The 71,383-nt window shown below is 42.0% G+C and overlaps 6 protein-coding genes across 11 annotated transcripts in view; 4 read left to right on the forward strand and 2 right to left on the reverse strand.

The window, feature by feature from the left end:
• Positions 1-1,301: 1,301 nt before the first annotated feature.
• Positions 1,302-3,585, forward strand: LOC102718244 (exocyst complex component EXO70B1-like). The gene has a single exon (XM_006648593.3). The coding sequence runs from the start codon at positions 1,388-1,390 to the stop codon at positions 3,434-3,436; it is 2,049 nt and encodes a 682-aa protein (XP_006648656.3). The 5' UTR covers positions 1,302-1,387; the 3' UTR covers positions 3,437-3,585.
• A 10,276-nt stretch (positions 3,586-13,861) lies between these two features.
• LOC102711223 (heavy metal-associated isoprenylated plant protein 33-like) lies at positions 13,862-15,052 on the reverse strand. The gene has a single exon (XM_040521235.1). It carries the CDS (start codon positions 14,837-14,839, stop codon positions 14,162-14,164), a length of 678 nt encoding a protein of 225 aa, XP_040377169.1. The 5' UTR covers positions 14,840-15,052; the 3' UTR covers positions 13,862-14,161.
• Positions 15,053-26,667: 11,615 nt separating this feature from the next.
• On the forward strand, positions 26,668-31,902 carry LOC102718807 (coiled-coil domain-containing protein 177-like). Its single transcript, XM_006648594.3, has 4 exons — positions 26,668-26,970; positions 27,869-28,307; positions 28,391-28,507; positions 30,224-31,902. The coding sequence occupies exons 2-4, from the start codon at positions 27,921-27,923 to the stop codon at positions 31,511-31,513; spliced, it is 1,794 nt and encodes a 597-aa protein (XP_006648657.3). The 5' UTR covers positions 26,668-26,970; positions 27,869-27,920; the 3' UTR covers positions 31,514-31,902.
• A 2,843-nt stretch (positions 31,903-34,745) lies between these two features.
• On the forward strand, positions 34,746-39,220 carry LOC107303604. 6 transcript variants are annotated; one of them, XM_015833618.1, is made up of 7 exons: positions 34,746-35,224; positions 35,363-35,452; positions 36,747-36,805; positions 36,895-37,156; positions 38,460-38,549; positions 38,707-38,803; positions 38,903-39,220. In XM_015833618.1, exons 1-5 carry the CDS (start codon positions 34,869-34,871, stop codon positions 38,491-38,493), a joined length of 801 nt encoding a protein of 266 aa, XP_015689104.1. In that variant the 5' UTR covers positions 34,746-34,868; the 3' UTR covers positions 38,494-38,549; positions 38,707-38,803; positions 38,903-39,220. The 6 variants fall into 6 exon arrangements, 5 of the variants coding, with proteins under 5 accessions (XP_015689104.1, XP_015689103.1, XP_015689102.1 ...); XM_015833617.1 differs by having other exon boundaries at positions 38,460-38,803; XM_015833616.1 differs by lacking the exon at positions 38,460-38,549.
• An 8,278-nt stretch (positions 39,221-47,498) lies between these two features.
• LOC102719084 (F-box protein At1g67340-like) lies at positions 47,499-49,221 on the reverse strand. Its single transcript, XM_040521331.1, has 3 exons — positions 48,963-49,221; positions 48,647-48,809; positions 47,499-48,553 (listed from the first exon to the last, which is right to left on the reverse strand). The coding sequence occupies exons 1-3, from the start codon at positions 49,151-49,153 to the stop codon at positions 47,783-47,785; spliced, it is 1,125 nt and encodes a 374-aa protein (XP_040377265.1). The 5' UTR covers positions 49,154-49,221; the 3' UTR covers positions 47,499-47,782.
• A 19,802-nt stretch (positions 49,222-69,023) lies between these two features.
• The window catches only part of LOC102710944 (ubiquitin-like modifier-activating enzyme 5), a 6,519-nt gene continuing 4,159 nt past the window's right edge, over positions 69,024-71,383 (forward strand). The window contains exons 1-6 of the mRNA XM_006647212.3: positions 69,024-69,203; positions 69,292-69,360; positions 69,486-69,599; positions 70,471-70,599; positions 70,761-70,829; positions 71,211-71,357. Of these exons, the coding sequence (XP_006647275.2) occupies positions 69,126-69,203; positions 69,292-69,360; positions 69,486-69,599; positions 70,471-70,599; positions 70,761-70,829; positions 71,211-71,357 (606 nt within the window). The 5' untranslated portion in view covers positions 69,024-69,125. The remainder of the gene's footprint in view (positions 69,204-69,291; positions 69,361-69,485; positions 69,600-70,470; positions 70,600-70,760; positions 70,830-71,210; positions 71,358-71,383) is intronic.

A 71,383-nucleotide genomic window follows, 5' to 3' on the forward strand; every position in this document is an offset into this window, starting at 1 on the left:
ATTTAAATCTTTATGCCATTTTCTATGAACTTCTACTTTAAGCTAAGATCTATCGGGTAAGAAATCTTGGATTGCTGGAGGGGATGGTGTGCATCGTTGTCGTCGTCACCGCCACAATCACGTGAATGTTCTATATCACGCCTGTGTGTCGGAGTGAACCATCTAGTACTAATAGCCATATCCTATCGAAACGGTAGACCGTACTATAGTATTCCTATTAATTTAAATAAAATGAACCTAACTTGCTAGAAGATCGATGCACTCTCTGAGTTGACTAGTTCAACCGACTCGTTGATCGATTGATATACAGGGTTACGTAGAACCATATGCGCATGGATGCAGCTTAATTAACGATCGATTAATTAATTAATTAATTGATAGTGTGCGGTTGGTTTATTTATATTGATCATACTGCTAGATAGATGCAAAACGCCCGCATGTGGTATGACTGCATGGAACGCATCTCGTCGTGTCTGTTTCGGACGGGACCCGTTCTCTAGTATCTTTCTTTTTTATCTATTTTTATAGTTAACTAAAGATATAATCGACTAAATTAACTAATAAAAATAAAAATCTTACATTAAAAGAGAAATTTTTATACAAAAGAGTTTCGCACAACATTCAGGAGTTAAAAAAAAAATGCCAACAATCCATCTGAAATAAATGACCTATCTCTCTCTCAAAATAAAAAGAAGTCGCTAGCCTGCAAGCAAAGGAAGGGCAACACACGCCGGCCACCGTTGGTGGGGTTGGACCAGTGGTCGTCGGTCCACTGCACAGCGACCTTCGGGCATGCCGCCCCGGCCGCCGTCCAACCCCTCAAAAAAAAAAAAAAATCATCGCCACGTCGGCCCGGCGACGACACCCGCTCGCACTCGAAATTTTTTATTTTTAAACAAATAATTTTATTACTAAGCCGCCGGAGAAAAATATTTATAAAGCTGAACCCTTTTAATGCTAATGGCGTGATAAGATAACGCTGTCACGCCATCTGTTCGAACATGATATGGTGTGACAGTTTTGCCACACCATTGTCAATAACGTGGCAAGACAATACTGTTACGCTACCGATAATGGTGTGGTCATGTTAATGTTGGTGCCGTGGTCAAAAGGTTTATATGGTCGAAATAAAGTTTAATAAAATTATTTCTTAAAAATGTTTTAAAAATGAAAAAATTTCCACGCACACCAACGCGACCGGTCGGACACGCCGCGAGCGACCGGACCAGACGAGACGCCGATCCATCCATCCATCCGAGACACCGGACCCAGCACTGCAGTACCAGTCAAACCGGAGGAGCAGAGCAGAGGCGAGCAGCGTAACACCCAAGTTACCTCCGCTCCCCTCCCCCCTCCCCTCCACCGAATCCCCGATTGGCCCGCGGCGATGTCGGCGGCGCCCCCGCCTCCCCCGGAGTCCCCGCTCGTCGCCGACGTCGGAGGCGGAGACAAGGTGCTCGCCACGGCGCAGCACATCGTCAAGTCGCTGGCGACGTCGAAGAACGCCGCCGACGACATGATCCGCATCCTCTCCGGCTTCGACAACCGCCTCTCCCAGATCACGTCGGACCTCTTCCCCTCCCCCGACCTCGCCGCGTCCTCCGCGGCCGAGACGGGGGACACCTCGGCGGGGGGGATCCTCTCCGCCGCGGCCGCCTTCGACGCCGCCGAGCAGCTCATCCAACTCTGGGACGGCACCCCGGAGGCGCTCGTCTTCGAGGCCCCCGAGGACGACGTCGCGGAGTACCTCGCCGCGGTCGACGTGGCCGTCGAGCACCTCGCGCGCGGCGCGGGTGCCTCCGCCGCCGCGGGGCGGGCCGGGGTCGCCGTGCAGCTCGCGATGGCGCGCCTCGAGGAGGAGCTGCGCCACCTCATGGTCCGCCACGCCGTGCCGCTCGACCCCACGGGTCTCTTCTTCTCGCTGCGCCGCCTCTCGCTCGGCTCCATGGACGACCTCGACACCTCCTCCGAGTTCGACGCCGCCACGCCGCACAGCATCGACGCCGCGCCGGAGACCGCGCGCGGCGGGCCCTTGGTCAACCCCTTCGAGGACCAGGTGTTCGACCCCGTGCGCCCGGAGGCTGTCGACGACCTCCGCGCCATAGCCGACCGGATGGCGCGGGCCGGGTACTCGCGTGAGCTCGCTGATGCGTATTGCGGCATCCGACGGGACCTGCTCGATGAGTACCTCTCCGCCCTCGGCGTTGAGCGCCTCAGCATTGACGAGGTGCAGCGCATCGAGTGGAAGCACTTGAATGACAAGATGAAGAAGTGGGTGCAAGCGGTCAAGACGGTCGTGCGTGTTCTGCTCGCCGGTGAGCGGCGCCTCTGCGATCAGGTGCTCAGTGTGTCCGATGAGCTCAGGGAGGAGTGCTTCATTGAATCAACCAAAGGATGTATTATGCAGATTCTCAATTTTGGAGATGCTGTAGCTGTGTGCCCCCGCTCACCAGAGAAGCTCTCCCGAATTCTTGACATGTATGAGGCACTTGCGGAGGTGATCCCTGAGATGAAAGATTTGTGCTTGGGTAGTTCTGGGGATGGTGTGATCAGTGATGTTCAGGCGAATCTTGATAGGCTTGGGGATACCATAAGGGGTACACTTTTCGAGTTTGGAAAGGTTTTGCAGCAGGAGTCATCACGGAGGGCGATGACGGCTGGTGAGATCCATCCCATGACACGCTACGTCATGAACTATTTGAGGCTGTTGGTTGTTTACAGTGACACACTTGATATCCTCTTGGATGCCGATGCCGATGATCAAGTTGAATTGGCAAGAGCTGGGGATCAGGATCAGGAACACTTGGAGAGCATGACCCCTCTTGGAAGGCGCCTTTTGAGGTTGATATCTTATTTGGAGGCTAATTTGGAGGAAAAATCTAAGCTGTATGAAGATAGTGCACTGGAGTGCATATTTTCAATGAACAATTTGCTGTACATTGTTCAAAAGGCAAGGGACTCTGAGCTCGGCAAGATTTTAGGTGATCACTGGATAAAGAGGCATAATGGCAAGATTCGGCAGTATTCAAAGAGCTACCTAAGGATTTCCTGGATGAAGGCTTTGTCTTTTCTAAAGGATGATGGACATGGAAGTGGGAGTGGCAGCGGCAGTGGCAGTGGCAGTGGGCATTCAAGTTCTCGGATGTCCATCAAGGAAAAGTTCAAGAATTTCAACCTGGCCTTTGAGGAAATATACAGGAACCAAACAACCTGGAAAGTTCCAGATCCTCAGCTCCGAGAAGAGCTGAAAATATCAATATCTGAAAATGTAATTCCGGCATATCGTGCTTTTTTGGGAAGATATGGTAGCCAAGTGGATGGGGGAAGAAATTCAGGGAAATATATAAAATACACCCCAGAGGACTTGGAGAGTCAGCTTTCTGATTTGTTTGAGGGTGCACCGGGGTCAGCCAATCACTCTAGAAGAAGAACATAGTTCATATTTGGCAAGCCCTGTTAAAGGTATGATTTTGTCCAAGGATCATAAATTGCTCTACATATCTTTCATCTGGGTTCTTGTTTCCTTGGTAATCATTACAGTACAAGGACCTTTCAGTATGCAACCTGTTGCAATGTGTGTACCAAGGAATATTGTACATATGTTGTCTGTGTGCTATCTCTTGCAGTTTCTTTTTCCATGTTAGCTCTTCTAGATTTTCAGTACCATGTAACAATCGAGAGGCCGAAGGAACTTGTTCAATTGGATTGAGTTGGGTTTACAACCTATTAAGGGTTATGAAGAAATATGATGTTCAGTAGCATTGAAAGAAACTCCATGGTAAAGTGGGTTGCAAAGAGAGACTTTGTTGTCAAATTTTATAGTTATGAAAATTGTAATTCCTGTAAACTTATGAAATATTACATATATAACACTGATGCTGCAACCACAGGCTTAAAAGTGTCCTTTCTTGAATGTTGATTAGAACATTAAAACTACTTGACTTGTAGTGAGATTGAGAGTAAATCTTTTTGCTTATCTTGTGTACTAAAGTTTGTCGCCATTTGGTTATCTAGAAGCTTCTCTAGCATTATATTATGAATAAGAACATATTTGGCAGATAATGAAATATAGGCGGTCCATTATGGGCTACTGTTAAGACAGACTCAATGCTGAAACCTCTTGCTTTATGAAGCTTGGTCTGTGCACCTGGATTCATGTATAGTAGGTTTTTGACATCCATATATTAGGCCCAACTCAGCACACTGCTTTGTTTACATTACCATACTGTTCAAATTGTGAGCTGTTATTCCACAAACAATGTAAATTACTCATCCCTTGGTATCTGATTTCCTATATCTGTCTCAAGATAAATGTTTATATGCAATTAGAGTGCATGTTCTTGTCCTGTATACTTACTCCAGGAGATACTGATCGAAGTTATTCTTTACATACTTACAAACGTGTCTTGGGACCACAGAATGATTCCATAACCTCTGTTTCAGCAAAATTATATTCAGAGTGTGGCCTCTAGTTAATTCGATTATTCATGATAAGGACAGGCACTAGCTCAGAGTTTATTCAGTAGTACCCATTGTACTATAAGTATACAACTGTAGTTTATGGATTATCTATCTCTATCTGCCTCTCCAATATTTTTTCTAGGTTTAGTATCTATTGTTATCAATAGATGAAGTTTTTGGTCCTGTTAAAATAGTAAGTTCAACCAAATGTATTTTTAAACAAGATTGACAAGTATGATCCCCTTACATCATTATCTCTTAAACCTTAATTGTTCTATGTCAAAACCATCTCCAGTTAAGTTCAGTTGTTTTCTAATCACACTATATACATTACAACATAGAATACTATAACTGAACTTTACTGTCGATAGAAGGAAAACCATTTGTCGGTTGGAGCTAAATCGCGCCCTCCCAAAATATCTGAATAATGCTCTTGTTTGAGTTGAAAATATTTAGACTAGGGATGGCCATGAGTTGACTTGCAAGTAATTTAGGCCACTGGAAATTGCTGAAATGTTTCCAAAACGTATCCAAAAAGCAATGGTAAGCTGAATTTGGATATCATGATCTGATTTGTCATGTCTGTGGAATAAATCTGAGCTTACTAGTACCTGGTACTGACACAAGGTAAGTGCTTGGATAGGTGCACATTTCAGTAGTGAGCTACTTAGTTAAGATCCAAGAATTACGTGAATAACATTTACTGAAATGAGATAAAAAGGGAAGAGGTTAGTCTCATATGATCTGCATATGCAAATGGTACTTGGGGTCCCAATGAATACATGCTATATTATTGACACATCGATTGATACAATGCAATCATGCTTACAAATGCAAATTCTATATGTACAGTTATTTTTTCTGAGGGTGGAACTGCGAAGAATTGACTAGTGTAATCTTCTGAGGTCTTACAACAGTTAAAAATTGACAAAAATATTGGGATAGATTTGTTAGTATCTCTCTCATTGGTGAGATCATTGGTGAGAGGATGACACTTAAACTTGGGGCAATTTTCTGTTTACTTATCACCAAATATCATACCATCCTGAGGGGAGGCTGGATACATATTTATAGCTGCATTCTAGCATAAAAGGATGCTGTCCTAGAGCATCCTAACAACCTGTCCTAGAGCATCCTAACAACCTGTCCTAGATACTGTCCTAGTAACGGAAAGACCAAAAAGCTCAAGACTTATTCCTTCATTCTCCCCCTAAGTCTTGTGCGTCGTCTTGTGGGAAAGTTGAGCCATCCCGATCCGGGAGCAAAGTTTAAGGAACTTGATCCTCCCAAGGGGCTTGGTAAGCAGATTCGCAAGCTGGTCCTTGGTGTTGATGTAGCTTGCCTTGATGCTCCCTTCCTCCAAGCAGCCTCGGATGAAGTGGTACCTCACCCGGATGTGCTTGCTCCGTTCATGAAAAACAGGATTCCTTGCCAGGGCCAGAGCGGACTTGCTGTCCACCCTAAGCTCCACCGCTCCAGTGTCTCGGTCGAGGAGATCACCGAGCAGTCGCGCAAGCCAGAGTGCCTGGGTCAAAGCAGTGGAGACCGCTATGTACTCGGCCTCGCAGCTGGATAGGGTCACCACCTGCTGCTTGACCGACTGCCAGCTAACGAGGCACTTGCCGAGGAAGAAGAGAATCCCGCTCGTGCTCTTGCTAGTGTCGATATCGCCGGCGTGGTCGCTGTCGGTGTACCCAATGAACTGTGCCTTTCCAGGGCACCTCGGGTAGTAGAGGCCGTGGTCGAGAGTCCTCGCAACGTAGCGGATGATCTTCTTCACAGCCTGCTGGTGCTCCGTCGTCGGTCGCTGCATGAACCGACTAACGTAGCCGACGGAGAATACCAAGTCCGACCGTGTGTGGGTGAGATAGCGAAGACTCCCCACAAGATGCTGGTACTGCATAGCGTCCACCTCCTCCGCCGTGCTGTCCCGGCGCAGCTTCAGCCTCTCCTCCATCGGGGTGAGGGCTGGGTTGCAATCGTTGAGCCCAGCTAGCTCAACTACTCGCTTGGCGTAGGCAGTATGGCGAAGTGTGATCCCGGAGTCATATTGGTGCACCTCGATCCCTAGATAGAAGGAGAGGGGACCCAAGTCACTCATCTGGAAAGTGGCCTTCATGTCTTCCTTGAACGCTGCCACCTCCGTATCCTTGGTGCCGGTGATCACCAAGTCATCAACATAAACACCCACCAGCAGGGTATTTCCTCCATTTCCCCGCCGGTAGATAGCAGCCTCGTGCGGGCTTGGCTCGAAGCCCATCCTCTTGAGCGTGGAATCCAACTTGGCATTCCACGCCCTCGGTGCCTGCCGCAGGCCGTACAAAGCCTTGTGCAGACGTAGCACCTTGCCCTCCTTGCCAGGGATCGCAAAACCCGGCGGCTGGTGCACGTAAACCTCCTCCTTCAAGTCGCCGTTGAGGAACGCCGACTTGACGTCCATGTGATGGATGCGCCAGCCTTCCCGAGCTACCAGCGCAAGGAGTCGCACGGATTCCATCCGTGCCACTGGGGCGAAGGCATCGTCGAAGTCGATCCCCTCCTGCTGCACGAAACCACATGCCACCAAGCGAGCCTTTTGCTTGACGATGACTCCGGCTTCATCCCTCTTCAGCTTGAACACCCACTTAAGAGAGATCGCACGATGACCATGAGGGAGGTCAGCAAGCTCCCAGGTGCGGTTCTCCTTAACCATGTCCAATTCCGCCTTCATCATGGCGCGCCATGCCGTGTGTCTCTCGGCCTCCGCGAAGGACCGAGGCTCGCCGTCGTCGCACGCGAGGTGCAACTGTTCCTCCAGGTCATGAGGCACCAGTCCCGGCACTGGCTGGTCACCGAGGAGGTCCTCCATCGTACGATACCGTAGGGGCTCTCCCTCATGGTAGGCGTCGATGCGCTCCTCATCATGTGAGAGCGGAGTAGCGAACTGCACCGGGCTACGCTCGACGTGAGCTGGTGTTGGTGTGGACGTGCCCTGAGGGGTGGCTGTTGGTGTCGGAGTGCGTGGGGTCGCCGACTGTGGTGGTGTCGGCGCAAGAGCTCGGCGCAGCCAAAGTCATGGCTCGAGAGCGTGGCGCTGCCGAAGTGGCGGGTGCCGGAGTTGGTGGAGACTCGGAGACTGGGGTAGGCACGCTCGGTGAAGGGGAGCTGCCCACTCCCCCAGCTTACCTGAAGTGGATGTACTCGACAGTGAAGTCGTTGTACGTCGGAGTAGAGCTGTTGTCCACCGTCTTGTCCCATGTCCATCCTCGCCCTTCGTCAAACACCACGTCGCGCGCCGTGCGCACACGCTGTGTCTCCGGGTCGAGGATGCGATAGGCCTTCGAGCCTTCCGTGTAGCCGATGAACACCCCTGGGATGCTCCTGTCGTCGAGCTTGCCGATGTGGCCAAGCTCCTTGGCGAACACGAGGCAGCCAAAGACTCGCAGGTGGGAGACCGATGGCTTGCGCCCATGCCAAGCCTCGTACGGCGTCCTACCATCGAGAGCCTTGGTAGGTGAGCGGTTGAGGATGTAGACGGTCGTCACCACCGCCTCCCCCCAGAAGAGAGCCGGCATCCCTCTCTACTTGAGGAGGGCTCGAGCCATCCCCACAACCGTCTGGTTGCGCCGCTCAACGACGTCGTTCTGCTGCGGGCTGTACGGCGCGGAGTAGTGGCGGTGAATACCTTCATCGGCACAGTACGACGCGAATTCAGCCGCCGTGAATTCGCTGCCGTTGTCGGTACGCAGGATGCGCAACTTGCTGCTGCACTCCGCCTCCGCAGCAGCCTGCGTGCGCCTGATGGCGTCCGCAGCCTCTCCCTTGCTACCGAGGACCGTCACCCACATGTGGCGGGAAAGGTCGTCGACGAGCAGCAAGATGAAGCGTCGTCCTCCTGGTGTGGCCGGAGTCACCGGGCCACACAAATCCCCGTGCACGAGCTCGAGCTGCTCCTTGGCTCGGAAGCTCGTCTGATGGGGAAAGGGGAGCCGCCTCTGCTTCGTCAACACACAGACGTCGTAGAACTGCTCCTCGTGGTCAAGGCATGGCATGCCTCGCACCATCTCCTTGGTACTGAGTCGCTTTAGGGCCTCAAAGTGGAGATGGCCGAAGCGCTCATGCCACTGCCACGCCTCGTCGTCCCGGCGGGCGACGAGGCACACGGGTTGTGCTACCTGCACGTTGAGGATGTAAAGTCGGTTGTTGCCTCTGGTTACCTTGACAAGGAGGCGACCACGGCGCTCCCCAATCTTGCGCCGATCCCAAATCCTCATGACTTCGTTCTTGATCACCACGCATGAGCCTTTCTCTTCTTCCAACTGTCCAATACTGATGATGGAGTTCCTCAGCGCGGGGATGTAGTAGACTCCGGTGAGCAGCCTGTGCACGCCGGACTTGGTGGTGAAGATGGCGGAGCCGGTGCCCTTGATATCCACGCCAGAGGCATCCCCAAACTTGACGAAGCCTCGGACGCTGGGATCAAGCTCGGTGAAGAACTCCCGTCGACCGGTCATGTGATGGGTGGCCCTGGTGTCGAGGACCCATCCATCAGTCTTGTCGTTGTTGGAGTCGTCACCAAGAAGGGCCCGTGCCTTCGGCTCTTCTAGATGGAGGAAAGCCGATGCGGCCGGTGCCGCTGGAGATAGCTCGATGCTTGCATGTGCCAGGAGCAGAGCTGGTTCTTCCTCCACTTGTGCGGCGTTGGCCTGGGCTTGTCATGGTTGTCGGCAGTCCTTGGCCCAGTGGCCAGACTTGCCACAGTTGCGGCAGGCGCCATCTCGCGTCAACCTGCGGTTGTCGGTGGTGTCGCCCTGGACACCTCCACGGGCTCCACCCCGGATGCGTCCTTGCAACCTGACCTGGACGCCTCCGCGCCCCTTGTGCAGATTGCCGCGCTTGCGGCCGCCTACCGAGGAGGACTCCCCCTTTTTTCCATCACCCTGGCAGGCCTCCCACTGCTCCCAAGTGAGATGGAGCTTCCCGCTAATGGTGATGGGCCCGGAGAGGGGTTGTGGCTCATCGCCGTCAACGACCTTGAGGCGACCAATCGCCTCCTCGATCGTCATCGTGGAGAGGTCCAGCAGAGACTCGATGGAGCGGGCGATCTGTTTGTACTTCTCTGGGATGCAGCGGAAGAGCTTCTCGATAGCTCTCTCCTCGTTGTAGGTGTCGTCGCCGTACTGCACCATCTTCTGCAACAGTGTTGAGGCGGAGGGCAAAATCATCGATGTCCTCACCTGGCTTGAAGGCCAGGTTCTCCCACTCCTTGCGAAGTGCTTGCAGCGTGCTCTTGCGAGCGCGATCGCTGCCGATGCGTGCCGCAGCGATGGCGTCCCAGGCCTCCTTGGCAGTCCGCTTTTGCAAAAGCGAAAACTGCATCTCGGATGGAACTGCAGCGATGAGGGCATCCAGCGCCTGTCGGTCTTCATCGTAGTCGACATCGCCATACCGAACTGCCTCCCACATGTGCCGCACCTAGAGCCTCACCCTCATCACCGCGGCCCACTCGATGTAGTTGGTCTTGGTGAGGGTAGGCCACCCACCACCGGGACCAAAGTCCCTGAGCACCGCTTGGATGCCATGGTAGCCATGGCGCCGATTAGGGGAGGGAGAGTCGCGCTGCCTGTGAGGGCCGCACTCTTCGTAGATCCGGCCGCCATCACCAGGAGGGTAGCCGCCGCGGCGTGTGTTCTCTGGGTTGCTGCCGGCACGCTTGCGCCCGTCTGGGCTACCGTTGCCGCACGCGCCCTCGCTTGGGGCGCCGTCGGTGGGTGCGTGGTCCCCTGGACCACCGTCGCCATGAGGGTGGGCTGCTGCCCACCGTACTGTCCACTCCCGTGCCCTTCCTCTCGCCAGCTCCTCAAGGTCCCTGTTGGCGGTGATGTCGCCGACGATGGAGCCGTTGATGCTGTTGCGCAAGGTCTCAACCTCAGCCTCCGCCGCACGTGCTGCATCTTCCGCCTCCTCTGCTTACGCCTCCGCCCTGATCGTCGCCAACTCCGCTGCTGCCAGCCTTGCTGCCCTTGCTGCTGCTGCTGCGGTCTGTGCCGCTGCTCGCCTGCGCTCTTGCGCTGCAGCGAGCTCGGCGTCCTGCTGACGCCGTGTGCTCGAGGCGCCCGAACGCCGAGACTGTCCGTCGGACATGGCACGCCTCCGGGGGTTGCTACGTGGAGAAGGGAAGGGGAAAGGGGAAGGAGGAGCAGCCGGTGATGCTGCTGTTGGTGGTGGCTGAGTGCTCACTCGAGCTTGGGAAGGGGAGGAGCAAGAGATGTTCAACCTACAGGAAAGTGTGGCTCTGATAACAGATGTTAGTATCTCAATTGTTACTCTTATTGGTGAGAGGATGACACTCAAACTTGGAGCAATTTTCTGTTTACTTATCACCAAACGTCATACCATCCCGAGGGGAGGCTGGATACATATTTATAGCTGCATTATAGACTAAAAGGATACTGTCCTAGAGCATCCTAACAATCTGTCCTAGAGCATCCTAACAACCTGTCCTAGAGCATCCTAACAACTTGTCCTAGATACTGTCCTAGTAACTGAAAGACTAAACAGCTCAAGACTTATTTCTTTAAGATTGATGGGAATTGAACTCAGTAACTAGGGAGACAAGGTGCAACTTCTGATCTTGTCTATGGTTGAGCTCTACATATGCTAGCTTTATTTTGGTTGGCCTCGACATGTGCAAGTTCATATTCCTTGGATTACTTGGCGATGAGCTTTGCTTTATGACATCATACGATGTTGAAAAATATGTGATTCTGTCTTAGCCTCATGTTTCCTTCTCCCTTGCTAGGTTTTTAAATTTGTGTCCATGTCATTCATTTTTAAGTAAACATGCTTTAATTATCTGGGCACTAAATGTATATTTTAAAACCATCTGGATCTGGAACGTATGTTTTCATGTCAGATGATTTATTTTCCGCTGTTAGTAAAATATCAATATAGACTATTTCATAACATAGTCCATCAAACCTTAACTGTGCATTGTTGGACTTTTTTTATTGTTACACTATTTTTCTTTCTATGGTTACCAGTGTTATGCCTCTTATACTTATCTCAATAATCTAGTTCTGATTTCTGTTCTTCTTGTAGCATTTACTGCTAATATTTCCCCTGAATGCTGACAAGTAAAGTTTGTCAGTTTGATGTCTTTAAAAGGCTGCTTCAATTTTGTAGCTTTTTGGAGAAGCAGGCCTATGAATTGCTATAACATTTCTCTGTAAGTCTCATGAAAGTAAATATCGCAATTCAAAACTGAAATAAAAGGCTGTATAAGAATGGCAAAAGGTCTCTTAGTTCCTTCTATGCTAAAAATGGTGATCAAACAGTTCAATCATTTTCACTTTTAAACAGGAGAGTTTCTTTTGCAATTTTGTGTTTCTCATCCTGTTGTTTGTTCCCTTTGTATAACAAGGTCTAAATTGTCTCTGGTTTTCTGTTGCTATTTTTCCTGTTAATCTGGGAACGGGTTAAGGATTTGCAGTATCTTTCGAGATAGACTCGTTTGAAACTGAATCAAGGGATGGATTCAAACAGTAATAAGATGACACAACAGAAATATTTCTGACAAAAATATTCAACTTTTAGTACTTGATTATGTATTCTATTTCGTTTAGGTCATTCCAATTTTAGAAGGATCGTACTGATTTTTGGGCCTTCAGCCTCTATTTCATTCGTGAAAATCTGAAACTTCCGTTCTACTATTTCTAAGAGTGAAGTGCACCAGCGGTCCTTAAACTTGTGTGCATGTGTCATCTAGGTCCCTGAACTTTTAAAATATATTTTTAGGTCCTCGAACTTGTCTGGGGCATCAAATAGGTCCAAACGGGCTCCAACCCATTCTATCCGCTGACGTGGCATGTCACGGTGGCACCTATGTGGCGCTGACATTGTCCGGCCACCGCGTGCGCCGTCGCGCGCCAACCGTCTCTCCCGCTCGAGCGAGCGCACATGTGAGAAGGGAACGAGATAGCACAACAAAGGAGTGAGGAATCGAGAAGAAAGAGAAAAGAATAAGGAGAGAGATACTGATATGTGGGACCACATGTCTCCACCAACACGTAGGCATCACCGAAGCATGCTACATCAGCGGATAGAGCAGATCAGAGCCCGTTTGGACCTATATGACACCCTAGACAAGTTCGGAGACTCAAAAATGCATTTTGAGATTTCAGGGACCTAGATGACATATACACATAAGTTTAGGGACCACTGTTGCACTTCACTATATTTCTAATTTGCAGGAAGTACAGTTTCCGCTACTAGTATTAAACGCACTACACTTGATATCGTTTTTCCTTCAGACACATACAATACGGTAAGTACTTGTGCATTTTCCCTGCAAAAAAGTAGTACTCGTGCATTTGTGCCAATCTGTGTAATGTACACGGGGAGGTCTCATGATTTTACTATCAATGGTGTCTTGGTGAAGCTTGTAAGGTTCAGATGCACTGATTTGGCATTTGAAATCTTCAGATGTCTGATCTGATGTAGTGATGTAATGCTGCCTCAGAAATAGGAGCATAACAAAACTTTGTTAGATTGGGCTGGGACTGGGAATTAGAATCAGTTGATTCTACTGGCATTTGAAATCAGTTTGCGCATTTAAGCACAGTGGAGTTGACATGTTTTTTTACTCGACACATACAGCACTGCAAGTACTTGTGGATTTTCCAGCAATAAAACTACTTGCACACAAGCTCTCTGTTATGTACACTGGGAGATGATACTACTAGCATTGTTATATTTTGTGAAGTTTGTAGCATTCAGATGTTATGATTTGACTACATCTTAAGATGCCTCTTGTAATGCTGCCTCAGAATTCAGACATATTTCAGAACTTTTAGATTGGACTGTGCTTAGGTTTATCCATGGAATCCGCTAGCTAGCGTCTGGATTTTGCTCGGTTCATGTGCGCGAAGCAAAATTCTGAAACTAAAACATGCCAGTTTTTCAGTCCTTTTGGCATCTCCCTTGATTCTCTGCTCGTTAATGCAAAATAATTAATGTATAATTCGGTTTAGAATTTGACGATATCTGTAAATTTGTTAACTTTTTCTCCACAAATTTTCTGGTTGCACGCATGTTTGAGTACCCCCTTTACCGGCCTATTTCAGCTTATTGCTTAAAAGTTAAAGGTGTCCGGATTTCTTTAATTCAAATCGATTGGACAAGCACACTCCGTCTTTTTAACTAGCCCTTCTGCCATTAATTAATGATTAGAATAAGAATCACTTGATGTTAGCAGCCAAAAGACCGTTAAAGTGTAACTGGGACCATAATACTTTTTTTTTGCAGTACTGTTGATTCTATCTGTTGGCGCCCTCTTATATGATGAGGGTAAAAATGTTTCTCTCCCATTTAATTAGAATGCAAAAAATACCAGAAAAAAAAAACTTCGAATCAGTTAAGCACTTGAGCGGTTGTTTCTTCTGAAGTTTTTTATGTGTTTCAGAACTAGCCTGGTCTCTTGAATCTTTATTAATCGCCGTCATGGGACTCTTTGGTACATCAATCGATTCTCCTCTAAAACGAAGGATCATCGATAAGTACCTACGTACACCATCACTCACTCAGTTCAAGAAACATGCTACATATGTAATAATGCATGCATGGCTCCTTGTCACTTATTCTATCAAACTCTGCCTTAATCTGGTAATTAGGCCGACCCAAACCATGCAATTAGTTTACTTAATTACTAATCGTAATTAAGCTAGTTCTTGTCGAGCATCTCGCAGAGCCTCTTGAAGGACTCGAGCTTCTGCAGCTTCATCTGCTCGTGGAACCTCCTGATGAACACGTCGGCGACGTGGTCGATCTCGTCCTCCAGCCTGAACTCCACGCCGCCGCACTCCGCCGCACCGCGCGCCAGCTCGATCACCGACTGCTGCTGCTTCCCTCCCGTTTCTTGCTCCTCGTCGTCCTCCTCGCCGCCGCCGCCGCCGCTGTCCCTGTCCATGGCGAAGCTCGGCAGGCTGCTGAGCAGCACCACGGCGCTCCTCTCCTGCTCCAACACGAAGCTCGGCAGGCTCTGCAGCACAGCAGCCTTCCTGCTGCCGCCGAGGAGGTGGACGCCACTCATCAGGCTGTGCTGCTGCTGCTCGCCGCCGGCGCCACCGCCACCGCCTCCGTGGTGACTGAACGCGGTGGCTGCCTCGCCGCCGCCGCCGCCACCGTAGCCGTACTCGCCTTGGCTGCCGCCGCTGCTCACGACGGCGTGGATCTTCCTGTTGATGGCGCTCAGCAGGAGCTTCCTGTTGCGGAGGATGCCGACGACGACGAGGCGCGTCCTCACGACGCTCGTCTTGGCGCGCACCGCCGTCGACCTCGCCTTCACCGCCGCGACGACGGCGGCGAAGAGGTCCTTCAAGAACTTGGACGCCTTCTTCATCTTCTCCTCGACCCACCGACCAAGATCGATGAGCAAAATCTATCCACCAAACAACGCAGCTTGATCACTTTGCCACAAAATCAATCACAAAATGTGATATTGATGATGATATAGTGGTGCAATTATATGCGTTAGCTATGGCTAGCTAGCAATGTGCAATACGAATGCAAGTAGATCTATGTGTGTTTGGCATGGAGTTTGCTTTGTAGGATTGCATGGGTATATATAGGGGTGGTGACATGAGATCATCTTCTTCTTCTTCCATGAAGCTTCAACATCACATGGATGAAAAAAGTTGCATGTGGTAGCTGGCTAGCAGAATCATGGGCACTGATAAAAAAGGAGAGGAGAGGAGGAGAACAGGGAGGGGGAGGAAAAGTAACTTATTTACTAGATCAAAAAGGCCAGTGAAAGATTAAAGCAAAAGTGATAGTAGCAAAGGGGAGGAGGATCTATAGCTTAATTGGCAAAACTAAAGTGAATTAACATGCACCAACATATATCAATGCAACATCATCTGTAAAAGTTTATGATGGATGCGATCAAGTTGTGACATGGTCCCAATTATAGGTTGCATGTCTAGCTGAGCTCGTGTGTGAAAAAGTTTGTGGATTGTGGTGTGCTATATATATTGTTTCATGATTTGGAATGTTTCTTTTGATGTTTTGGAGGAAAATATCTTGTGCTTATAGAGTTGCAACTTGGCAACTGTGCTAGATTTGAGGTTGGTTGCCAGTGTGATTGCTTTGTTTGTTTGTTTGTCATTTTGTTGGGGTACTTTTCTGCTATTCAAAGACCAAACGTTTTCATGTTCACCAGTCGCATATCCGAATGGAAATATATGTAAGATTTAACTTAATTTCATTATTGTTCTTCAATGGAGGAGTGGATGATATATAGAATAGATCCCCTGAATCCTAGGAAGTTCTAGCTTTATTTACAGCTGGCTGTTCGTGACGAATGGCTGGTAAATTTCAATTGTATTAGAACCTTATTTATTTAGTTCTAAATTAATGGAGAAGGTTTTAATCTGCATGGAGTTCCCGAAAGAACTAGGGCAAACTTTCAACTTCAAGCATCGAACTTTAGTCATTAGTTTGAAGCTTTTTTTTAAGACAAGGTCTGACGTATACACGATATTGTTAAATCTTAGCAAAAGATCTCTTATAAGGAGCAAACCTCGTTAAGCACTTCCCTTGCAAAAGAGACACAGGACAGCATTTCCTCAAAAAGGAACATCTATATGATTTAGGTAAGTTTATCTAACACAAATAAACAAAGTAATCTTACTGGTTCCCTCTCTCAAAGTAACAAATTGTCGTAACAGAACCCAGGGACAGAACTAGACATGGAACAGCTTAGGCTTGAGCCCCATGCCTAGTTGAAAAATACACTAGAAAAATACTATGTGTTTTAGTTAAAATTTTATCTTAAAAAATATATACTCAGTTAATGAGCCCTAGGTTTAGGAATTCGGTGGTATCACGCTTAAACAGAGCCAATGTACGGGCACCTTGATTACTCCATAATGCTGATTATTGATCCTTAACTCATCATAGCCAAACTTAAGGGAATCTCAGCAGGTACACTTTTTGGAAGCCTTCGCCACTAAGGTTCACTTGGCCTCAGAGTACAGTTAGTGCCATGACCATCTGCAGCTTGCTGCCTACCTTAGGCTACAGTCACATAGTGCACTGCAACTGTTGTTCAGGGACCAATGCCATAATGCTGCAAATTAAAGGTCTACACCAAAATGTAGGCCAAATCCTGCTTCTTCCCTTTTTCCCTTCTGTCTTTGCTCTGGAAAAAAAGGGAGTATGGATTATTATTGCCACACTTGCCAGTGAATAATTTGAGATCCTACGGATGAACAAAAGCAAAGGAGGTACTAGGTAGAGGTCAAAGGAGACTATATATATATTGTTTATGTAATATTACCATCTTCATAATTTTTAGTACTAATTTTAATACCTTAAGATATATTATAGCTTGAGGTATTAAATTTTTATGTGCAAATTTTATTATCTAAAGTTAATTTTCAAGTATGGTAAAATTACCCATATTATTTACCAGATGCCATGAAATAATAATCATATAGTTCATCCGGTTTTTATTTGACGCCGCTGATTTTTTGTCTACGTTTGCACATTCGTCTTATTCAAAAATTTACACAATTATTAATTATATTGTTATGATTTAATTTATTACTAAAGAAACTTAATTTAAACATGATTTATAATTTTACATATCTGCACATAAAAATTTGAATAAGACATTAGGTTAAATATAAATTCAAATGTAGTATGTACGTTGCATAAGAAAACGGAGGGAGTAGGAAGGCATTCTTTTTTGTAGTTTGCCCTACGGGCTGAGCTTTGCCGACTTGTGACGGCGGGCCGGCGCTTCCTTGCTGCTGCTGCTTCGGTGCGGATCAGCTGGCAATTTGTCTTCTTCTCATGTATCTTTCTTGAAGCCCTCTTCCAATACTCTCTCTGTCAAAAAAAAAAAAAAAATTCTTCGGTTTCCGTGTCCAACGTTTGATCATCCATCTTACTTGAAAAATTTTTAAAAAATTAAAAAAAATTAGTCACACGTAAAATACTATTCATGATTTATCATCTAATAAAAATAAAAATATAAATCGCAAAAATAATTTGAATAAGACGAAGAGTTAAAAATTAAAGGTAAAAAATAAAAAATTAGTTTATTTTGGAACGGAGAGAGTACGTTTCATCTCTTTCATAAACAGCAAAGATGGCGGCATTTCGTCTGGCAGCTAGAGACGGCGTCCGTTTGGCAGCCATGCATACTGTAGGTTAGCGACGGTGTTCATTCGATGATCACGATGTCGGCGGTGGCGGTGGCGGTGCCAACATCGTCCAGCTAGACGAATGGTTGACATACGGTTCAGTTACGAGGTGATAAAGCAGGTACAATAGCAAACTATAAGTCAACTATAAACATATTTTAAAGATATATGAAATGAGAGAGAAGAGTAGCGAGTTATAAAATTATAGCCCGTTGCAGCATGGACTCTAATACCTAATACATGTAAAACGGGTGAAATCTGATAATAATAGTGTAGTATATGTTTTGTAGGTAACTATTATATTAACTGGTTATTAGATTGACTAATAGATTATTTGAAGCTAATAGTTGACTATAATATTAAACTTGCTCTAATAATATCTTTGGGAGATAACACCTTACCGTTTGATGATATCTTTCACTTTGATGCGACGTCAACTGCTGTCGATGATGTGCATGAGGTTTAATCCACAAGGCACAAGTTTTGAAGATTTTGTTTTCTATTTTGATAGGGACAAGGCATATATATAACCTATAGTTCACTTTCTAGAGCATGGTTATGTAGATTTCCGTCACCCATGAATAAGGGTTTATCAATATAATTTATACAGATAGTTTTATCCTTGTCTTTGGATCGGTGTTGAATATCACACTAGTCCAGCCACCATCCAAGGGTGCTACACAAACTATCTAAAGGCGGGTTCAATAATAACATTTTCTTTTAGACACATTGCCTGCCAAGAGGATGTGACGTGGGAAGTGCTATAACTGCGCATGCAGGAAATCCAACAAGATGTTTCACCTAGCTGCAGCTAGGGTTGATAAACACCTCAACAATATCCCAGGAGGGATTAAGTCACTGAAAAGTTGTTGTTACCATCCTAGCAAACCACTGGCCTAGACTTTCACCTAGATATGAAAATGGTACCATTATGTTGACGCTGAAAATGATTAACAATGTATCACACACGACGATCTAGGAGTTACTCTAAGACTACTCCAGTGCATGAACTAAATTCTTAGATTGCTGGGCGTGTCAGTCAGTTTAATCCTGTAACTGACAAGATATAACATAGAAAAAATAGTTAAACCTAAATCGCTATCGGCCGAATAGCCGATACCGTTTCAGAACCTTAGCCGATGAACTAGACGACCGGCTTTACAAGAATTTTATGAGGATAGATGAAAATATGCCTGATCGGCTGAATCAGGAGTAGGATAATTACCAAATGGCTCGACCAACCAATTAATCTTAAAAGATCGGACTTAACCAGGACAGTCTTAAGATTAATCATCCAATCGAACCAATCTGATGCTTATCGCACACACAATCAGCAACCGATAGTAGACTAACCACGGAATTCAGGATAAACTGGATTGCTATAGTAATTACTAACACGAAACAATAATAACCAAGCACATACATGCTCGTGCTAGACCTAGAAGATCGGACTAAACCAAGACAGCTTAGATCTAAACAAAATCATATTTGAAATTGGTAAAATATTGTAGCATATGAGTGAATGGATACCAAACCAGCGTAACCCATCAATTGATTCACTAATATCAGCTGATCGGACAAGTTCCTATAGCCAGATCAAACCAACATACATAGATCGGACCTAACCGAGACAGTATGTAGTTAAGCACGATATAACTATAGGAAACATGAAGATCGATAAGTTTAATAAATAAATCGACGGATTACTTGAGATAATGCTGGCTAGAACTCCAGCGATAAGCCATCACGAATCCCTGATCCAATCTGACGATACAAACCCAGTCAACTAGATTGATCGGACTAAACCAAGATAGAATCATGTTGAATATATTCATATCGATGAATCAAATAAAGAACTCGCGAGGACCTGATCGAGAACCTACCACTATTTCAAACTAAGAATAGATTAAAGCAACAATAGATCTTAGATAGACCATCGACCAGCTAGGCAGAAGATCAAACATAATCGAGAAAGTCCTGTTCTAGCCGATCGACGGGTTGACGAACACGAACTTACATTGCGAAGCTGACAAACCTCGCGCCGAGAGCTCGCTCTGATGAAAAGGTAGGCGATGCGCCGAAGTTAAATTTGATGAACTGATTGTCGTTTTTACAAAGCTGCGGGATAATCTATTTATACCCCCGAAATCTAACTAACCTAACTAGAAATGGATCTGTATTAACAACTAACCTATTACACTCAGACTCTAATTAGATATAAAATTCTAAACAAACTCTAAGATAAAAACAAACCTAATTTATACGGACTGTGATTAATACCGAATCTATCTCTAAGCATCCAGGTCCAATCGGACTCCAATTCTTGTCCGATTCAGACTCTATTGGCCGAATTCATATTGTCTTCAATCTATTCTTCCAGCCAATCCTCTTTTTCTTGTCTGCTTTGGTCTCTAATCGTGCGTTAACCCATAACGACAATTTTCCAAAATTTGGCGTTAACACATGTCCCCAATTTCGGAATAATTTATTGTTCCGAAATTCACTTTTGTTTTAACCGTCTTCCATCATCGGCTCAAATGCAGCTTTAATGGTACAGTTTAACGGACTCCCTGTTTGTGCGCATTATGCTAACGGTCGTGTTCCCATTGGCTTGATTTATAAGTTTTCGTCCTTTTCCAAACTTACCCATTCTCACGATTGCTTTCATCTTCTTCAAAAATCTGGCGTTAACACATTATTATCTTAATTTTAAAAAAACATTGAAATTTTCTATATTTATAGATGTTTAACTATCAAACAACCATTGTTAGCGTGTATCCACAAATAGCGAGCCACGCATCCCGCATTCACCTCTAGATGCTAGCATTTCTGCGCGTGCTTGCTCTGTTTCTATGTTTTAGCGTGGACGATATAGAAGCTATTTATCATCGGTTTGGATCGTTATTTTTGAAACTGTTCACAACTGGCATCTTTGCAATGTAGAAAAAAATCATCGACAATATATAAAATCCCCTTTAATTGAAACACAAATTATATGAGCCATGGATCCAGGGAAGGTACCACGAATCTGTACCTGGTTTGATGCATGTGGGCTACATATGCCTACATGACCAACCAAATAGCCAACTGATCATGTTTGTTCGTCCTCCCTAGCCAGTCACGACAATATTAATCTCTGATCCCATCCACAAAAGCAGTCTTTAATTGCATGTATCCAATTAACGTAGCAGCATCAGCAGCAAAGAGCAAAGCTTTTCTCTCTAAATCTTCTTGTCACCTGCACATGGGAGCACCAAGGTATGTCTCGTTCGCCGCTGGAATGTTCAGATTCGCGGTCGATTTGGCTGCTGAGCTTTTCGACCTCCTACGGCGTTCGAAAAGCTAGATTAGTATAATTAGTAATAGAGTAGTATATAATTAATTAATAGATTAGATTTGAGTTTCGCGTTCGGCTAAATGTTAGTTATCCGGCGTGAAAAACATATTAATAGATTAGTATATAATTAATTAATTATTAGTTATAAAAATTATAAAATATATTAATATAATTTTGTAAAGAAAATTTTTATAAAAACCACTTTGTTTAACCGTTCAGAAAACATGCGCCTAAGTTAGCAGCAATGACTGCCGAAGGCAGCCTACGTCCCTAAAAACGACAGGTGGTGAGTGCAGCGCTGATCCATCTACCGATGGCGTTGTCAACTGTTTTAGTTGGTGCCTGTCTGCCTGTGCTTTTGTGTTCCCCATATATATCCGACGAAAACCCATCGGTTTCGTGGTTGTTGACCAAAATGTCATGATATATAATTGATAGATTTTGGTTTGATATATAGAATTTTACAGAATTCAACCAAATTCGAGCGAATCATGGTTATGTTAAGCATTGAGGCCTATTCGGTGTGAAGGAATTTCATTCAAATTTTGAAGGAATCGAATAGTTTTGTGTGAAAAACTTATAAAATTCCTATGTTTTGAAGGAGCCTCAGTTTTTGCCCTTTTGGTGTGCATTGTGCGTCCTGTCAGTTTATTTTAAGGAAAGGGAACTGATTATTAGTAATCCAATGAAACAGCTAATCGGTGCTCATCAGATTATAGATAATCGTCGAAAGCAACCCCAAACCTCGTTGTTGGGCCTGCATGACGGGTTAAGCAATGCCGAATATGCACAGTTTGGGGCTGGCCATTCTACTGATAGGCATCACCTTCACCCGTTTCTGAACCTGGTCTTGGTCGGCCCAGCTATTAAGCCGTGGGCTATTCAAAGTTACGCTTACGCACAAGGATGCAGATTTAGATCTCATCCCCAGACAAGAAATGAGCGCGCGGTGGTTGGGCGAAAACCTCTAGTTCTGAAATGGAGGAAAATACCGGCAAAATTGGTTCCATGCCACCAAAGGTTTCAAAGTTTTGCTTTGTATCAGAAGGTACACTTTTTTAATCTAAGTATTGCTCCGTTACTTAATTTGCTATTTCGGTCCAATTGAGTGTTTTTGTCATTAAAGCCAGACAATTTGCCCTTGGCCTCATGTCAAAGAAGCATGAATTCCTCCATCCACACACAAGTCAGGCTATTTCACAACTCATGTTCATCGGGATAGATATTGTGTTCCAACATTTTTTTCCTTTTGCACATGTTATCGTGCATGCTAAGCTCCGCCGCCATCCTTATTCTCATCGGCACTACCCTTGAGCTTGAGCTCGGGGCATAGAAAGTAGGAGGGGTTAGAGAGAAAGAGAGAAAACGATATAACTCACTAACATGTGAGCCTTTTTTTTTTCTAACTCATTGTAGGTAGAACATGTCGCCATGCCACGTCGGACGAAACTGCTGCTTAACCACAAAAGATTGTAAATCGACGTGATTTTGAAAGTTGAGGGAGGCGTAGTATATTTGGTTTACGTGGATAACCTAGGCTTGCCTTTACTTTGCTAATCAACGGGCTATCCCAACATCTAACATGGTTTAGCTCAGCATTGGGCCTCTCATATTATGGACCAAGCAGTGAGATAGCAATGAAGGTCGAGTTGCACTACGTAATAATACGTTTTCGGTTGGGCCTAGGTTCGTTATATTGGGCCAATGTCTTTGCCCAAGCCCAGCTCTGAATTCCTATTAGTAGAATATCGTTCTTTTTTCTAAGCGTCCGGCCAACAGCCGCATCGTTTTACGGTTTTAGCAACACCATATTAGCATAAGTCAAAGTTTAAATTTGTAAAAAATATATATTTTTTATCATTTTATTTTACAATATTTTTTTTGAATAATAAGAAGATGTATGTAAAAGTTTTACCTAAAATTATTTTTAATTTCTATTCAAAAGTTCTCTACTTCAATGACTAAGAGTGAGTTATTTTGGCAAAACTCTGGCAATTTCGCTGCAGTCAAAAGGAGGTAAGTATTCATTATTTTAAAATTGTAAAATAAATTTATTTAATTTTTAAAGCAACTTCCATATAAAAAACTTTAGCAAAAAATATACCATTTAACCGTTCGAGCAGTATACTATCGGAAAATGACAAAGTTGCTCAACCGATTTGCTCAAACGGACTCACCCTAATTCTAACTGTGGTTTTGTTTTTGAATTAGAAGCTTCATTCTCATTGCATCTAAGGATGATTAATAATGGGAAATCACGTACTCCCATCATTCCAAAATATGTATTTCTAGAATTCAAATTTTATATCATAATGTAAGTATTCATGTATTGACTACCATGATTCTAGAACCAGTCAGGTGTTTTCAAAGGAAACCCAATCAATTTAAATTTTAAAATTGACTATTGAGATGACTAAAAGAAGATATTTTGATCTCATCTTAGCCTTTACTTAAAAGACACTGCAAATATTTATATTTTTAGAACAGAGGAAGTAAAAAACTGGGTGCGTGTTGCCAAGTAACATCTGTCCCAAGTAGGTACTCTCTTTGTCGTAGAAAAAAAACACAATTCTTGGATCGATGAAGTTTGTACTTAGCCCATAATTAAGTGCGTCGTCATATTGCAAGAGCAGCAACCAAAAGGCAATATCAAAACAAGCAGAACTCCTAGAAAGCTCTTGTACTTCAACCAGGTTATTGAATATATATCTGCCCGGTGGAAATGTTGTTGGGAGCAAAGGGACACAATCTTCTACTTGTATATAGCAATCAAATTCTATAACCACCTCGTCAAACCCTTTGCTCGCGTGCATTATGAATGCCATCTCAACCTGCCAAAGTCTCATAAATTAGAGGGTTCGCCAAGTGAGGATACCAGTAGCCCTTCGTTAATCTCAAAACACCATGATCATTTCTAATGGTCATATATACATATAGCTCCAAAATGACCATTCTTCAACAGAGGCATCCATATCTTTAATACCAGCAGCTCTTACATTTGTGTTCTTGATCAACGTGAAAATGCACTTCAGCAGTTGATTGTGCGAGTCTGCCAGAGCAAATTAAAGCTAAACCGTTTGCCTATTGAACGTTTGCCCTCATATCTTCGTAAGTTATTTGTGGCGTGTCTAGAATTCACTGCATTCCATATTGACCACATTCCACAAACATGTCGCCAATTTTTTTTCAAAATAAATTTGTCACCAATTGTTCTTCTTGAACCAGGATGCCGACAGCCATATCTTGTGCCCATGTGTGTGAATGCAAATATAAGTTTTTTATACTGCAAATTCCTCTTGTTACCTCCCCGAAAAGAAATCCCACTCAACTGCATTGCATGAGAGTGGCACACAGCCTCGTTCCCATAACAAATCCTACGGTTGGGCACAACTTGTCTACTCAAAACATGAAACAGTAGGTGTCGACCTGCTAGCTGACCGGTCTCACTGAACCCCAAAACTTGGCACATGGCAGCAGCGCGACACGTCCAAGTTCCAAAATGTACATACCATCTTAATAAATAAATAAAATGCGCTTAATTCCTACCATATTTTTTTATAAGGCCATTCCCAACCCAATGACTAGGATAGTGTCCATAACATTAAATATGTTGTCATCTAAGAAAAAAAATGATGTGGCAAGTGAATGAAACCATGTCTTGCATAAGATATGATTTCTACACAATATCCAAGATATCATGTAAGATAAGTAATATTAAATTGAAGTATGGAACAGTGGTGTTTGTATTGGAAGAGTAATGTCTAGTACTAGTTTTTTTGATGATAGGAAGTTTATGAAAACTATATCTAATGTTATGCGTTGGGAATGGCCTAATCAACGTAATCATCTTTTCTCTTCTGCTTAGATTTATAAAGCAAACATTTAAATTTTTATCCCTAAATTTAGAATAGACTTTAAAGCATTTTATTGCAGCTTATTTTTTAGCCTAAACATTTATATCATTATAAACAAGTATATAAAAGTTTTATTTATAAATTATTGTTTATTTGTAAATACATCGTTTGAAATTTTCTGCCAGGATCGCATCTTGCGGGGTCAGAGGCTCGATCAGAACACAGCGAGAGATCGAGACAGACGACGATCACCATACAGGCCGGTTTGGTTGGGGCGCGAGGAGGCGATCCGTCGACCGTGCACGTCGCCATGTTGCCACGGAGCGTTACACGCCGCACGCACGCACGCCGCTCACCCATGTTGCGCACGCTATCTCCCACCACGCCCGAACGTTCCACTTCCATCCCCCCTTGCCTGCCCTCCCGCTTCCGTTCCCCCTCGCGCCCGCGCAGCTGCTGCTGGTCCCCGCCCCCGCCCGACGTCGTCGACACGCTCGGCGCCCGCGCGCGCGCTTCGCGTTCCGCCCAAGACGAAACGAGACGAGGCGAGAGGCCACGCGAGCCGGTGGATTTTCTCGGTTTCGCGCGCGTGGCGAGCACGACTCGACTGGGTGCTCGGTGAATGTACGTCGGCTGCGTGCGCCGCGCTCGGTTCGCCTCCTTCTTCTCCTTCTCCTTGAGATCTGCGAGCACATGCCGCCCTGATCTCGCTGCTCCTCCTCCGATCCTCCTTTTCTCCTCGTCATCCCCTGTGGGGGCGGCCAGGCCAACAATGCACGAAGCCCTTTCTTCCGATCTCCCTCCCTCCCATGTGCGTCACGTCGTCGACCACGTACTACTCGTAGTTTCTTTTTTCTGGTTGTGTGTTTTGGTTGAGGATTAACGCAGCTGCTAATGTCGGATAGATAATTGGCTCAATTTGCGCCGTTGGCCGGCCGGCTGGCCGTCGTCTCAAAGGTTAGGTAAGTTAGGCTGGCTGTCACCTGCTAATCACCCCCAGCCCCATTTCGCCAAATCACCTACACAAACCAGCTCCTACGTTACAGCACATTGCTATATTTTACTACAACCCTATATACAAGAACTCCTAGTTTGGATTGTTAGGGAAGCAATCAAGCCCCGTGTTTTCAACGCCCCGACACCGTTTTTTCAGTGCGATTACGCCTGAAGAAGCTACGGCTACCTATGCGTCAGTCACTTACCAGCTCAAAACAAAATTAAAAGGATTGAAGTGTCACGTACACGCTAAATTAATAGGCCTTCTTTAACACGCGCCTAAGCAAAATCTTTCCCGCGGGAAAGCTGTTGCTTTCCGTGTACAAACTGCGGGAGAAAATTTAACCACATCTGACGCTAGAAACTGTTGACTATCTCATTGCCAATCTGAAATGATATCAACTCGTTGGCAATCTGATGAATGATGATCATTGAACTTGTACCCGTTGTATGTACCCATCCTCACTTAAAGTGGGCTAGGACAAAAATTGACATCCATCAATGACTCTTCAGCTTATAAGCATGAGCGAAAATTTAAAATTTTAGAGTTGATTTCATGGTATTGGTCATTTTTCAGTATTTGTTTATATATATATATAAATTATTTTTAATAGCTAACAAACTGTTATGGCTTATAATAATCACAAGCAAAACGATGATATATTCATCTTTGATTATTGATATCCCAAATTAGATTAAGCCTCAAGCATCTACCGAATTTGTAATTTTGTGATCTTCTTATTCCCCTTAACCGAAGAACATACTATGATTATATGCTCGCACACAGAACACTGCAGATCATCAAATCTCCAATCATATGCAACAGACAGCCAGCTCATTCTGCAGCAAAGGGACACACAAACCTCACATCATTCCCCCACAACCCCATATACGCATCCATCATCTTTGTCTCCTCGCCTCCCTCCTTCAACCAACGCACGCACTCGTGTGCCCTCGTCTCTCTCTGCTCGATTCAGAGGCTGCGAACGCGCCTCCCAATCATGGCACGCAAGAACTGACGCCAAAGTGCTTCAAGTTGCATGCAGTCCACAGAACTACTGACGAAGAGTTGGAGCCCTAATTTAATCTCGATAGATCCTGCAGCTCTGCTTCCTCTTCTCCTCGTCTTTAATGGGTAGGACTACTGACGCAGCTGCTAATTTAATCTGTTCTTCTTTTCTTGCATTCGGCATTGTTCTGCGCATCTTTGTTTTTTTGTTTGTTTCTTTTGGTCATACTGGCAAGCTGCTAGTGCTAAAGTCTGAACCTTCTGCAGTTCTGGCACAACATTCCATGTAGATTTGTTTCGATGGATGCTTTTTTTTTACTCCCTTCCCTCTCATTGATTTGGACAGTTTGAACCCATTTGAACTTGTGGTCCTACAGTGATTTTCTCTGCTCTGTTCGTACTGTAAGAACTAAGCAATCTTTTACTGATATGATACGAGTATAAATCCTCGGTCCCTTCCATACTATACCCCAGTTCTTTTTGTGCCGATCGATTGACAAACAATTCTGGGATATTTGGTGCATTACTTCTAGTAAATTTGTGAATCTTTCTTGGTGATCAACGCCAATTCCATGAACTCTTTCTCTGTTCAAAGGAGATCATAAGAGATGCTGATCTTTTTTTTTTATCATTACTATTTTTTTCCCCTTGAAGAGATGTGAAGGTCACATCTAAGCTGGCTTTGCTGGGTTCTTGCTTCTTATTCCTTCCACTAAAGTCTAAAGCTGCCATCTTCTTCCTCCTTTTACTTTCTCCCCTTTGATCAGTTCGATGTGGGCAAGATTCATCCAAAGCTGTGCCGGAAGCAGCAGTTTGCTGATGATTCCACACAACGACCGCATCATTGATCTTGCTGCCCATGTTGTGGGCGAAAGCAAGTCCAAATCCCAATGAGAATCCCAAGAACTAGTGATTCTTTTGATGTGTTGTCACTGTGGTCGTCACTGTCCATACAAGAGCTCACGGTTTCTTGCTCGTTTGTTTGCTGACCTGCTTCCCGCTCGTGTTTGTTCTCGCCGAGAAGGAGGAGTAGCGGCGGCACCGGCGGCGGTGGGCGGTAGCAGGCGGCCACCGCGATGCTGAGGCGTGGGGCGGTGGTGGTGGTGGACGAAGACGGCGAGGTGGTGGCGACCAAGATCCGCAAGCGGTGCGCGCTGTCGTCGTCCGGCGCGTCGGACCCGCTGAGGAAGCTGAGGCTGAAGAAGCGAGGGGTGGTGGTGCTCGGCCGGAGAGGTGGAGGCGGCGGCGTCGTGGTGTCGCCGCGCTCGAGCAGGAAGATGTCCGAGTCGTCCTGGAACGGCAGGCGCTGCCACGACGGCGCCGCCGCCGCGGACGGCACGCGCTCGGCGGCGTCGGCGAGGAAGCTCGTCGGCGCGCTCCGGCAGCTGAGCAAGGGTGGCAGCTCGCCCGACGAGGACGCCGCGCGCCGGAGCTCGGCTCACCGGCGATGCGTGTCGGTGGAGGTACGTGAGTGTGAGGATCGTCCGTTCCATTGATCCTCCATTCCGCTCTCTAATCGAGCTCGCCGTCGTTTCCGTTGCAACAGTTCTCCAAGAGATCAAGAACGAAGAGCAAGGCTTTGGAGGCCGATGAACAGAGGAGCTGGCACAATGGCCATGGCCGCTGGTTTTCTGACATGTTCAGCAATGGCAGCACAATGGAGGTAATTAACTCTGGATTTCCTCTTTTGCACAATTATTTACTGCAAGATTTTTTCTTTTGTCATACTCTTGTGTACAATTAGTTGTTCTTAGTTATTATTACTAAATGATTGCTAATCTCGACTTCTTCATTTAGAGTAAGAATCTTGACCATCCTCATCAAGTTGTCAGCATGCATCATTGGCAAATTATTTTAGTTGTCAGCATCTTGAGAGAGGTTATGAACTCTTAAGCCTAGTCGTGGAGCTGCCTCTTTGGACAGAGCAGAGCAATTCGATGCCTGATTCTCAGGTTGTAAATGACAATTTAAGTCCCCCGGGCTTCTGTTTATACTTATAACTTAAAATCTTTATTTTTAAGAATTTGGTTTTAGTGTTCATCATCGTAGTTTATATTTCAATTTTTACTTTTAAATCGCTAAGAACACGTATATAAAATTTTATTCATTAGTTATTTTTCGTTTGCAAATATGTCATTTCAATTTTTTCATAAAAAAACCAACCGATCGCCTTGAAAATACTCTCATTTTGCATTCTCATTGGCACATTCATCGTTTCCATTTCTTCCACAAAGCTACGAGCTATTCCTTATACAAAAACCTCCTAATTTATTCACCTGAAAACGCAGTTAGGCGAAGCAATTAGTCATAGACCCAGTTGCCGATTCCTTAGATTTATGTCAGCGGCGGAGTCAACTAGTGAATTCAGGCTGGATGGAGATTGGAGCCATCTTCTTTGAGGCCTTGAGATGGAAGATTCGGCGGTTTGTCAAAGTTGTTAGTTGCAACTTGTTTTTCAATTCGACGAGCAGTTGTAGAAGAAGAACAGGGGCAGGGCCCAGTGACAGCCTCAGCTCCTACTGTGTGTCTGTCAACAGCATCTAATCATAACATGTCTTTTGTCCGGTGATCAGTTTTCCAGTGCCCCCTCCCCCACCCCCCCACCCCCAACACTCCCGTAGGCCACCTCTGGAACATGACAAACTTTCCGTTTTCGAATGGGAGTAATTTTTAGCACACGTGTAAATATCCATCTATGTGTTTGCATTCCATCTAAATAGCTATAAAAAAGTACGAAAATATTTGATAAGATAGATTAATATAGTGCATTTTTTTCATCTTTAAAGAGGTACTAGGAGATACCACTATTTTTTATGTAAAATTTGATACCTCTTGATACCTTAGATTATAAAAGATATTAATTTTTACACAGAAAACAGTGGTAACTCCTGGGACCTCATCAAAGATGGTAAAATTGCTCATTAATATGAGTTATATCACTCTACAAACATATAAGTTTAAATTCAACTTTGACAAATTGTAGCAAAAAAAACAAACTACGTAGAAGTTCAATTTAAACTTGCATATTTGTGGGATGATATAACTCATATTAATCTATCTTGTCAAATGTTTTTTAATTTTTTTTGACTATTTAAATGACATGCAATTACACATGTGGACATCCACCTATATGCTAAAAAGTTATTCGCCGTTTTCGAATTAGATAAATGTAGCAATTGTTGTTAGCATATCATGGCAAAATGTAGATGTTAACCAAACTTATTGCAAGTAACAAGGTCAGTAATTGTTGTGTTTACATGATTATTATTGGTTTAAATAATGTTTAACTTGTAATGTTATTCCTCAGTATAACCAGAGTCTGAACGCTGGAGCTTGAAAAAATTGACCTGTTCCATTTCAAATTCTGTTCTTTGGTCAGGTGCACGCGTGTCGTCCTCCAGACTGCGCCTCACCATGCGCAGGAGGAGAAACAATGGAGCCACACCTGAAGGAGATGTACGGCAGCCTGGCTGCGTCCAAGGAGCTCGTCAAGGCTCTCGCCGGCATCTGGGGGCCCGGCGACCTGAACCCGTCCACGGCCTCGCTCCTCTCCGCGCTGCGCGCCGAGCTCGACCTCGCGCGCGCCCACGCGCGGCAGCTGATCAAGGAGGAGCGGCGGCGCGGCGACGAGGCGGAGCGGATGAGGAGGCAGCTCGCCGAGGAGGTGCGGGAGTGGAGGGGCAGGCAGAGGGAGAAGGCCGCGGCGACGGTGCGCGTGGTGGTGGCGGAGCTCGACGGCGAGAGGAGGTCGAGGAGGCGCGCCGAGAGGGTGAACGCCAAGCTCGGGAAGGCGCTGGCCGACGCGGAGAGGGAGCTGGCGGCGGCACGGAGGGAGCTGGAGAGGGAGAGGAGGTCGAGGGAGCGGCTGGAGAAGGTGTGCGACGAGCTTGTGAGGGGCGGCCTTGCCGTCGGCGGCGGCAGCGTGGACGGCAGGGGCGGCGACGACGTGGAGGAGATGAGGCGGGAGGCCGAGAGGGCGCAGGAGGAGCTGGAGAAGGAGAGGGAGATGCTGCGGCTCGCCGACGAGCTCCGCGAGGAGAGGGTCCAGATGAAGCTGCTCGAGGCGCGGCTCCAGTTCGAGGAGAAGAACGCCGTCGTCGAGCAGCTCCGCGGCGAGCTCGAGGCCTTCCTGGAGAGCAAGAAGGATCGGCAGCAAGAACCACATGACGCAGACGAGCACCGACTCGATGGCCGTCAGCTGCAATCGATTCTTGCAAACAAGAATGGAGAAGAAGGCAACGTCCGCGACGGCGACGTAGAAGACGACGGCGGACGTGGCGAGTGCGTCGCCGATGATTCAGACGGCAGCGAGACGCACTCCATCGAGCTCAACATGGACGGCAACAGCTGGAGCTACACCACGGCTTCCAAGGACACCACGACGACGAGGTCCAAGAACGCAGCGGCGGTGCACGGTTCGCACATTTCAGACAGAGGAGCAGAGCTGGCCGCCGGTCCGTGGTCCATCGCCGCCATCGACCAACGATCGCAGGAAGACGCCGGCGAGGAGCTGGACGGAGACAGGTGGCACGACGGAGGGTGCAGCGACAGGAGCAAGGATCTGGACGAGGAGGACGCCGAGAGGTACCAGGCGATCAAGAACCTGAGGGAGCAGATGCTGGCCGGCCATGGCTTCGTCTTCGTGTCCCAAGAATGGGGGCAATGCTAGCTGACAGAGATCGCCAAAGGGAAGATTTTTCTGACAAGGATGGCGTGGCGGCATGGAGCAATAACAAAAAAAAAGAAGGATCTTGCAAAGTTGAGAAGAAAAGGAAGAAGAATATGTTTGTGATTCATACTTGCTCTGTTTTTCCAATCAAACGGTGTGCATAGTTTTGTGTTGTCTCTATAAGCTTCTTGTTCTTGGGCGACCATTCTTTTCATAGGGATTTGTGATGCTGAAAGTTGTCTTTCTATACCACATTTTGCACTCTGTTCTTGATGTTTGGTTGGCATACTAGGATCAGAAATCTCAAAAGTTTTGTAAATAAACATAGAGATGAGAATCTGATTGCTAATGAAATTTATCATGTATACATGCTGCTGGTTTTGCGGTCATGGTTTGGTAATGGACCTATCTGCTGCAAAACACCCTAATCTTTTGGCTTTGAAGCTAAAATTTCAATTATCAATCTTAAATTTAAAATTAATTTTAAGATATTTTATTTTTTAACCTTAGCTTTTAGATAGCCATGAACAAAATATAAAATTTTATTCGTAAATTATTTTCTATTTATAAATATGATGTTTGGTTTATTTTTCTTGAAAAGCGAAAAGGTAGCCCCCTCAAAGGTAGATCGCTTTTGTCTGTTTGGGTCGTGAAATCGGCCACGCAAGCTACAGTGGATGAGCATTGGAGCTCTATTTTGTCTCCCGATCTGGTTTGCAACTACACCTGAGATGCGTTTTTGTTAGGGAGGAAACTGAAAGGCAAATAGGCAATGGTGCTAATCTGTCCGGTCAAGAATGAGAACAATCTTGATTATTAAATCAAGCATTGGTTGGCCTGCGAAACTGAATCATCACAATACCTTCTTTTTGAGCCCCCAAACCCACGGCCTACTCCGCTGCGGCCCAAAAAAGGCTGTCGTGGATGGCCCAAGCCAGGCAGCCCATTCAAAATGTAAGCATTTCTATTGGCGGCTTAGGCCGCGTTGGTTCCTTATGCAAGTTAATTTATCTTCTCGTTTTTTACGCGCACGTTTTCCAAACTACTAAACAGTATATTTTTACAGGTAAGTCATCCCTCCGAACGAACGCGGCCTAGCCTTTTCGTATGGTAAAGCAATCCGGCCCACCAACATCCGCTGCTACTCCTAAATGAGCTGCCGGCTGTTTCGGGCAACTTTCTTAGTTCCCAGGGAAGTTCACCGGCGTTCTGCGCGTGCCGTCAATAAGCACAGGAATCAATGGCAGATTTTCTTAGAAATGAAAATACTGCACCTTTTTTTTTACCAACAAACAGTTGCTCCGTCCACAAATAATCTATATAATATAAGTATTTTTATTTAACCAAAAGTATTTAACTTTAGCCTCATTTTCATTGTATGAGATTGTAGTCAACTGTTTGTAGGGGTGAGAGTTATAACTGTTGTTCACCTATTACAGGCATGTAGTCTTTGGATTTATGGGAGAACATTGAGATGGAAGTTTAGCACATGGTTGATATATATCCACCCGTTTTGGGTATATGTCACCTAAACAGTCATTAAAAGTATAAATAAATTTAACAATATAGAGTAATATGATATATATCACTTGACAAATATGAAAGTTCAAGTTTGACTTACAATAGAAAAAAATTAAACTAAAACTAGTATACACACTTTCTTCACAGTTATATTCGTTTTTTTATAAATTATAGAAATTAAATTTGAACTTGCATGTTTTGGAATGATATATCTCATATAAATCCATTTTGTTATTTTTTAAAATAATTTTTAGTAACTATTAATATAACATGCAAAAAACGGGTAGACATTCACTCGAGCACTAAAAAAGTTTGCCGATAATAAGGGCAGGTAGGTTTTTATTTTTTATCTTTGGGTAATTCTTATCGACATAATTTACATCTATTAGTTGATTTTGATTTACTTCTTATATTCATTCCCTCTTAACCCATTTAAAGTCCTGAACTTCGTGAAATTATGCTAGCTTGGTGATAGTTTGTGCTGTTTTTTTATGTTGTTCTTTACGAAGGAAGTTACCTATTAAGATATTAGTTATGTAAGATCCATTAGGTAGCGACCAACATGCCATGCCCGTCGGAAGTAGATATGGATACGGACTTGTACCTGCCACTGCCAACTGTATCAGATATGTGTCGGGTGAATTTCCTCGACCCGATCCATTGCACTGTTTTTATGGTAGTATTTCTATGATTACATGTAGTTGATCTGTTAATTATTTTTTTTGATCATCCATTTGCTGATGGACGGAACGAGTACTACAACTTTCTACGTCTATACGTCGTACTAATGAGAAGAGAAATCCATCCGTGTTTTTTTTCTTGATCAGCTTGTATTCTGACGCATTTATATATATTTAATGGATATCGCACCTCGGCACCTACTCGTACGTAATACCCTTATACCCACTGGCCGAATCCGGGAAAAACAAGATGCGTTTATACCCAAGTCATTGTTCCAGCTACGACGCATATATACATGCAACGCAATCTCTGCATGCCCAGCTTGTATGCTGTTTGCACTACCATACCACGGTCTCCGGCGCAAAAAAAAAACATATTAATTTATATGATTAATTAATTATTAGTAGAAAAAAATAAAAATAGATTAATATGATTTTAAATCAGTTTTTTTATAGAAAATTTTTATAAAAAAACTATTTTATTTAGTAGTTTGGTAAGCGTCCACTTATAAGATAAATATAGGGGTGATGCCAGCACAGCCATAACATCACATGCCAGCCGGTGCGGGCCAAGATACAGCGGTTCAGCTGATCAGTGACCCACGCGTGCAGAACCTTTCTCCGTTCTTTGTGACGTCACCCACCGAGAAACTGGCGCCCGCCCCTTGATAGCTCACGAAATCCACCACCGAGACCGAGATACGTCGAGCGCAGAGCGGCATCCATCAAATCAGTCGGTCGGCGCGCCGGGGCTGGATCGACGACGACGTACGTACGTGCTCGGTGAGCTAGCAACCTGGCGCTCGTACGTCGCGTCGCGTCGCGACGAGCGGTGCCGCGCCTGTGGGATTACATGGGGGGTGCGGGCTGATTGTTTTTTTTATTGGAAAAATTAAATAATATATTTATAAACAAAATATTTATAATAAACTTTTATGTCTCTGTTATGCTAATGGTCTGTTTGGCACAACTTCACTTTAATATTTTTAACTTTGCTCTACCTTTTTATGTCAAACGAGCAGTGGTGGAGCTGCAGCCCGGACCACCAAAAAACATGCCGATCGAACCATATTACCATAAAAAGGAAAAAAAAAGAAAACGATGCAGTTCATTTGATTACGCAATTGATGCAGTAAATCACGGGCGTGGGCCGCATGGCGCTGGTGCATGCCATCTTTTGTTCACGCGTGGCGCTGGTGCATGTCCTCTCGTCGTTGAGATGGCGATCGGCGCAACGATGCCCGGTGGGTCGAGAAACAGCGGCGGAGCGGAGGCCGGCGCCGGCGGGCGGACCGCGGATGGAGCATAACCAGCAGGCCGGCAGGCGGAGGCGGCAGACGGCAGACGGCAGACGGCAGACAAGCAGTCCGCGTGACCGCATCGTGCGACACTGCCCGACCGGCGACCGCCGCGTTCGCGCGACGGTGCGAGTTGCATCCGCGCTCGCCAAGCGTCGGCCCCGCCAGTGGCCGGTGACGGGTTGTCGTCGAGGCGGTCAAAGTCCAGCAAAGTACCAAACGGCCAAACAACCGTACAAATTTAGCTATTTAGGTTTTGGACTTGTTTAACATTTTCAAATTCCTGTTTTAAAAATTTTAACTCTTGTCATGTGATATTAAATTGTTAATTGTATTACTATATATTGTAGATCTTCAAATATGAAGAAAGACGGAGATGATCAAACACAAAGAAAGATGGGCTTAAAAAAAAACATGAAGAAAGATCGTCCAACAAAAAGGTAGCATGGTATTCTTATTTAAACTTTTCTAGCGTATAAACATTTTTTACTCAAAATTTTACATAAGTAGTAATTTTATATATTTTAAGATGCTTTATTAATATGTCACAGTGTATTTTTGGTTTATTCTATTATATATACATGTACGGTATATATATTAGCATCATTAGATTAATTGTGTTTGAGAAAAAAAATCGATCAGACCACCCATATCCTAAACACTGGCTCCGCCACTGCAAACGAGTCCAACTCCAGTAACTCCGGATCTAAAAAAATCAGCAGTTGGAGGGCAACTCCATGTTTTTTTTTTCTGAAGCTCCTCAAGGGTGCTCCAAAAACCAATCTTTGAGGATGCTCCAAAACCAATCTTATCAACCTAAACATAGAGTTGATGGATAATTACCCATGAATGCCATCCATTACACACGTACCCTTTCGTAAAAAAAGAAACCCGACCTCCCCCGTCACTACTGTTCATGAGTCATGTTCATCGTGAACAATAACGCCACCGCCCCTCCCTGGCTGCCAAATCCTAGGGCGACGCCGCCCCTTTCATTGCCGGTGTCCCTCCATGGATGGCGGAATGGATCTTCCCAATCTTCGTGGTCCCTCCAATATAAATAAAAGGGCAAAAAGTCATATCTCAACGAGCTTCACTTTTCCTAGAGTTAGATACACGAATTTGCTAAACATGTACTCGGGATCCTGGAGTTGCTTTTTTGGAGTTGGAATGCTTCCAAACAAGCCCTAAATTTAATTGATTGATTGTTAAGACAAATCTATATTTGTTCACAATGAGCCGTAGCCGATGATTGACTTAGGACTTTCACTAGATTTAAGCGGATCTCCTAGGCTTACATCATGTGAAGTTCACATTTTGGATCAACACCTTGGCACAGTTCGTCGGTCCAGCATGAATAGACCAAGGTCGACACAATAGGTTTGCTCAGCATGGCATGGTCCAACGGGAGGCACGACCGTGGCTCGATCCAACGGTCGGCCACACATACCAATCTACCAAGTCCAAAGATGCGTTCCCGCACCGTATATAACCGTCCTCCGTCACTCCTTCTCCTTCTAACCCTTACCCCAGCCACAACCATAAGGCTACAATCACCACAGCCACCGTTGGTGCTCGCCAATCTGCCTATACCGCTCCACGCCTCCACCACGTTCACCATCTCGCCTCCTACCATTCATCCTTTTTGCAACCGCGGTCATGCCTCGACTGTTGGATGAGCTATTTGTCAGATCCATCCCCAAAATGTCTCTCTTGAGTCTTGTCTTCATGTAGTTTCGTGAACTCATCGTCTTTAACTACAAGTCGACAACTCCGATGGTTTGGCTGCGCAGGTACTAACCCAAACACTAACTACCTAACTATGATATCTATTTTTTTCTCTATCCAAGAGGCCGAACCATAACTTTGAGGGTGCTTGCAGGTCGCAAACCAGTTGCTGAGAGGCAACTGTTGTTGAGTAACCGAAGTGACTGCAAGGCCGCAATGGACGATGATCCCACCTCCATCAACTATGAGTTGAGGACTATGGGGATGCGCCGTGTTGACACCGATGAGTTTGATGAGGAAAGTGTGCAGGTGTTCAACAATACTTCCTCCAATTTGTTCTATGTGCATGGCAACGACGATCTCGGACATTGTCGTTCAACTTTAGCACCAACAACAAGAGGAGCAAGTCCTCTTAGGTATGGTTTGACTTTGAGGAACTTTTTGAAGAGCGCAATGGCTCACATGTTTGAGTCTCTGCTAAATGCAATTACTGCCATAAAACTTTGAGTGCTCATTCTTCTTGTGGTAGTGGACATTTGCTTTGACATATTAGGCCATGCAAACCTAGAAGGCTTGGGTATAATGTCATGTATCAGTCCATGCTTAGGTTTATGAATATTATTCTTTTACTCCATGGGACTGTAGTCCTGATGTTACTAGAGTACAATTGTGTAGGTTGATTGCCAGAGAGGATCTTTCAATTTATTTTGGTCAATCTGCTGCTTTTGTGGACTATATTAAGCTAGATCATAACAACTATCACCAGAGATCTTAATAAGTACTTTAAGAATCATCGTTATATTCTTATTATGTGTTTAAAATTTGTTTGCTCTGTTGTTTTGACATCTGATATATGGTCTAGTAATGCTAAGGAAGATTATTTTAGTGTTGTAGGTCGTTATTTTAATTCTGATAGGCAATTAGAGAAGAATCTTGGCTCTTAGGCTCATTCATGTGTCACACAATGGTACTAATATTTCTTAACGTGTGCTAGCTGTTGCTGAAGAGTATGGTGTTACTTATAAGATTTTCTCTATTACATTATACAATGCCTCTACTAACACCAAAGCAATGGAGAAACTTACTCCTGTTTATTTTTGTATTAATACTGTGCATGTCATATCATCAATTTAATTGTTAAGGCTAGACTTGAGAGGTTCAAGACCATGCTTCATGCTTTTGGAACCTCTATTTCATTCATGAATACATCTCATCAGCACATTGTTGCATACAAAAACCTTTGCATTGCTAAGGGTTTTTGTTCTTGTAAGATTGGCTTGGATATGGATGTCAAATGGAATGCAACTTATCTAATGCTTAACCATCTCGTGCCACATAGGGAACCATTTTTTGGTGTTTATTACTACACAACATTCTTTGGGTAATGGCCAGCCATTACTCACTAACATACACTAGACATATGTTAAAACAATTTTGTTATTCCTCGAGCAGTTTTATAATTTACCTGTTGTTCTGTCTGGTGTTTATTATTAAACATCTCCACTAATTATGCATCATACACTTGAGATTTTTGGTCATTTAAACACTTATGAACATGATGTTAACCTTGGAAATGTTGTTGTCCATATGAAATATAAGTTCATGGCTTACTGGTCTAATATCCTAGATATTTGTTTCTTTGCATTTATCTTGTAAAATGTTTTAGATTATGTCTCAACTCATTAGTGATGATTACTCTACTTATTTAACTATTTTTAGGATTGCATTGTCTGGATCTTTTTGCAAAGTATGAACACAAGTTTGATGCTGTGAGATTGGAAATGGACAAAATTCCAAACCCTTCCAATGGTAAAAAAAAGAATGCTTTGGGGGGTAGATATTTGGTTTTGTTGCTGTTGGTGCTTTTAGTCTAGGTGTCAGGCTTAATGCTTGTTGGTGCTAGTCAAGTTGCTAGGTTTGGTGTTGGGCCATTATCTAGGATGACATCTGCTAGTGCTTTTTTTAGGCAGCTTCTTCAACTGTTGATCTCAATGCTTCTACACTGTCTGTCTTAACAATGACGCCGTAAACCAATATAACGACGAGTTCAATATCCTTAGCTGGTAATAAGAACACGAACTCACATATCATGTTCTTTTCATCTTAGCTAGAGATGTTTTGATTGTTCGTGTATATACTAAATCATCAGAGTCTACTTTTAGCCTAACTGGCAGGACTATCAAGGATCATCGGTGGTGTCCAGGTCCTGTGATGGTGAAATTGCTGGCAGTGGCCGAGGAATGGGAGCTAGCAGATGCATCAACATACCACTGATAATGTGGAGCTTGAAAATGCTTTTGAGAACTTGTATCTAGATAATGATGATGATGTAAACATTGGAACTAGATGACTATAACTGTTAAGACTATGAACATTTTAAAGTTGTGGGTTATACTCTTTTATTTGTAGGGTTTTCTCATGAGGTGTGAGTTTTTACCTAGAAAGATTTTTTTACGAGGCAACCATTGCACTAAACATCTTATTTATATTAATCCCTTTTGATACTTCTCTGAGGTTTTTTTTTTACTTCTTTCAAGTTGAATATGACTGAAATGCGAAGTGTTGCAATCTGAACTTGTGAAGTGTTGAATGTGATGGTGTACATGTGAATTGTTAAATCTTTTTTGTACTTGAATGTGGTTGTGAATCTTTTTTGTACATGTTGATTGTCCTTGAATTTGATGAATTTGTACTTTTATTTAGTTCGCCTATACAAATGTTGTGTCGTACTGATAGTGCAGACTGAAGAAAAAGATTCTCTTTGATCATTTTAGTCAATTTAAGAATTTTGAATTAATTAAGTTATTCTTCTAAGCATTTGATTGGTATTAAGATGATTAGAATGATTAAAATTATACAAATTAGTGCATAAATGATATTATAATATAAAATTTTAAGAGATATTTTATAATATTTGTAAGGTACCTAGAGCTACAAGGAGGTGGGACAACGTGAGGCGTTGATCTGCGAGGGGCAAGGTACGGAAAGAAAAAGTTGTAATATGTGATAATGATGTAGATGTGATGGTATTAGAATGACAAATATGTCTTACTTCTACATATGAAAAGACATGAGAAGGTATTAGCCAGGTTGCATTCGTGCGTTCATTAGTTCTGATCATACAAAGTGTTTTCGTGGTCTTCAATCTGTTACAAGAAAGGACAACGGTGGACAGTCTATTACGAGGGTGGGTCGACGGTGGAGACGTGTCATGAGGCAGGGGCGCCAAGGGAGGTTGGGTTGGATGGAGGGGCGGTGGAGGTTGGGCCGGAGGGAGAGGTAGCGGAGGATGAGGGCCCGGATAAAGGTGTGCGGCACTGCCTTTGGTCGCCGGAGAAAGAGGCGCCCGTACGGTATAGATTTGTCAGGTCGTGCAGGTTTGGTTTAGAAAAATTACGCAAATATGATCTCTACTACGTAAATCAGGCTGAAGTTTAGAAACCAATTATAACATAACGGCCGAAGGTTGAAACCCGACTAAAAAATATAATTTTTATCCCCACCACGTAAATGATATTATCCTTCAATCCACTTACGCATAACCTGTAGTGTATCTCTGTATTTTGCTACACATAATTACCGTTGTAGCCCGGCGCGCGATTCCACTTCGTCTCGATCTCGGCCACCTGCCCCCTGGCCGAAGGCGACGTTTAGTTTGCTTCTTCTCAAACGGGAACGGACAAGATTGATTGATTAGCTAGCTAGATTATGGAAGACCGGCGATGTGTCTTATAGCTACTTCCCCGGCCGGCCCCATGATTGACTCCGGTGCCACCGAGGCCGCGCGCTTGCATGGCGCATCATCGATGCGTTGGTGATCGATCGATATAGAGGATGATCTCAACTTGCGAACTGAAATTTCTATTATCTTAGGCATGCACGTACCTTTTGCTGTAGAAGTAATATGACGGTACGTAATTGCCAAACGACATATTTTTTACAAACAAAAAATAACTTGGAAATAAAACTTTTATATCTGCAGACAAAAAATAACTTGAAAATAAAACTTTTATATCTGTCTATCTAAAATCCAAGGCTGGAAAATAAATTTCAGTAAATAAATCCTAAAATCAACTCCAAATTTAAAGTCGAAAATTAAAATTTTAGCTTATAAACGTAAACAGAGTCAATATAAAAAATTTGGTGTATATATATCTTAATTAGCTACTGGGCGTTATCAATACTTATTTATAAGTTGTGGTACCTCTTCACATAGAATTTCTTAATTCATATTTATGTTCTAGCACGTGGTGGATATATATGTCAATACGTGATATTAAGCACATATTGGGGAGAGCTTTTTTCCTTTAATTGAATCATAACCTATATTTTTTGTGTAAGCTAACCACCCAAACTGCTTTGGCTCATATCCATTAATTGGTAAAAAAGAGCTAAGCATCCATCATATATATAATTAACTAACCTGATCAACATACTGCAAGGACCCAAGGCGGATCAGTACGGGGTTCTAGCCCTCTACCCGCTGGATCCCATTAAGATTGAAACAAAAATAAGAGAGGAGATGAAGGGCTAGGAAGAAGAAGACGATGAGTCTCCCTTAATCTAAATCATGCATCCGTTCTATTAGTTTACTCGGAATTGACAGTGATGCTTCCTAGTAGCTATTTTCGAGCAATTGTTGGAGGATTCGTTGTTGGATTAGTATTAAGCAAGCAACCAACTAATCCTGTCCTGCATGCCCCTGGAATTAAAGCTACCTTACGTAAACTAGCTTAGCCAGACGTCAGTTTGGCTAATTAATGGACCACATGAACACGTCCTAATTGGGAGCTGATTAACTAACCCTGTGAATTCGATACCTTTGCTAGCTAAAGAGGACACGGAGACGGAGGCATCAACCAATGCCTTTTCCTACTACTGTTTCGCGCACGGCAGGTGCTGTCTCATGTGCGACAGGCAACAACATGATGATTTGGACAAATGCGTGTTGCTACGTACGTACCATTCCGGGCTTCGCTTGTTTTGTCTCGACGGCTCATGCTCGGTTAATCACGAGCAATATAGAACCCGGCCTGTACGTAGGCACAACACTTGTTCCATGGTGTGACCGAACAGAATAAATGACAATTAGGGGAGTTCCTGAGGTTGTATGTATACTGCCCCGTCCCTAAAATGTAAGTATTTAAGATTGGTTAGGAGAGTAACGGTTGAGAAAAAAAGATTATAGTGTTTTTAAGTAATAAACAAAGAATAGATGCATGTGAAATGGTTGGTGGGGATAGAATGTGGAGAGTTTTAATTAAAAAGTAATTCATGGGATAATTAGTATCAACCATGTTTATATTTTGATACACGATTTGAATCGTAAAATGCTTATATTTTGAGATGGATGAAATACTTACGGTGGAAAGTTATTCTTAGCTAGTATCAGTAGTGTTGTTAGGTACCTTTTGAAGTCCTCGAGAGCCTCCTGTGCTTGTGGTGTCCATTTGAAGTTGTTGCTCTTTTTTGAGTATTTTGAACAAAGGTGCCCTCAAACATCTATCAAGAAACAAACCGGCTGAGCGCGATAATGTATCATGTTGTTAACGTCAAAAGTTGATTTGCTGACGTGTCATACACGAAGGACTGGAAGTCAATCTGAGACCGTTTTAGTGCACGACCTAAATTCTTAGAAAACGTGGGCGTGTCAGTCAATTTGATCGTATAACTGACAAGTGTTAAAGCCAGAATTTGGAAAATTACCATTGGAGATTAAACCAGGATTAATGACTGAATCAGACAAAAACATGGTAATCAGACGGGAAGCAATTGGAATATGACTCGAATACAACCGAGGGAGTTTTGACTCGGACGGAAAAGGAGTCCGATTGAGCCTGAAAATCATGCAGATGGATTCTAGATAGAGTCTGGGTAATTTCTTTTTATGTAGATATTATAGTTTGTTTAGGTGTTATCTCTAATTAGAGTTTGTTTGTAATGGATTAGTTATTAGATATGGATCCATATCCAACTAGTTAGTTAATTCTCGAGGTATAAATATAGCACCACGTAGCTTTGTAGAGACATCAACACTCATATGATCAACACGTATTCGCTAACAGTTAAACCCAAAGCCGCTATCAGCCTAGCAGCCGATATCGCTTTAGGACCCTAGCCGATACATTAGACAATCGGTTGAATTATGAGTAGGATAATCATCAAATAATCCAATCAACTAACTTATCTTAAAAGATCGGACTTAACCGAGATAGTTTTAAGATTAATCAGCTAATCGGACCGATTTAGCACTTATTGCACATGCAGTCAGCAGCCGATATGACACTAAGCGTGTAAATTAAAGTAAAACTAGATTGCTATGTTAATTACCAACATAAAACAGTAACAACCAATCACATACATATTCATGCTAGACCTAGAAGATCGGAGTAAACCAAGGCCACGTTCGTTTGGAGGCATGGTAAATTAACTTACCTGACGTGGAAAACGTAGTAATAGATTAGTACACGATTAATTAATTATTAATTATTAAAAAATATAAAATAAATTAATATGATTTTTTAAAACAACTTTCCTATAGAAAATTTTTGCAAAAAGTACATCGTTTAGCAGTTTAGGAAGCGTGTGCGTGGAAAACGAGGAGATAAGTTAACTAACGGCAAGAAACGAATGCGGCCCAAGACAGTTCAGATATAAACATAATTATGCATGAAATCAGTGTAATATTACGATATACAAGTAATTAATACAAAACCAGTGTAACCCATCAACTCTCCTGCAAAACTTAGTAGATTAGATGAGCTTCTATAGACAAATCGGACCAAACCTACATAGATCGAACCAAAACAAGATAATATGTAGTCGGATTCGATATAATTATAGAAAACATGAAAATCTATCAGCTCAACAGGTAAACCGATGAATTACTTAAGATAATACTGGCTAAAACTCCAGCAATAAGCCCTCACAAGTACTCAATCTGATCTATTAATACCAACCCAGCCAACTAGATTGATTGGACTAAACCGAGACAGAATCAAGTTGACCAGACTCATATTGACAAACCAAAGAAAGAACTCGCAATGTCTTGATCGAGAACCTATCACTACTTCATATTAAGAATAGATCAAAAGCAACAATAACCCTCAGATAAATCGTCGAACAACTAGTTATGAGATCGAACTAAATCGAAATAGCCATGTTCTAGTCGATTGACGAGTTGACAGACACGAACTACATTGTGAAGCTGACAAACCTCACGCCGAAATCTCGTTCTTGTCGAAAGGTTGGTGATCCACCGAAGATGTATGTATCGAAACGCTGATTGTCTTTACAAAGCTACGGGATAGCATATTTATATCCCAGGAAATAACTAACCTAACCGGATACGGATTCATATCTAGTAACTAATCTATTACACACGGGTTGTAAGCTATTATATATATAAAGGAATAGAAAATGAGCCACCACGTTAATTCTCACGGGCTAGAAATTCCGATATTAATTGAAAGAAAATAGGAGAAAAGAAAAGAAAAGATCAGTTTTTTTAAGTCGGACAATGAAAAGACCGTATAATGTGAGAGAGAGAAAAAAAGAAAATACGGGTTTTTTTGAGTCGGACTTCCCCCTTCACATGAGAATATCTTAATCGCGGATATGCTCAATTATTTGGTTCAGCAATGGATCAACGTAAAAATATAATATGTTCGCTCTAAAGACTAGAAATTACCACGTTAATCGAAGAAAAAAAGAAAAATCTAGTTGTTTATAATGCATTACATATAATTATGCTTCTATATATCTCAAGTCTACATAATAAATCTACAGTACATTTGATGTAGCATGATCATTCTTATTAGCTAGAAAATCTCATGCTAATAAAAAAAATCTAATTAGAAATACAATTTTAGAGTCCATGTGTAAGTAAAAAGAATGCAACTACAAATACAATTTTAGAACTAAAAAAGAAAATAATAAAAATAGTAAATGTGTAAATACAGTTTAGAAAAATCTAAATATCGAATTGAACCCACGTTAGTTGAAAAAAATCCAATTAGAAATACATTTTCAGAATTAGAAATAACAAAAAATAATTAAAAAGAGTATACGTGTAAACACAGTTTAGAAAAAAAAAACAAATTTTGGAGTCCATCCATAAATGCAATTTGGAAACATCTAAATCTAAAATTACGGTTAAAAAATTTGATTAGAAATATAGTTTCATAATTAAAAATAAAGAAAAATAACATAGAAGAGTCCATGTGTAAATAAAGTTTGTAAAAAAAAATCCAAATTTAGAATTAAAAAATTTAAATAATTGATATTGAGGGAATAATCCATATATAAATACAATTTGGGAAGGTCTAAAATTCCGGTAAAAAATAAGTAAATTAAGAGAGGTCAATATATAAATACAATTTAGAAATATCTAAAATTTGAATTATAAATTAATTATTATGTAGAAAAGAGTGGATGTACAAGTACAATTTAGAATAGAGATAAATAAGGTTTCATGTAAAAATAAATTTAGATAAATTTAATTTTGAATTAATAATTAAAAATTAATCATTATCAAGATAAAAAAAACCTATATAACGGTGCTCAGCGCGCAACATGTGCGGGCCACCATGCTAGTTAGAGATAAAATCCTTAAAAAACTCTAATATGTAAGTATTTTACATGGACTCTAAATCCCGAATCTATTCACAACCTTTCCCAGGCCCAATCAGACTATGTCTCCCGTCTGACTCAAACTCTATCGGCTAAATCCGAGTTGTATTCCACTTGGTCTTTGTCCGATTGCATTTTTTCCTATCCGATTCGTTCTTTAATCGCGGTTTAATCTATAACGGCAATTTTCCAAAATCGGGTGTTAACAACTATGTCCTTCAGCTTTGCAGGAATTTCACGGTATATAAGCTCAAAATCAACGAGTCTCTCCTGAAAGATCGGACCCACCCGATACAGTTTTAAGATTAACCAGCCAATCAGGTTAATTTACCAATTATCACATGTGCAGTCAGTAGTTGATAGGGTCCAATGTAAATTAAATACGATTAAGACTGAATTACTAGATTAACTATCAACATATAACAATATTAATCAATCACATGAATGCTCAAACTAAACTTACAAGATCGTACTAAACCAAGGTAGTTCAGGTTCAAACATGATCAAGAATGAGATTAAAATAAAATTGCATAACACTGGTAATTAACTATTAAACCAATGTGATTCATCAACTTATTTGTTAAACCTGTTAGATCAGTCATGCTTATAGAACTAGATCGGACCAAACCGAGACAGTACGCAATTTGAACTAATATAATTACAGAAGACATGATAATGTATGAGTCTAATGAATAACCGATGGGTCACTCAAGATAATGTCGGCTAGAACTCTAGTAAAAAAAATATGCATACACTCAATCTAATCTATAAATATAGATCTGGCAAACAAGATTGATCGGACTAAACCGAGACAGAGTCATACAAACCAAACCAATATCAACAAATTCGATAAAATATTGGTATAAACCTTGATAGAGTATGAACTATTACTCCAACTAGAACATAGACCGAAACAATAGCAGACCTTAGATAAACCATCGAATAAAGTAGACGGATGATCGAATGAATCGAGACAGTTCTGTATAGCTGATCTGACGGGTTGACAATTACAAACTCACATTGCGAAGTTTATTAACCTTGCGCTGAGAGCTCGCTCATATCAAAAGTTTGGTGATGCACTATAAGTTGTATAGATCAGATGATTGTTGATTTCTTTACATTCTACAGGTTACAATATTTATACTCCTAAAACTAACCTGACGTGAATACATATTCGTATCTTATTACCTAACTTATATCACACGATTCTATCTTAATAAATATCTAAAACAAACTCTATTATTTACAAATTTTGCTTTACACAGATTGTGCTTCTTTACTGAATCAATCTTCGTTCTTCTCGGTCTCAATCGGGCTCATCTTCAAATTTGACTCGTTTTCTATCGGTTTGTCCGATTCTATCTCTAGCCGATTAGTCCGATCGCCGCAATTCCCGTCCGATTCAGTTATCTCTTTTTTTCCTGTGATTTTGAGTAGGGATGAATCGAAAATTGAATTCAGAGTTTGCAGCACTCGATCGTTCAACTATGATCTAACAATGGCCTAGGATTGGACCGAGTCCATTGCTTTTCTAGCTCTTGGGCCAGATATTATCAACTAACACGGCGAAGCAGTAAAGACCGAGGGGCCGAAACCCCAGATCGAACGGCGGCGATTCGTGACTTGCCCGGGGAAGTCCGCCCGTCGCCCCGTCCCATTTGAGAGAGAGAGAGAGAGAAATCCATCAAAAAGAAAAAAAAAACACCATGCCACCGAACCGTATTCTCACGAGGCGTTTCTCCCTGCATGCTGCCTCCTCTCGCCGCTGTTGCTGCTGCTGCGCCCACTACAGGCCAAGAATTTACGACCCGTGTGTCGCTTTTGAACCGCTTGGCCACTTCGGCCGCGGCTTCACTTTGTTTGCGTGGATTTATTATGACGGCCGAAAACTTCGTACGCTGACTCGCAGAGGGCAGAGCAGAAGGGGCGTTACCCAAACGAAAAGAAAAAAAAAAAGAAAGAAAGAAAAGCAGACAGTCACCCATCGTTTCACGGCTTACCCGTTCGTTTCCTCCCTGTTTTAATTACTTTTACGACTTGCTTTGCGTGATTACCCCCAACCGACCCTCCTATCCTATTTACTGATATGCTCGATTTTCTAAAATTTAGTTGATTTGTGAGTGCAGAATGAATTGACGACGTTTCATAATCGAGTTCAAAAATTTCACCTTGATTACCAGTGTACGAAAAACACAGGAGCATACTGAAGACGAAATAAACAGAAGCTTAGTTCTCTCTCACTCAAAATGGCTTAGCCTGGCTTAACTTGGACACTAATGAAGTAGTATTAAGTACATAAAAGTAAAATGGATGCGCGATAAGTGAAAAGACCGGAGCGGAGGTGGAACCGCGAGCTTCCCGGAGATGGCGACCTACGACGACCACACGCTCGGGCGGGAGTCACGCGCGGGTCACGGCATCGCCATCTGAGCAGCCGCCGCCGCCGCCGGCGCAGCTGCCTCGACGGCCCCGACGGCATTGCCGTTGGCGTTGGCGGCGTCGAGCCAGAATTCCATCGGGACGCACTCCTTCTTGTGCGCCACCTTCCAGTGCAGCGCCTGGCACGCGCGGGAGCAGTAGATCACCGCGCTGCACACGGAGCACCGCCGGAACTCGTGTTTCCGCGTCTCCGGCCGCCCGCACGTGGGCTGCGAGCACAGCCGGAGCGCCGCCGCCGCCGCCGCGCCGGGGACCAGCGCCAGCGGCCGCGACGCGTACCACTCGGCCAGGAACGCGTTGGCGGCGTGCCCGCGGCGCCCCGCGGCGCCGGCGACGTGGCAGCCGTAGTCGCTGAGCAGGCACGTGTGCGGGCCCAGTGGCTTGCACTCTCCGCTGAGGCCGAGCGCCGCGGCGAACCTGGCCCCTCCCTGGGCGACCGCGGCGCACAGCTCGCGGAAGTTGGCCTGGACGAGGAGGCGCCGCCCGCCAGTGACGGAGCGGCGGACGCCGTAGCCGTCCGAGAGGCAGTGCCCGAGCTCGCGGAGCGCGTCGGTGTGGCCGCGCGACGCGGCGCGGGCGCAGAGGTGGGCGCCGGCCTGGAGGTTGCGGCCGTCCTTGGCCAGCCCGCTGCCGTTGAACTGGATGATCGCCATCGAGTAGAGCGCCTCGACGTGCCCGCGCCGCGCCGCCGCGCCCAACAGCTCCGCCCCCAGCTTGCGGTTCTCGAAGCAGTAGAACATGATCTGCAGGGGAGCAAAAAAAACAAGAACAATAAGGCGACGCCATCGAGAGGTGACATGTACGGAAGGGAGAAGCGCAACCAGAAATGCTTATACCATGCCAAGAAGATAGGAGGATTCCGCGTTGCCGGCTTGCGCGCAGCGGACGAGGAAGCGGCGCGCTTCGTTGCACCATGACCCGGCGCGCACGGCGACGCACGCCGCCGACGCCCGCGCGAGCACCAGCCTGTTCCAACCCGCCTCCCTGAATCTTCTGCACCTGCACCCCGCAAACAAACGCCATCAAAAACCCTCACCCCAACCGATAACCGCTCCGATTCCTCTCACCGCACACACAAAAAAGAAACAGAACCGAAACGGTACTCAAAACTACACGAGACGGCGGATCCAAAAAACCGAACACCGCACTTACGTGAGCATGGCGGCAGCGAGGTCAGCCGGCGAGCCGGCGGACGCGGCGACGTCGGCGAGGATGGAAACGACCAGCTCGTCGGGCAGCATGTCGAACGCCCCCGTGATGCCGCCGCCGCCGCCACCTCCAACGCCGTCCACACCGGTCCTCCTCCTCTTCTCCGCGCCGTTCCCCTCCTCATCCCGGGACATGACGCCTCCGCCCTCGCTGCCCACCTTGCCCGCTAACCAACGGCGAGACAGAGGCAAGAAGAGAGAGAAGAAGGAAAAAAAAACCTTCTGGCTGCAGGAGGAAGATGGTGAGGCGCCTTATATAGGCTTAGGTCGAAGAGGAGTGGAGCAGTTGGACGAGAGTGTTTTACGAAAATATTCCTGTGGTTCACGTAGACACTGCTGGTGCCAACGATCAAAGTTAAGTTGACCGATCATATTAGAGGATGTATTTATTTTTCTTTTTTAAAATAAAAAATAAATTCTTTCGAATCCGATTGAAAACCTTTTGGTTGGAGGAGGAAAATGGTGAGACGTCTTACATAGGCTTAGGTCGAAGAGGAGTAGGCCAGTTGGACGAGAGAGTGTTTTATGAAAATACCCTCACGGTTCACATAGACACTGCCGGTGCTAACGGTCAACGTTACATCGACTGTACTGGAGGACGTATTTGTGTTTTTCTTTAAAAAAAGTAAACAATAAATTCCTTTGAATCTGATCGCTTCGTCTTTCGCTTCCTTCCTCGTTTGCACGCAGCCAGCCTTTCTTACGTGCTGCCAGCTTTTATTTTTTTTTTGGAGCTGTTTCATTACTGCCAGCTAATTTTGTTTGATCTATTTTCGCCTTTAATCGTGGGGTCTGTAACCAACAGTGCATTTCTTGCCAATTCATTGTTCTTGATTTATCTTTTTTTTTTGGCATGTAGAGAAGATACAGATTTGGTTGAAATTAATTGGATGGTAGCTGGTGCAAGCAGATCATGTATCGGTTAAATGCAGGGGATATGTTCTTCTTTTGGATGCAGTGCAATGCAATTTTGGATGCATTAATTTGTATCCTTAAGATTTGCTCCCTGTATTTCTATGTTATGAATTCTGCATGTGATATCTGTGTATTCCTGTGGATTGTCGAATTATTGGAATTTATAGCTGCCTGTGTGTATATGAATAGACCAATTTTCGCCTCTAGCTATCTCTTTTTCCATCTCCAAGGAGAAAAGATTATCTTTCAACCTAATTAATACGTAACAATGAACTCTTTTTCTATCCTAGTCAGTTTCCTTGCATTGAATTCCAGGAATCCTCTTCCTCATACTCTGTTAGCCTTTTTTGCATCATATAGTAGATGAGACGGTTAATTTGTTTCTAAAGATACATTATTTATAAGTTTACTTAAAGCCTTTTTTTACGGTTTATAAGCCAAAGACACGTGACTGAAATATAGAAAAATAATTTTAATAATAATATTTTTATACTTCTATTTTTAGGGTCCAAAAGCAAAGTCTTGGCTGCTAAGCTAATTGATGCATACGAATGAACTTCCTTTTTAACCTTGACGGTTTCGTTGCATTAAATTCCATGACCTCATATTGTGTTTGGGTCTACACCTGTTATACGAGAAGTTTTTTTTTTCTAAAATGCACATTTATTTAAAGTTAATGCAAAGAATTTTTAAAGTACCTCGAAATTGTTAGCATCATATCGTGCATGTTGAATGTGATTCAATAATTAACAACTATGTCATCAACTTGCAATTTATTTCGGTATTAATATAATTCTTACGTGTGGTGTACATGGGAGTCTTCCATATAATCGTTAAATAGAATAATCCATGGCAATTTCGAGTGCCACTGGTGTATAAAATCCATTTATACGGATTTATACGAGTACCTAAAATAGACACTACAAATTAATGTGTTTACTTTCTCTAAATAATTATACACATTATGAGACCTTATTAGATAAAGTAGTATACGTGCCAAAATTAGTAGGGATAGTCTTCAACGCGTATTCCCTAAAAGTCGCGATAAATTTACGTAGTTACTTTCGCAGATTAATTTCGAGCGAAAACTAGATCGAAATGTATTACGAAAACACATGGGTTTTTACATATACACTCAACATTTTTACAACTTACTTGGGAAACTATACACTCTATATACAGTAAAAGGAAAAATAAATAACCTCAATTAGATACTCCAAGAGGACAGATGGCTCCTAGCAAAACCAAGAGAAAACATGGGGGGGTGAAAGTGCGGTGAGGGTGAGGTGAGGAGCCGGCAGTTACCATTGCAGGGACAGGATTTGCTTGGACTCGGCTAAATCACACGCGCTAGCTGTTAGTGGTAACCACTACACGTACGCGCCGTCAATGGTAACTACCATTAGGATTAACCGATCCAGTTATGTGTGGACGAGAGAACAGAACAGCTAACTACCAGGCTGGGTGGTCAACCAGGAACACTCTTGACCTCTCAGCTGTTTCAGTTCTTCCTATCCATTTCTTTATCCTCAAACGCTACCTTCCCGCTTAAGCAGTTTTGCAACTTAATTTTGCTGCTTAATCCCTCCACGCTGATCCGTGTATACCTGTAACAACCCAAACGATTGTATCTTGACGAGTAAAAGAGTAGAATACAGGTAGCTACGTCGAGTTCACTGTATATGCATGCATCGACGTACATGGCAGTATTTGATGATCTTAATATTTTGTTTGTATCGAACATTACAGTCATCAGTGGAAAGGGCTTCAATTCGTTTTTTTTAAAAGCCCCGTCGGGGTGTATATTTCATATAAAAAGGAGAAAAAAACTAAGAAGGGTTACCAATTCATTTTTGAAACGGAGAAATTAGATGTTTGCACCATAGAAATATAATATGTCTATAGCATCTCATCTTTTCGCTTATACTTATGCTTATAAGTTAAAATTTAAATTTAGAACTTAAATTTAGAGTTGATTTTATGTTTTTTTCATTATACTAAAAAATGGCCATGCTTTATACCAGGTCAAGTTAATTTTAATTGTACAAATTGTAATAAATTATGTGTCAAATAAGAGATAATAAATTATGGTCAATATACAACTAATTTGGAAAGCGTACATTTGCATCAGAAAGATTATAATTGAGAATAAATTATGCACGATATCATAAACAAATTAAATCAGATGGGTGGTCATTCTACATCAAAGAAAGATAGAGGCTCACTAAACCTTCTTATACCATTTTTACAAGTTTTTTTTAGTCCTACTTCTTTTGATTTTTTTATTCGATACAAATATTTAATTTTAAGTGGTGGATAGTGGCCGCTACTCAGACCCTTTTAATTTCAGTTTTTACTAATCTCTTTATTTTTCTTTCCTTTTTATTCTTCTCTTCTCTTTTTTTTTCTTTCTCATTCTATTCTTCTTTCGTTTCCTTTTTTATTTTCCTCTCCTTTCTTTTACCTCTCTTATTCCCATGCAAACCCTCTAAAATCTGAATTGGGCATAAATTTTACATCCTATTTAAACGATACATCAGCTTGGTTTCTTTTTAAAAAATAGAAACATGCGAAACATCTGCTTTGTTTCTCTTTTGAAAAAATTGAAACGGAATTCTGACGTTAGTGCGATTCCACTTTTGTGTCCTATTTAGGTGAAACATTTGCTTGGTTTCATTTTGAAAAAAAAAAGAAATCCTAAGGCTAGTGTGGTTCCATTTTTTAAATTGTATTTCTTAGATTTGTTTTCTTTAAGAAAAAAAAGGTAAATTACTGATACATGAAATCCATGCCGTCTTTATGGTGCTGAAAAAAACGCATCATCTATATTAGGGGTGAAAACGGTCACAGAAACTCCTGATCTACCCATCTATCATTTCCCCAAATTACCGGGCGAAGAAAAGAGAAACAGTTTGACGGAAACGATAAACGGAAAATGGTAAATAATATGGAAACGATATTGTGACGCTCATAAATTCCTCATACAAATTTCTAAACTTAAATGTGTATTAAAAACCCATGTCCATGACTAGGCAGGATACACAAATAGACAATGTTGATTACATAAACATCGTTCTCAGAAACAACTGAAATATAATAAATAATCTAACAAAAATATAGCGGAAAGATAACGCAGACTAGCTCTAGCGTAGCACGACTCCAATCCATAGGCAACGACTTGACGGCGGATAACACTCACTCCTGAGAGTCACCTCCATCGGATTCAACTTCTAACTTTGGAGGGGGAAATTATGCAAGGCTAAGTACAAACCATCGTATTCAACGAGTAGCATGCAATATGAGTAATAAATAATGCAATGGATCATAAGGAATTGGATAGGGTTATTTGCATAAAGCACCATTTTAATAGATAACAAAGATTAAAATTGAATATCATAAATAAATAAGTAAATAAATAAAGTACCAACTTCACTATCCAACGTTACACCACGTTACGGTAGGCCCAAACTGGTACCAAATTAATCAAGTTATTAAATGGGTTCGACTAATCACAGTGAATCTAGTAGTTCGCCCGTAACCATGGCACAACTATTCGAATAGGTTTACTATGATCAGAGATGTACTACTGTACCCACAAGACATAGTTTCACTATATTTGAACATACGCCGACACACCACCATGGCATACCAGATAGGAACATGTGATAGGACATATCGCATAACTCTCCCTATTCAATCGCATCATAGTGTAGGATTTGCTCCCTCCTTTAAACCAAGTCGGGTAACCCTCTCTTGTGCTTAGTCAAATCCAGAAGCAATATAGACTGTCGCATGGGCAATCTATACTCCATCACGCTCACCCTAGCCTGGGTACGTTGAATAGTTTGCAATTACACTTCAAATCTCACTGTTGCCCATATTGGCTTGTGGTTACCACTAAAATAACTTCCAGGGTTTCCTACGAATCGGTCGTTAATTGCCATGGGTGCGACTCTCAAAACCATGCACCCACAACCCACCATTAGCAATATTTTAGTTGGCATTAATCCGCACCAGGTATTAAATCATCATCAATAGCTATACACAACTGCAATGATTAATGTGTGATCCCATGTGCTACATGTTCTAAGCGAAGATAAGCATAACCTAAGCCTAACTCCACTCAAGTTACCCGTAGTATAACATAAATAAAGACGGATAAACGACGGCATAATAATATAGGTCACCCGTAAAATAGATACAATAAATACTTTAGAGAAAACAATGCAAGTTTGAATAAATAAAGCGAGGATTTTGTAATGATAGGATCAATATGATCAAAGATGAATGCCACTTGACTTGCTCTGTTCCCTGGGGTACTTCAACAACGATTTCGAAATAAATCTGCGCGTCAACAAGCTCCGATTCTAAGCGACAAAGCACAAAAATACATAAAACAAGCACAAACTCTACTGAAACAGCACAATATTATATTTTAATGGATTCTTGGCATTTTTTGAATTTAATGAAATTTGAATGGACTAAAACGGAGACCGAATGAATTAGTTTTGAATTTTAGAAGTTTAACTATGTTTTAACTAAACAGAAAATCCTTAAATGAATTAATTCGGCAATAAGTGAGGCCGTTGACGTCAGCGAGGGGTAAGGTGGCGCTGATAGGTGGGGGCCACCTATCGGTGAGAGGGGTGAGAGATGGGGGAGTGACATGAGGGCCCGGGGGTGAGAGAGAGGACGGCGGGGGCGGCTGACGAGTGGGACCGGCCGAGGGAGAGAGGAGAGAGGGCACGTGGCAGCTGACATGTGGGCCCGGCTGAAGGGGAGAGAGGTGGACGGCTGGCGGGTGGGCCTCGCTGGTCGATGGGATACAACAGGAGCGGGGAGTGGGGAGCGGCCGGCGCGACGGCGACGACGGCGGCGAACGGTCATGGTGGCGTCGGCGCGGCCAAATCGGAGAGGGAGGCGGAGGCGGCCTGATAGGTGGGCCCCGTCTATCGGTCGCTCAGGGAAGAGGAGGAGGCGGCACGGACTTGCGGCACGGCACGGGCGAGCTAGGCCGGTGGCCTGGCACGAGGAGCACGGGCGCCTAGGCGCGGGAGGGAACTAGCCATGCTTGGCTAGGCCGGCCCGGGGAGGAAGGAAAGGAGAGTAGCACTGGGCACAAAACCCGATACCCGAAGACCGAACCCTGACTCCGAACCTGAAAGAACTGAAACCCGATACCCGAATTGTATTTGCAGGTTCTAAGTTTGAAAACCTGAATTTATTTCGGGTAAATTGGGTTTATGTCTCCGGTACCTAAATAACCGATAAGAGCAATGATTCCTTGCTCTGATACTTCAACCTCCACATCAAAGACACATATGACGCAAACACGAAGCAACTTCAACTCTACTACCAATGTGGCAACAGGTGATCTAGTGACTTAAGGTTAAACATGTTTTTTGCGGTGCTTTTATGTTCTGATTTGAGAATTGAGATAAAATGTGTTTTTGATGGCTATGAACTTTAACGATTTAATGTGTGACATGAGACAGTCTGTGCGGCTTTATGACTAAAACGTTGTTGAAACAATATTGGTTTATTTTTCTTAGGAAAATGACACTGAATCACTACTTATTTTTTTGTGCAAAAAACCTACAAAATATTTGCTTTTGGTATGTTGAGCATTATTCGGGTTATAGCGGGTAACCCAAAACACGAACCCGATTTTACAGGTACCCTAAATATCAGGTCTTAGAATTTTTTTATTTATTTCGGGTATTGATTTTGGAAACCCGAAATTTAAAAAACCCAAAAAACCCGACCCGAAATTTTCGGGTAACCCGAACGCCCAATGCTAAAGGAGAGGGAGGGAAGAGAAATAAAAAGGGAGAGGAGATTTGGGCTGCACCCCAAATCCGAAAAAAAAAGAAGAGGAGGAAAAGAGAAAAAGGAGAAAAACTTCACTTTGCCAATTTTTAAATTAATTTTTTGGAGCAAAATTTTATACTCTGCAATTCAAATTTAAATCCAAATAATATTTTCCTTGTTCCCAAGATATTTTAGAATATTCCGGCGAACTTAAATTTAATTAAATTAATTCTTGTGAGGGATATTTCTGAGTTAATTAAGCCAGTTATTGTTAAACAATTTCTTTAGTGATTTAGGCTTAGGATAGAAACTCAGTGTATGACAAATATTGAAAATGATCTTGCTATTTACCGACCGTTTTGTCAGTAAACGGTATTATTCCGATAATTACCGTTTACGAATAGGAAAAAATATCATTTTTTTCGCAAAGCACATACCAAACCCCATAACTCAACTGCTCAATTATGACTATTCCTCCCACAAGGTGACACAAGAAATGACTAGTATTATCTAGTGTCTTATGTGCTTCCCTATGTTGCGTAGTTTTCTATTTGTGTATTTTATTTTATCGTGGTTTATGGATCTCCTATCACTTAAATCTACCATATAGTGCACCAACTAAAAATCCTCACTTCTGCAGTCCTCACTAACTAAATCCAATGGTCTAAATCATTTATCTACCATATAGTGCACCAACTGAAAATCCTCACTTCTACGGTCCTCACCGACTAAATCCAATGGCCAAAATCATTTATATCCAAATGGACATCCCAAATTGCTTCCACTCTTATCTCCTAAACACCCTCACTTTTCCTAATAATACTAATAGTAGTAGTAGTAGTAGTAATAATAATAATAATAATAATAATAATAATAATAATAATAATAATAATAATAATAATAATAATAATAATAATAATAATCTGTGCACCAACTAAAAGTCTTCACTTTTATAGTCCTCATCCTCTAAATCCAATGGCCTAAATCGTTTATATCAAAATGGACATCTCAGATTGCTTCCACGCTTATCTCCTAAAATCCATCCTCTCCTACACCTTTTCAAAATCCCTCCTTCCTAATAATAATAATAATATAATAATAATAATAATAATAATAATAATAATAATAATAATAATAATAATAATAAGCCATATAATTAAATATCTCCTGAAATCCCTCCTCCCCAATCCTCTCCAAAATTCCTCAATAATAATAATAATAATAATAATAATAATAATAATAATAATAATAATAATAATAATAATAATCATATAGTGCATCAACTGAAAGTCTTCACTTCTATAGTCCTCACCCTCTAAATCCAATGGCCTAAATCGTTTATATCCAAATGGACATCCTAGATAGCTTCCACACATATCTCCTAAAATCCCTCCTCGTCCTACACCTTTTCAAAATCCCTCCTTCCTAATAATAATAATAATAATAATAATAATAATAATAATAATAATAATAATAATAATAATAATAATAATAATAATAAACCATATAATTAATTATCTCCTGAAATCCCTCCTCCCCATCCTCTCCAAAATTCCTTATCTTTTCTAATAATAATAATAATAATAATAATACACTATACAGTACACTAGCTTATTTTACTCATTCATTCATGACTAATTCATCTACTATGATTTAATGTAACGTTCTAGATTTCTCCCTGTCTTTGCCAAGATTGACTTCGCCAATCTTATCCAATGGATCGCCTCCGTTCATCAAAGGCCCAAATCCCTACCCCCACGTCCACACCCCATGGATGCCCTAATCTCCTCTCCCATCTCATTCCGAGCGCAACCACCGTCCCCACCGTGTGCCTTCCAGCCCCTGCTCCGCAACGCGTCCATCCCCATCTTCATGAACTCAGGCAAACAATCATTGTTCTCCCTTTCTCCAGCTGAAGCACGAAGGAACCAAGATCGATGCCTCAATTGCCTCTGTCGCTCGCTAGAAGCAATGGAGCGCTTCCTCGACAGACACCAAGTGTGGCTGTGGAGTTGCACCCACATACTCTCTGATGCAGATGCCAACGTTGAAGGCAATAACAGGGTAGCTGTGCTCATCAGTGAGAGTCGTCCATGACCACGTCAAGGTCTAAGCTTCGACGCAACCCCATCACCCTGCGCGGCCTTGACTTGTTGTAGTTGTTCATTGCTGGTTGCTTCTCATCATCCAATGGTCGGGACTAGATGGTGGAGGCCATCCCTAGCGATTGGGTTGAATTTGTTACGTGAATTTTGATTTTTATTTTCTTTTGTTTTTTGTATATTCGAGCATAGCCCTGCACGAGGATCAAATATACTTTTTAGTAATTTTGCTATAGATGGACCCGCAATTAGTTCTTATATTGTCCCCATCTTTCAGAAAGGTTAACACCTCATGACAGGTGATTCAAAGCTTCCCCATTCGGAATAAAAGGCACACAATTGTCTTGACAGCTGTGTCTTGTGTTGGCTATTTCTCCCGTCGTCAGCAGCTGGTGCTCGGTTTTTTCATTACACTAATAGGAAAATTAAAAACAAACAAGCACCTGAATATTAATGTGGCAAAGCGAATGGCTACCAGCATTGTGGATGATGTGCATATATATTTTGTATTCAATGATAGATGCAATTAGCTAAAAAAGAGACGACATTTTTTTTATTCAATTGTGCAAAAGGAGAAAAAAATCTTCTTCTCCAAAATATAAATGTTCATTTGATTATTTAATTTACATTATGAAAGTATTACCGTAGCGTTAGTATGGGTATATAACTAGTAACTTTGAAATCTCGAACTTATTATAAACTTAATATGTATGTAGTTCACTTTCTGAAATAAATTAACAATCTAGAGTACTCCGAATGTTATAACAACGTATTTCCTATCAAATAATTGCATTTCTCTATGGTGCTGGGAAAAAACATATTTTCATGGATAAATTTCATTTCTTCGTGGTACTGCAAAAATCATATTTACATATTTCTAATCGAATAATTCCATTTCATTATGGTGCTTAAAAAAACTAAATACACTAAAATCTGAAATTGAATACAAGACCTTAAAGCAAAACCAACATCACATCCAAATTTTATTATTTATATTATCATTTGAATGACCATCTAAAAGCATCATATATATATATATATATATATATATATATATATATATATATATAACCATCTCCTCTTATGTTGACATTGTTCTCTGCTCTTGTGATTGGATGTTAAGATATTGATCAAGGAGAGAGAACATACATATTTAGAGTTTCTCTTTCTAATATGGATGATACTCTCATGATGTGATAGATGATCTATTGGAACTAGTTTTTCACTGACATCATCTATATTCAGTGGGTGAAATAAATCCGATAAAAAAGACTGGCTGAACATATGTTAGCGGGATCAAACTCGTAAACTAATGGGCCAAGAAACGGATTTGTATATTTATGAGCGCAAGTGATATGTAGTGATTCTGTTATCCATAATAACACATATATCGAAGTTTTAACCAAAATTATAGGTAGTTTGTAATAAGTTGTTTCACTTATGCTTAATATAAGAAAAGATAGGGTTATATATACCCCCACCATCCCAAATTGATCGGATTTTCATGATTCTAATTATTCAAATGATTCTATAGCTAATTAGGTTTCTAAAAAAAGATTTAAGAATTAAATATTTAAAAATTGACCACCGAAATGATTGATAGATAATCTTTTCACATAACCTTAGTATTTGTTAATCAAACTAAAAATGCTTATGTTTTGAAACATATGTAGTATAATATTAGACTTAATATCCATAAATTAATAAATTAATTTTCTTTAAAAAAAATCAAGATGAGTGTATGCTTCTTAGGACATTTGAAAAGCAAGCATATAGTATATTTCATTTCAAATGAAAAACCAACAAATTATAAAGAATTATATATTTGTTTCAAATTTCAAAATAAAACATTTTTTGTGAGGGGGGAATAAGGACTAAAGTTATAAATGACAACCAAACAATTCCACTGCTACATAGAGTTGCTACCATAGAAACAACCTACACATCTATCTACTTGTGAGCTCAGCGCCAAAGATGACCTATGAGGACTCTTTTATAGTACTCCTGGCTAATTGTAGGCCATTCGTGTTTGAAGATCTAATGGTTGAAAAGTATGTTGCCTCCTAAGAGGTAATATGGAATTAATTAGCACAGAAGGGTAAAAATGATTTTTGGTAGTAATAAACACTAAAATGGTATTCCATTTAATATTTTACTTAATATAGAAACTTTGTAATTAAGGGGTATGTTTTTGAAAAAACAAATCAATTATCATTTACTAATATTTCCTACATAAATACTCCCTCCATCCCAAATTGAAAAGAGCCTATTATGCATTAATTGTAGTATGAAAATCCTTCGGTTCACACACACATTAAATACTTACGTGCATCCACCCAATCAGCTTTGATGTGATTTACAAATTTCGATTTTGCATGTATACATGCAGCTTTGATATGATTTTGCATGTATACATGCAGCTTGAGATTTGTGACTATAGCTTTTTCAATGCTAATTAAAAATAGATTCTTGGTCTCTGTATCTAAACCTTATATGATGATCAATTTAGGATGGAGGGAGTAATAAGAAAGTATGTCTACCTAGTTTGCAAAATAAAAACCAAGTGTTTCAAAAAACATTAATTTTAGTAATATATAAAATTGATTACATGCATACATATAAATAATTGTGGTGCATTACAAAATTGAAGTACCAAATAAAATTCTTATCTAATCTAGCAAATTAAAATTTGATAAAATAAATTTGAATTTCAACAACAAAACTCATATCCTACTAATCAAATTCAATATTTGAAAGCAAACAATTGCAGTTGCTAATTTTTTATGTAAAATTTGAACTTAAATATCATGATTTTAATATTGAACGTGTTTCATTCTGTTGAATTCATGCATGCATCCTTATAATCAATCCATCATTTCCTGGGCCAGCCTAATTATTTATTATGTTGCTTGTTTTACTATAATCATGCATGGTCACTAGTCTGTTACCGGACTGCCCCTAGGCAATAGAAGGCTGGGATCAATCCAAGGTATTATCTCTTCAAAGGTAAGTGGAGCACCTTAAAAAACTCCGACCTATGAAACAATGATGCATCAGAGAGGAACTCAGTGCAATGTTTGTAGTGCTGAATGTTATAACTCCATGTCTTCGGTCCTGGCGCCAAGTCTCCAATTTATTTTTACAATACGTTTTTGGTTATATTCTTCAAATATTTTTGAAATGATCAAATTATCAAAATTTTGAGAGTTCGTAAGCCTAAAACAATTTATATTTAGAATCGGATAGATTAATTGATATTAATTATAAGACGATCCATGAATCCTGCTTGGCATGTACTCTTCGTTACTCGGGTGTAAAATGTGAAATACCGAGAACAAGCTTATTATCAGCTGCTATCGAAGGGCCATATTTCTCGACCTAGCTAGAATTTAGCGGCTCGTTGCATCTCTTTTTCCGGTTTATATCACTCTGCTCTCTAATTTGTTTGTCTATTGCAGCTTCGACAGATTTTATATCCTGATTTGAATGTTTTCCATTAGTTTTCTCTATTTTTTTTAATATAAACCATGTTGGTACTTAGTACTCTAGCGTGTCAACACTTCATTGGTGGACAACCTTACGCCTTGACCTTTGTTTTTTTTTTTTGGGTTAAAAAAACGCTGTTGGAAGAGTGTGTGTGTGGCTATGTGGTGTTGGATTTGAATGTTCACGAAAGAACATAATTAGAGCTATCGAGAGAACGAAGATAGCAATTCTGTAGCCTGCCTCGTCCTATGCAGTTCCCTTAATTAATTATTAACTAATATAACTTGGCTTAGTTGCTAAGGTAGGTAACTCTCGTGATCAGTTTGATTGTCACTAAAAGAATTACTATTTGTTGTTGACCACGGTCGTCGCCTCATCTCACGCTATCTGATGGTATTGGAAGTTGAACATGTATACACCGGTATGAGCAATGCACATGCATGGGCAATGGAGATGTTTTGGCATGTGCAAATTGCCTTTGCTGACTTGCAACGGATTGTACTAATTAAATCACTAAAAAATGGAGCTGATATATGCTTTGATGTTTAATGTTAATTTTAAAATTCCATCTATTGTATTTGTTGTGATAAATATATTATGTAACTAAAAACAATAGAAAAAGGAATTTTCATGTCTGCTCTAGGTGGAAAAAAATGTAAATACTTAGGAAATTATATTATCGAAGTGTGTACATATAACCATATAACTTTCATTCATAATAATATAATAATTGAAATTTAATTTATTGTCGGAGTGCGATAATCTATCTAGGCAATAGTGTTGGTTATTCAAGAACAAGAGGACCCCTTCCCTAAAACAACAGAGAGGGTATTCTTAATCAAAGTATAGTGTTGTTTGGAAATGTATGCATGTACGCAGATGTTAGTTAATAATATGAGAACATGTACACATTTTTGTTTGGACTAAAGTGTGAGTATTTTTAACTCAATGTACATGACATATGTATTCAAGATTTGTTGCAAGTACGGGCACGGAGCTCGTATAAATAGTGTAAATTATAGTGCACGATTAATTATTGCATGTCCAAATTAACAAGTCTATCGAAGCTATGTATTCTAGTTGTTCCTTTTTAATTTCTCATTTGTTTTTCACCCATCTCACAGAATTGTTTGACACAAAAAAAATAATTCTTTATCATGACAAATCCAATTTAATTTGGGCATAGGCATACGTTACTATTAGAGGCTGGAGACAGTAACAATTTATATACCGATCATTTTCCATGCTAATCTGATTTTGAATATTATTATATAGTGATCTGAATATGTATATCGCATTGATACAATGAAATTCTTCTACTAAGGGGCTGTTTAGTTCCCAAAAATTTTCACCCAAAATCATCACATCGAATCTTTAGACACCTAAATAGAGTATTAAACATAGACAAAACGAAAAACTAATTGCACCGTTATGTGAGAAATCGTGAGATAAATCTTTTGAGCCTAATTAGTACGTGATTAGCCATAAGTGCTAGAGTAACCAACATGCGCTAATGATGGATTAATTAGGCTCAAAAAATTCGTCTCGCGGTTTACAGGCCAGCCGTGAAATTCATTTTTTCATTCGTGTCCGAAAACCCCTTCCGACATCTGATCAAACGTCTGATGTGACCTTCCCTCTAAAAATTTTTGCCATCTCAACATGGCCTAGATTGGAACTGCATCGGAACAACGCCAGCCAGTTCCATTTCGTCCCTTTCATTCGGGTGGTGTTTAGATGGAAAAAACTTTTAGTAGAAATGTCACATCGGATGTTTGACCGGATGTCGAAGGGGTTTTTGGTCACGAATGAAAAAACGAATTTCGTAGCTCGCCTGGAAACCGCGAGACGAATCTTTTGAGCCTAATTATGCTGTCATTAGCACATATTAGTTACTGTAGCATTTATGGCTAATCATGGACTAATTAGTCTTAAAAAATTCGTCTCACGATTTCTCACATAACTGTGCAATTGGTTTTTAGGTTTATCTATGTTTAATACTTCATTTAGATGCCTAAAAGTTCGATGCGATGTTTTTGTGAAAAAATTTTGGGAACTAAACAAGGCCTCAAAACATACACCCAGCTGCTTTTCCCAGTGCTGTAAAACATAATAAAAAAATGTGTCATGAATTTGAGGGGGGAAAGAGACACCACCTCTGCATTCAGTGCAAAGATAGATATGAACAAAACAGCCGGTGGTAGTACTACCACCATGAAGTTTGAGAGACTGAGTGCCAGTGAAGGCAAGCAATTCGATCAGCAAGTCAAAGCACAGGGTTTTATTAAAAAAAAATGTGTTCCATGTACTGAACTCATTCTCTTGGGATCAATATCCTAAACTAGACCCTGATCAGAGCAGCCAGGGAATTAGCAGAAATTCCCTTGTTAACTTACCATCTGATCACACGCACGTACGCTAACTGCTCGGGATGAGGATTCATTCATATGCACATGGGCACATTCCAAGAGATGCAGCAGTTAGCTTAGCTTAGCTAGCTTGTTCCTCTGGATCATCTCACATCCCAAATTCTCGTGCACATGTGTCTTCCCTACTCAACTAATCCTCAAAACCAATGCGTGCTTAAAATAGTTAACTAATCGGATCGAACGTACTGGGTGTGTGTGGGGGGTTTAAGCTGCATAGGGATTAGCAGGAAGTGAAGTGAAACGGAATTAACGAGACGGGGTTTTGTTGCTTGACGCTGTTGCCTGTGTCTCCTCCCCTGCCGGCACATGATCCCTGGCCCGGGCGGACCAATGATCGATGTTTTAGCTTCGCCGCTCGCGATCTCTCGCTGCTCCGTGGATCCTCAACAAACCAGGTATCTTGCTTGCGTGTTAAATACCAGTGTCGTGGAAAATGGTTGGTATAGGGCCCGTTCATCAGGCCATCGATCCATTCGGATTTGACATTTTTTAAGGAGCAAACAGTTGCGTTAACGTTAATGCCATTCATAAGCAGCAGCTGTATATCGTCTTGTGACGAGGGCCAAAATCTGCGATACCTTCGGCTGGATTTCTCCTTCCATCTCAAATCTCGTTTATGCTTTTGGAGTGATTTTTGTTGGGTGGGAAATATTTCTGATTGGTTGAGATCAGAAAATAAAGGAGAAAAATTAAGTAACAGTTTTTGGTTGGTCGGATATCTCTGGACGGGAGACGACCCCACGGTTTGTGGATGAGTTTGTTTCATAGAGAAAGTTGTTCATCCAGCGAAGACATTTATCCAGTCAAATTAACCGGATAAGCTCATCCACCTTCATTAACTGTGATCATTAATGATTGTTTAGTAATAATTAGCATATTTTATCATTAATGAGAAATTAACTATTTTAAATTAATATTAATTATGGATAATAGATATATTTTGTTACTAATTGGTACTAATTACACTAAAATCTATGATAGTTAATTTATATTATTATTCGTTAATAATTTAATAGGCTCATATCATCCGTCCAACTAAACAAAACAAATTAGATCATCTCATCTATTAAATCAAACATAAAACTATCATGTTCTAACTTGACAGCAAATCAAACGCACCATAAGGAAAGTTTGTAATTGGTTAAGATATAAAAAGATTGTTGGGTAAGTATGTGTACTTTTAAGACAAATTCAAATCGGTAAATGGCTATATTTGGTGGAGAATAATTTTATATAGTGATTAATTAGTCCTTCCATTTTGGTGTAGCTGTTATATGAGCTGAAATTGATGTTTGAGGTGAAAAGATAACTATATTTAGCCAAAACTACCATATAAATACTAGCTCAGGATATGGTTAGTGATTATATTGACTGCAACTTTGACAGTTGCATGATCTAAAGGGTCCAACCAAAATAAGAGGGTGCCCACTACTTTGCCAGAACGGGCTCCTCTGACTTAAAGTCACAGTGACCGACATGTGGTCCCATGGACCGTGGGGCCACTATCAGCCATCCACGTTTCTCTGCAGTCAGAGGAGCCGCGTCCCTCCTTTTGTCATGACTCCACGCGACAAGTCAGGGCAACTCTGTTGGCACACGAAATTGATCCACGCAACAACACAGTAACTATCATTCTTACGTGACGATGAACGAATGCTTTTCGAGTAAAGCAACAAAGAAATCTTCACTTTTGTGGAAGAACCTGACTGATTTTCAATGCAAATCAGTAAAGATTGATCAAACTATAGGTGACTAGAACCTAATCAAGAAGAATTAATTTGAAAAACATAATAGATGGAAAATAAAATAGATTGGGTTATATCGATTGGTTGTCTGTTGAAAAAAATCCAATCAACCATACACCTGATATATATACAGATGAGACATGGTATTTGGTAGTCTTATCCGGCTAGAATTGTATGTACATACATGCATATTATAAAATAAACTAATATGTAATTTCCTCGTTAAATACGATTCTAATTAACTAAAATAATTTTCTGAATGCATTCTAAGACCTCTGAACCTGCTTTGACTAAGCACATAAACACATTAAGCGATTAGTCCACTAATTAAATAATTTGGCTAACCAACTAAAGCACTTATAGACAAATTAGACCGTCAACACATGCCCCTTGTTTTTGGTATAACATAACTATTCTTACCAAAAATAATTTAACTGTTATATTTATCTCTGGGCGATGTTCAAATAATATACCGACCATTTTTACTTAAAACGATATTTAATAATATATCGGACATAATGTTATCAAGTCTCTTGCCACATGCTGGTATAATATTTTTTTAAATACCTTCCGTTTAGACTTTTATGCAACCTCTCTCCCGACTTTCGGTGTCAAGCAGACGACGACTCAAATAAGCAACCACATACTCTTTCCCATCACCGCGCTCTAAGCATTGGAGTACTCAACAAATACCGCTTAATATTATCAAAAGCCTCCCGCTGTTCTACCCCAAATAAACCCGGCTTCATGTTTTAACCGAATTAAAGTAAAAAAATGATTCAATCCTTCCTGCAAGGTTAGATATGAATTGTCTCAATTAATTAATTTTTCCTAACAACTTCTGTACATCTCTTTTGCAGGTTGACTTTTCCAAATTTCTAATAGCATCTAACTTTTAAGGATTAATTTCTATATCATATTCATGAATTATAAAACCTAAAAAATTAACAGCCGACACACCAAAAGCACATTTGAGAGGGTTAATTTTTAAACGACATCTGCGTATTCTCTCAAAAGCTAGTCGTAAATCGGCCAACTGATTATCAAACCTATCCAATTTAATAACCACATTATCAATATATACTTCTAAAATAATGACTAACAAATCATGAAAAATTAAATTCATGGCACGTTAATATATAGCCCTAGCATTTTTCAACCCAAAGTTCATAACCACCTACTCAAATAAGCCAATAAAGCTCAAGCAACGAAAAGCAGTTTTAAACATGCCCTTTTGAGTCATAAAAATCTGATTATAACCCGCATAACCATTTAAAAAGCTAATCACTTTGTCCCGAGACATCGTTTATTGGACGATATGGTTCATAATGTAATATTTTTTTTATTATTTTCTCGGGTGAATCTATCTATATCTTAGAAAAAAATTATTGGTTGAATCTACAGTCTCAAAAAATTTACAAATCGATCAAAAATGATCTAAAATCTTTCTATTTATAGTGATTCCGACCAACCTTAACACCCAACTTATCACAAGAAGATCAAAAAGAGAGAGTGAGAGAAAGAAACTCACACAATACAATTTTATAAAGACGTAAGAAAATCCATGCGTAATTTAAATTGCAATGAAAATAAAATTACTCGACATAGATTTTTTCTGAATTTGATTTATAAAACAACTCAAAATAGTTTACATTAGAAGAAAATATAAGTAAAGATGAATGATTTAAAAATAAAGAGGAATAATTAAATTATAAATAGAACTACATTCTAAACAAAGTCATAAAGGCTTATCTCTCTCAAAGTTGCAAGTGAAAGCCAAGGCTTCACTGCTATACTTATATATAGCCAAGAAATAGATGGTCATCCCATAGATAAAGTCCTAAATGCCCTAGGATGAAACCCTAGCTCAGATGCACTCGTAGCCCTTGGATCAGATCTGTTCGGTTCCGATTTGAGCCATAACAACGACCCCGTTTGGTAGGGATCTGAACTACAACTCCAAACTCCCACTCTAGTGGGACCTAGCTATTGTAGAAGCTAGAGAGCAGATCAAAAATATTTGGCTAGCTTGGTTAGTTTTAGAACTCTTGAAAGAGAGGTTAGGGAGTATGTTGACAATAATACCCTTGTGACATGTTGCATTCATGATGGAAGCTATGTAATTGATTGTTTTTCTTTTGGATGTAATTTAATACCGATTAATTTTTTTTAGAATTAGAATAACATAATTGTATGTTTGTTCTATTTGTCATAGAGGAAGGATTGTAGAGAAAGGAAGAGAATATATTAGGGTTAATTTTGTCATTTTGTGTAATTACATCTAAAAACTTGAGGGTAGTGGGACTTTTGGCGCATAGTGGAGCCGCGGAGTAGCAAAAACAAAGCCCTACCCTATAGTTCATTTCTTTGAAGCAGCTCCGCAAAGAGTGTAAGTGAGCTGGCCCGCCAATCCGCTTATAGGCTAATTAAGCGGGTAGCCCACGGGGTTACCTACTTAATAGGCCTATAAGCGGGTTCATGGGCTGACCCACTTACACCCCTAAGCTACGCCAACTCTGCTAAAAATAATATTAGCATCTACAACGTTTAGCATAACTCTAGCTCTGGATAAGTTAGAGTTGAAAGCTAAAGCTATGCCAAATGAGGCCAGTATATAGCAACACATAGTGATACAAAGATAGACTCCCTTCAAATTTATGCCACCTACCACCGTGCCTGTGCGAATTAGCAACCACCACATGCTATACTCGGGCTAGGTTAGGGCATTCACACAGCACCGACGTGCACGAGTGGCCCAAGCTCGCCGCATTGGAGAGAGAGAGAGTACCATGCAGCACCAATTCGATGGCCCGTAGAGATCTGTGTGCCCTAGGCAGGACGTGCGCAGTCCCGCCTCGAGCGCGGCGAGGATGCCGCCTAGGGCACGTGTTGGCGGCGTCGACTCCCTGGCGGGTGGCCAGAGCTGACGGCCGGATGCCTGCACCGCCCCATACCTGTACCGAAGATTGATGACATCACGCCGATCTATGTCTCCCCGAACTCCGGCGGCCACCGCTCTGTCGGATCCGCACCGCCGAGCTCCCGACCCGCGAACCCTCGTGCCAAGGCCGTGCACCTGCGCTAGCCTGCTGGGCCGCCCTGACACCAGACGCTCGCGGGCCATCTTTACAAAAACAATCGTATTTTATGTATAACTGTGTGTAAATGCCCTACGAACACAAAAAGTCAACAAATAGTGACATTCTTCCTTTTGTTTTGCATTGCATACAAGTTGGACTAACGAGCCCAATGCTCCGCTCGCTGGTTTGAATTCACATCGACATGGGCCTGTTTAGTTCCGAGGCGGCCTTTGAGTCTGGGACCAGCGTGATTCCAACCCAGCCCCACACGTTGAAGAGGCTGGGCTAGATGGGCCCCCACCCGATTCCGACGTGGCTGCCCGCTCCAACGTGTACAGCCGCCACGTCCACCCGAGACGTCACGACTCCACTACTCCCGCCACGTCACGCACTGCCGCCGTGTCGGCTCTCTGCTTCGATCGAGACATCCATCGAAAAGCTCCCGACCGAATCTCTCTCTCTCTCTCTCTCTCCCGTTTCCATCTCCGGCGGCGGCGGCGGCGAGGACTGCTAGGCTGCGCTCCCCACCGCAGGCGGCCATGGCGGAGGAGCTACGCGCGCTGCTACGCGATCTGGACGCGCTGAAGCAGCGCCCCGACCCCGCCGCCATCGATCGGGTAGGCCGCTCGGCTGCCTGCCCCACGCATCTGTGTACTCTGAGATCGTTGTGGTTCTAACTGTCTCTCTCGTGGATCTGGTTGATAGATGCGAGAGCGCGTGGCGGCGATGGTGAGCCCACCCGGCGCTGCTGCTGCTGCGCGTTCCAAGATCAAGGTACGATCTGGTGCAGGTATTCGGTTTTGGTTCGCTGGATTGGGGGTTCCTAGGGGTTTCTGGGGGGTTGAGTTGGGCGTGAGAAGTTCGTGCAGTTATGGAATTGGGTGCGGATTTTGCTGCAGGACATGAGCTCCGAGGTGGTGGACAGCAATCCCTACAGCAGGCTCATGGCGCTTCAGCGGATGGGGATCGTCGATAACTACGAGCGCATCCGTGATTACTCCGTCGCCATCGTTGTAAGCATCTCTTGCTTGGTTGCTCCGTTCTGCCATGTAATGAACTGTTGCTACATATGAATATCTCTACGATACGAGCAACTCACCGTGGAAACTGGCATAAAGCGGACCTGTAAAAGTTCTACTTTTTTATGTAGAAAGGAGGTTACTTACGCTGTTACATTTATCAACTTGTGAAATTTCAAATGCTAGTTCCAGTGCCTGATCAAAACAATGTAGTGCTAATGCATGTTTGAAGTAACCTCATCTTTCCATCTTAGGGTTAATTTCAGGTTCATACACTATATTGGAGACCAACTAAATCACAAATTCTAAATATCATGGTTAGCTTCAGGACATGCATATAGCTTAATCTACCTTCGGAAGGCAGATTGAACATGCTCAGTTTTAGTTTTGGACAGACTTATAGGTGACCCTACCTTTTGAAGGACACACTATAGACCTCTAAACCTACCCACGAAAGAGTAGTTGAACTGGTTTTTTTTCGTAAATCACTACTTGCTTGACAGAATAATAGTTTTACAGTTAGCTATTGTATTATTCTCACCTTCGCTTGGCAGTAGAAACTTTCAGAATTATTACAATCATATGGTACGGTTAGATGATAGTCATATTCTCTCACAAATATCTGATTACATTGGCAACAAAAATGATGGTTTGTTTGGCTTCTCACAATGTCATTTGACTGCGTGGCAACATGTGCTCATGCCAAGTTTTAAGTTCCATGAAACAACAAAACATAAATAGTATGCAACCATACAGTTTTTTAATGGACAATTGATGGCTGCAAATGTTACCTTGTGCAGTCCACACAAATATTTGGAGTTTTAGCTCGGGAGAACAGACCTTAAAATGCATTTATTCTTTGCAGGGTATAGGTGGCGTTGGTAGTGTTGCTGCTGAGATGCTTACTAGATGTGGCATTGGTCGCCTTTTGTTGTATGACTACGATACAGTTGAGTTGGCCAACATGAATAGGCTGTTCTTTCGCCCAGACCAGGTAAGCTTCGTGGCAATTATGTGCCTCCTTTGACATATGTCTTTGTGAAATGTAAAATGCTATTTATTCTCCTTTGTTGAGTTTCTGTATGGAGTCACTATTCTCCAATTAGCAGAATGTCCATTCAGATGGTCACGTGTATATCATCCTTATGCAATTAGGTTGGAATGACCAAGACAGATGCTGCCGTGCAGACACTATCTGGAATAAATCCTGATGTTACGTTGGAGGTGAGAACTAGTGTTATCTTTTTTCATCTCCAGATAATTGGTTCTTTCATCAGGTTCAAAATACACATTAAGTTTTACTTTCAATACATAAGGCAACATATAGGGTCATGCTGTGTTTGTTGAAAGGGACAATAATATCCTGCTGCCAATAACCTGGTGAATCCTCCTAACTAATCATTAGATGGACTTGCTCTTCCTCATTTGCAAATGTCTCTTTTCTATTGCTTCATCTATGTTGATTGATGAATGTTATGAAGTACAGAATTTCATTTAGAAGGTCTTAAGTTGGATAGTAACCTTGGATAGAGTAATATATCAGAGTAATTTATATTCCTTCTGCCCATATGGAAACCAATGATATTCATATTTTTCTTCCTGCAGAGCTATTCATTGAATATTACTACAGTGAAAGGATTTGAAACATTTTTAGGAAGTCTCAAAGCCAGAAGCTCTGATGGGCGTAACACTGGAGTTGATCTTGTTTTGAGTTGCGTTGATAACTATGAAGCTCGTATGGTTGTAAACCAGGTGTGAACTAGTCAACATTTCCATGA

This window comes from Oryza brachyantha, chromosome 2 (genome assembly GCF_000231095.2).
Source record: "Oryza brachyantha chromosome 2, ObraRS2, whole genome shotgun sequence".
In the NCBI taxonomy this organism is placed as follows: Eukaryota; Viridiplantae; Streptophyta; class Magnoliopsida; order Poales; family Poaceae; genus Oryza; species Oryza brachyantha.

Bases quoted from the DNA above. Each gene is read 5' to 3' on its own strand.
- LOC107303604 (XM_015833615.1), top strand. From the start codon at position 34,869: ATGGCGCTGGTGCATGCCATCTTTTGTTCACGCGTGGCGCTGGTGCAT. The intron at 35,225-35,362 runs GTACCAAACGGC...TATATATTGTAG, and splicing joins GGCGGTCAAAGTCCAGCAAA to ATCTTCAAATATGAAGAAAG. The intron at 35,453-36,746 runs GTAGCATGGTAT...GTCTTCATGTAG, and splicing joins AAAGATCGTCCAACAAAAAG to TTTCGTGAACTCATCGTCTT.
- LOC102718807 (XM_006648594.3), top strand. From the start codon at position 27,921: ATGCTGAGGCGTGGGGCGGTGGTGGTGGTGGACGAAGACGGCGAGGTG. The intron at 28,308-28,390 runs GTACGTGAGTGT...CCGTTGCAACAG, and splicing joins GGCGATGCGTGTCGGTGGAG to TTCTCCAAGAGATCAAGAAC. The intron at 28,508-30,223 runs GTAATTAACTCT...TTCTTTGGTCAG, and splicing joins GCAATGGCAGCACAATGGAG to GTGCACGCGTGTCGTCCTCC.
- LOC102718244 (XM_006648593.3), top strand. From the start codon at position 1,388: ATGTCGGCGGCGCCCCCGCCTCCCCCGGAGTCCCCGCTCGTCGCCGAC.
- LOC102719084 (XM_040521331.1), bottom strand. From the start codon at position 49,153: ATGTCCCGGGATGAGGAGGGGAACGGCGCGGAGAAGAGGAGGAGGACC. The intron at 48,810-48,962 runs GTAAGTGCGGTG...TGCGGGGTGCAG, and splicing joins CTCGCTGCCGCCATGCTCAC to GTGCAGAAGATTCAGGGAGG. The intron at 48,554-48,646 runs GTATAAGCATTT...GCTCCCCTGCAG, and splicing joins CCTCCTATCTTCTTGGCATG to ATCATGTTCTACTGCTTCGA.
- LOC102711223 (XM_040521235.1), bottom strand. From the start codon at position 14,839: ATGAAGAAGGCGTCCAAGTTCTTGAAGGACCTCTTCGCCGCCGTCGTC.